The sequence below is a fragment of the Lagopus muta genome, chromosome 5 (genome assembly GCF_023343835.1).
Source record: "Lagopus muta isolate bLagMut1 chromosome 5, bLagMut1 primary, whole genome shotgun sequence".
NCBI lineage: Eukaryota > Metazoa > Chordata > Aves > Galliformes > Phasianidae > Lagopus > Lagopus muta.
In genome coordinates this window covers 62,050,290-62,113,240 of record NC_064437.1, presented here as the reverse complement: position 1 = coordinate 62,113,240, position 62,951 = coordinate 62,050,290, and the positions used below count along the sequence as shown (strand labels likewise).

General features: G+C 40.2%; 3 long non-coding RNA genes across 12 annotated transcripts; all 3 read right to left on the bottom strand.

Moving 5' to 3' along the window:
* Positions 1-2,983: 2,983 nt before the first annotated feature.
* LOC125693624 (uncharacterized) lies at positions 2,984-6,018 on the bottom strand. 2 transcript variants are annotated; one of them, XR_007377185.1, is made up of 3 exons: positions 5,956-6,018; positions 4,914-5,190; positions 2,984-4,628 (listed from the first exon to the last, which is right to left on the bottom strand). It is a non-coding gene; the product is annotated as an uncharacterized LOC125693624 (long non-coding RNA). The 2 variants fall into 2 exon arrangements; XR_007377186.1 differs by having other exon boundaries at positions 4,914-5,187; positions 5,956-6,001.
* An 8,861-nt stretch (positions 6,019-14,879) lies between these two features.
* Positions 14,880-40,727, bottom strand: LOC125693984 (uncharacterized). 3 transcript variants are annotated; one of them, XR_007377353.1, is made up of 5 exons: positions 40,682-40,727; positions 31,275-31,345; positions 28,849-29,004; positions 20,099-20,167; positions 14,880-15,478 (listed from the first exon to the last, which is right to left on the bottom strand). It is a non-coding gene; the product is annotated as an uncharacterized LOC125693984 (long non-coding RNA). The 3 variants fall into 3 exon arrangements; XR_007377355.1 differs by lacking the exon at positions 14,880-15,478 and adding an exon at positions 18,402-18,882; XR_007377354.1 differs by lacking the exons at positions 14,880-15,478; positions 20,099-20,167 and adding an exon at positions 24,858-25,839.
* A 5,074-nt stretch (positions 40,728-45,801) lies between these two features.
* Positions 45,802-57,288, bottom strand: LOC125693982 (uncharacterized). Of its 7 annotated transcripts, none has more exons than XR_007377352.1 (7): positions 57,199-57,288; positions 56,702-56,773; positions 54,207-54,265; positions 53,159-53,235; positions 50,523-50,712; positions 49,856-50,084; positions 45,802-48,423 (listed from the first exon to the last, which is right to left on the bottom strand). It is a non-coding gene; the product is annotated as an uncharacterized LOC125693982 (long non-coding RNA). The 7 variants fall into 7 exon arrangements; XR_007377350.1 differs by having other exon boundaries at positions 45,810-49,031; XR_007377348.1 differs by lacking the exon at positions 45,802-48,423 and adding an exon at positions 53,899-54,081 and having other exon boundaries at positions 49,781-50,084.
* Between the last annotated feature and the right edge of the window lie 5,663 nt (positions 57,289-62,951).

Here is a 62,951-nt window from a genome sequence, read left to right as displayed (position 1 = left end):
TTGCAGACTGAGATTGCGGCTGCGGCCGGCTCCCTGCTCACCCACACTGTGCTTCAATGCCCTCCCTTGTCCGCAGCCAGGCGATGCCTCTCAGTCTGCTCGGCACAAAGCCTGGCACCTGCAGAGTGCTGGGCAATGCCTGAGGATGGCTGGGCACAGGGCAACATCTGCATCCCGTGCAGGGACCTGTTGTGTAAAACGAAAACTGCTCTTTCCCACCATCAGAGCTGATACCGTGCATCATGTCTGCAGTGCGCTGGGAAGTGCTGGCTGATCTGCAGGAATGGCCGCTTTCATTTGAGCACCTCGTTTATCCCAGTGCCCAGCCCCTGTCTGAATTAATAAAGATAAAAGCGCAATCGTATCGGTATCGGGCAACGCTTGAGAAATAAAAGGCACGGCTCAGTTTACACCACGCATCCCTCAGGGATGAGAGTCTGTCTGCAGTGAATGAGCTCGGCTAGAAAGGCTGTCCACAAATAATAAAAATGATCAACTCCTTAGAGTTATCTTATCCAGTCATCTTCTGGGAAACATTGGGATCAGATATACCCTACCTGAGTTATTTTATTTGGCAAATAAGCACTTTAGGCAAGATTTTCAGGAGGCAAATAGGAAATGAGAGTTGGAAAACATTAATTAAATGTGAATACAACAGCTTAATGGGTTTTATCTTCAGATGAACTGGAGATGACTCTTTGCCATTCACTTCATCAAACTGCAAGCAGAGATAAATGAAATGTAGCAAGAAAAGGCGACCAGGGAAAAGGTGAAAGATGTGGCAGGTTGACAAGACCAATGTAATTTGATTTGTATTCAGGATGGATCAGTTCACAAATTCTACATATTGCTGCCAAACCTCTGCATATTCGAGTGAAAGAATACTTGATTCTTGCACTAGCAGCTTTTAAAAATAAAGCCATGCTGTTTGAATGCCCTTTTACAGATGGCCTTTTTCTACAGGCTTTGTAGAGCTCTCTCTCCATAGAGGAGTTTTCCTCATGTTCCATTGACAAGGATTCTGAAAATTGTCAGATATGTCCAGAAAGCTCAGCATCAAGTGCTCATCCTACATGTGGAGCACACGCTATATATCCATGGTGCACTGCTATTTCTGTCTAGAATTAAAGCTGCATAACATGTAGGGCCCCATGACATTCTGAACATTTGGCTTCTTGCTCTCTTCATTAGAAATGGCCAAGAAATACCACAGATACTCTTGTTTGGGTTGGATTGGTTTAGTTTGGTTGTTTTTTTTTAATTTGCTTTGTTGTTGTATAATTAATGGAAAGTAATCTAAGAACGTGCTTGAGGGATACTTGAAATGTGCGTGGATTTAAACCAATTCTTGCCTGTGGTTTTCATTACTATCACTAAAGGGAGAAGGTTTTCAATAACGCCCACTTTTAAACTGCCAGTTGTGCAGTTCCACCTCCATACTGAGTTAGAATTTGCTGATGCAAAGCCACAGCCCATTCTCACACAGCACTGCGTCCCCTGGCAGGCACAGCACCATCTCCCCCACCAATGCAAGAAGTGCAGTTGGGGATAGTTATCTATAGATGGCAATCTTCTTCTTAGCAGAGAGCTGAGGTGAAACCCATCTGCTGCTCTTCTGGAATTAAAAATAAAACACCGTTATGTACAGATACAGATGAGTACAGAAAAGCAGTCCTTTACAGTGGCATTGTACAGGATGCATTGCATCTGGGCTTCAGGCTTGTATTCAGCCTGGAGGTGCTGCTTTACAATTAAAAAATATTTTAATACAATTAAAAAATATTTTATAAACATTGGAATTTATTAATGTCTGCTCAACTGCCCAGCTATGATAACATGTGAAAGGCTGCAGTGAGTTCTGCACTGAAGGGAAGAGCATCAGTGTGCTCTTTTTGTGTTATGGCAGAATATTGTGCCTCACACTTCACGCTTTTTTAAAAAAACCACACCAATTATGCTATTTTTGTTTTGCTTTAAATCTATATTCTTTATGGTTCTGTTAGATAGTTAGGACTATTTCTCTGGAAGGCGTGGTGGAGAACTAAAGAGTGCTCTGGCATTCACTCCTCTGCTCCTCAGATTAAGGCTATTTAAGAGAAAATGGAGGGAACGATACAGAAATAGCGTCCAAGGAGGGGATGTTTTGCACCTCTGTGGGGATCAAACACCATAGAATGGATGGTGGTTATCCTAAACCTTGAGTGTCCAACTTTTTGGCTCCATCACATTGAGTGAAGAGAAATCGTCTTTGGCTACATGTAAAATATACAATGTAGTATATTATATAAATATGTACATATATATTTAAGAAAACATAGAAAAAAAGAGAGCAATAAGGACTTAAAACTAGCAGGTTGGGCACGTATGTTCTACACCCTCTCCATTTGCTCAAGAAAAGAGTCTGAATGTTTTCAACCTGTCTACATGAAGACCATAAGCAGTTGGCCATCACTGTGGACTCGGTGGGGAAAGGTGGTTGATGTTCAACCAAGGCACCTGTTCTCAAGGGGGTCTACAAAGAGAGACACTGAGCCAACTGCCACAGGTACTGCACTCAAGGGATAATATTGGGGAATTAATGTTATATCGAAGGCTACGCTGCAGCATTAATATGTTTAATAGACACGTCACATGCACCTCAAAGAGATTTTGATATGTATTTGAGATTGCTATGGCCTTCATTTAGTTCTGTCCCTGTGCTAACACTGATAGATATCAAATAACCTCTGCTGACAATGGTACTGTGTTATTGCTGGAAGCACCTTCCAATGAAGCCCCCTTTGGCCGGGAGTCTGGGGATACAAAATATTGATGCTGTCAGTTATCCAGAAGCTGAGTAATTAAATACACAAAAGTCTGGGCAGATACAAAGTTCTCACACACGGTAAAGCTGGCAGAGGCAAGACTCAAAGCACAAAAAGCCCCTTTGCTCCAAGTGCACGGCAGTTTCGACTCGCTCTACGCAAACTGTGATGCTCTGCTGTCTGTTTTGAAGCAAGTCCCAGAGAAGTCCCTCTGCATTGAACTCACCAGTTTGCACTTGCTGGGCCCACTTCTGATAAGTTGCAAAATCTAAAACTCCTCATTAAATGCCAGATAATTTGACTGCCCTGAGGGCAGGATGGGTGAATGGGATATGTGAGCTTGAGTCCCGTTTCTTATAATTAACGAGGTCTGAATAAGCAGAACCAATCCAGCCCAAGCGTGAATAAAATTACTGCACCTAGCAAAGTTCAAACAAGGAATATGTGAACTGTAAAGTAGTTAAGCACAAATCAAGATGCTGAGTTTCTGCAGCAACTGTTCTGAGCTCTGAAGTCTGGAGCTTAGTACATCTGTTTTTTTTCCTAAAGGCTTAAGATTTAGAGAATACCAACTTTCCAGGGCCCCAATTCCAAAAAGTTTATGAAATGCTTAATTTTTGGGGACCTAAATACTTATGTCTGTTCTCATTTCTACATGGAGAAGTCATCCGCATTTTTATTTTGTATTTATTGGTCAAGGGAAATTTCACTTCTTGCAGCTTTTTATATTTTCCCTGGTGTTCAAGCGTTGACACGAGGTATAATTACATCCGAGACAAAAAATATATTGAACTAGAATAGGGGATTTAAAGGAGGCTTTCCGTAAGCTGCAGTTAAATTCACGTGTTATCAGAAAGCAGAAATATTGGTTGAGCCTTTGCTCAGGGGAAAAGCCAAAAGTAACACAAGTGCATCTTTAAAGTAGTCACATTTTCTCTGAAAAGCAGTTTCTCAGGAGACTGTGGTCAACTTCAAGGGTGCCTTTATCAGACATTCCAGGGGAAAAAAACAGGAAGAAGAGCTGAGTGCTGCAGGTAACACAATAGGGGTCTGCAGCAGTCACAGGAGTATCAGTTACGATAAACCAAGCTGTGCAACAAGGAGATTAAGACGTGGATTACCGACCACTTACTATGTGACATAAAGAAAAGAATAGCTTCAGATGCCAGTTTGACTTAATCTGGTACTGGTGTTCTTTCCTGGAAAGGATTAATGGGCACGGTGGTTTTTTTCTGCTGAGGCATTTTTAAAGGGTTTGTGATAATAAAGATTGAGAGGAGCAACAAGTAATGACAGAATCTTCAGCATGAACTATTAAGGGATTTGATAACTAATTAGCCATTTCTAAGTCAAACCAAACGGCCATCAGCTGCGTGCCTTGCTTAATTAAGGAAACATTGTATTCCGATGGAAATTAGCTGTGGTGGTGATATGGGGCCTTGAATCAATTTCTGTAAACGTGAATACAGCTCAAAATGCACATTGATTGTAAGCGTGGGTGTATGAGAGTTGTTCATAGAATGGCCTGGGTTGAAAACATCCAGAATGATCACCTGGTTTCAACACCCCCCTGCTGTGAGCAGGATCGCCAACCAGCAAACCAGGCTCTCCAGAGCCACATCCAGCCTGGCCTTGAATGCCTCCAAGGATGGGGCATCCACATTTTCCTTTTGTGTGGGTTGGTGATGCCGTCATGCTTTCCAGGCATTCCTCTCCAGTCTTCCACTCTTCTCTCTGACATGACCTTCATGCAGATACACAGTGTAACTGAAACACCCCACTGCTTCCTTTCTCTTCCTGGTGTGTATTTTTACAGCTTACATCCTGAGAAAATAAGAATTGCCAAAGAGTAAGTGGTCCACGTGGCATTTTCCAGCCAAGACTGAGAAGCACACAAGCAGGGACACCAGCTGCAGAGAGTCTTCCTGCTAACACACCTTTAAACGGTGTATAAAGAAGAACATTTACAAGTGGAGAGAGGAAAATAAAGAGGGAAGGGGAAGAGGTGAGAGTCTTACAGGTGCTCATTCAAAATCTCAGATGTGGCTCTAAGCAGCTCAGCTAACACCAAGGGGTGCAGCTCCAGGACCAGAACACCAGGGTACTCACCTGTTGGAACACGTCCCATTCCCATGGCTCTTCCTTCTTTCATTCTGCTGATATATCCTCTTAACCGATGAAAGGTGGCATTTTTCTCTAAATTGAACCTTCTCCAGTCAGTTTAATATTGCTCTTCACTGTACATCAATGTATGTTAGTACATCATTCCACATTTACTTGAATAAAAATAAAAACCAATTTGATTTTTTTGTGAAGTAAAACCAGTGAGTAGGTTTACTTATAAATTCATTTCTGAGTTTTAGTCAATCATGAATTCCAAGCGCTGCTGCAAAAGAAAACCACTTTTATTTAAATGCAAGCCAGGAAGCGAACATCTAAGAGAACTCTTAGAGAAACCTTCCTCCATTGGTATCTGCAATACAGAGATTTTATACAGCTCAGGTACTCTGTGTTCATGCCCACCCTCAGCTATGTATTTGGGACTCCTGTCCACCCACTGTAGTTCACTCACATTCCAGAGCAGCTGACTATTGCTGGCTGCTCCGTGGGTTTTCCTCATTGCTTTTTCTCCAGTGATGAAAAGAGGGGCAAGATAGTGACAGCATCCCCAGCTTAAGTTCCTATCTTGGCTTTCACCCAGTTTCAGCCTGTAGAAATCAAAAGTCTAAGAACACATTAATCAGATTTCTCAACAAAGAAAACCTAGGCTTGAAACCTTATAAGCCTTCAGATGCATTTTTCTGACCAGAAAGATGCATTTGTAGAGGTTGGGTTGCAGGTGATGCCATGTGGGACCAGCCTGGGTCTACTGGGATCAACTGAAAAACAATCCTTAACTTCCACAGATTTTGATTAGCCATTGGATAGGATGAGTAAAGTTACACTAGTCCTAGAAATACTTCCTTCCAGTCTGTTTCCTGTTATTTCCATCCTAATTTAAAATTATTTTCTATTATAAAAAAAAAAACAACCAGAAAATCTTATTTTGAAGTGTTACAATCAGAAAGATCTACACAGTGGAAGGGTAATGCAGGAGTGTAACAGCAAAGGGACTAGTATGAATAGAGTGTTATAAAGGAAAAGTGCTCACCCAACTCAGATCTAGACTTGTGAGGAAAACAACACAAGGGAGAAATCCCCAACAGGAGATCATTCCTCACTGCCATTCAGCCCTTAAATGAGGTCTAAGAGAGGTGCAGCCAGGCTCCACCCCTTCTGGTCACACAGCTGAATTGCCTTCACCTGTCCTCCCAGGGCTGACCGGGCCCTTTCCCCAGGTGCTCAATCAGTGGTTCAGGCTGTGACTCAACAGTTACCATATGTGAGGCATACAAAAGATCTATCCTCATTTTCCATAATGCTTAAATATCTCTCCTTTCAGCTCTCTGCTACACTGTAGGTCTGCCTGCTGGAAGATTAAGTGTTAAATGCTGTTTAATTTTTGAAATACAAAATAGAGATGAGCTTCGTTTAGTTCTGACTATCAGAAATATTCTCAACCTGAAGGCAAAACACAAGAAGACTTCTTTGCAAAGCAGATTTCAACTGTGGGCATTTGTGGCTCAGCTAAGAAGCTTCTTATCATCCCAGAAACCAAATTCCTAACAGACATGCTCAGCCATAAACACAGAAAGAGTCCTGCTGCCTGAAATTCCAGTCATAAAAAAGGATGACTCTCAGTTGTTTCTCACTATATTTCGCTTACTTGGGCAGGATGCATTCTCCTCACTCAGATTTCACATTTAAAATGTCTCTCCACAGATTAGGAGTTGTCAGGGCAAATCCTTAGCAATGATGAGTTCGAAGGCTACTATTTTACACTATCTAAAGATCATGCCCAGCAAATACATAGTGATGCTAACAGGCAATGGAATAAATACATTCTCAAACCTGAAAGCCTGGAGAACAGTTATGCGTTCATATTTGAATGTATAGTCTTTAGGTTTAAAGCTTGCATTTCTTTCACAACATAATTTTTTGCTAAAACCATTTCCCAGGAACTCTTTTGATTTTTAGTGAAAGGTAAAAGAGCTCAACTTTCTTCAGTTACAGCTGGAGTACCTTAAAATTAACTAGTTGAAACTGCTTTGATTATAACAGTGGTTACCATGATGTCAAATTTTAGAAGCAAAGGCGTTTTAACACTTGTGTCAAGGACAACTCTTGGGCATTAGAGCAGTTTCTAAGGGGAGGTAATCTGTTCAACCTATCCACACACATCTACACCTACACAATGGCTGAGCTTATCCACACTGGTCCATCCATATGGAGTAATGGAGAGAAGGAGTATCAGTGAGGAGATACTTGTATGTCCACTCACGTGGCCACTGCAGTGCCGGATGAACTGCTCCTGAGTTCACCCCAACCACATGCTTTGCCTTAGGAAGCTTATGGCCGACTGCAGGAGATGGGAACTGCCCCAGCAGGATCGTAGCATGGGAGATCTGCCACTCATCGCTGTGCCACTGTACAATTTGTAAATAACACAACCAAAGGCTGGCGTTTTTTTTCTCCTACCCGCTACACAGGTGGTTGGATTTTCACCAGACCATTTATGATCAAAATTAAAACCTGCAATTTGGTCAGTTCATAAATATGCTCCACCACACTCCACTGTGACCTTTAGAAATGCCAGTGTTAACTGGAGCACTCAGGGACATCTGAAGGATATTTGTTTTCATGGGCCAACGTGCAAAAGAGCTCGCCTTCATTTTTAGTATTTTCCCCAATATACACATGCGAACCAGCCCAGATCTCATCACATGTAATTGAAAATGTACAGTTTTGTGCTTCCATGCTGAAGGGAACAAGCCAAACAACAAGCTCCTGTTCGGGGCCGATTCGGAGAGCAGCTCGGCGGTGTCTCGCTGGCTGCTCACTAACAAACCCTCCATTCATTGCAGTTCCGTGCAGCTGAGCTGTTTCCACCTGAGCCAGCGTTACAGACCTTTAATCAAACAAATGTACAAGGAAGCTCAACTACTTAACTGCTGTGCTTGTTCTGCGGGCTGAGATAGCCAAATACAACAGAAAGAATTTTACCCCGCTTGAGACGAGTGCATTTCCTTGCCGTTGTTCCCAACAAAGGGCAGCAGGTACAAATGGCCCACTATCTGTGTCACTGAGAAGTGGAGAGCAATTTGTTTCTATTAAACAGGATGCTTCTATTTTTTATTCCATTGGCTTAGCCTCTCTGCAGCCTGTGCCAATCATGGTTTTAATCTGAACTGCCCTTGACCGTTCCTGCTATGCCACAGAAGAATTCTCTCTTTCCACCAACCCACCCCCTCCCTTCCCCGTCGTCTTGTACAGGTAATTGTGAGAAAGCAAGTGAAAGCCCTGGGGTATTGGATTCAAAACACAATCCTGCCATTCTCAGGAGCGTACAAAGAATAAACTTGAATGCGACATTGAGTCCTTGCAGACTGCACCTGCTGGTGAGCTCCAGTTCATGGTGGGGTCACGGCAGGCCCCGTTGCTCTGGTGGCAGGAGAGCTCCTATGTTTTTGGTTCACAGTGAGATTAGATCTACAATGTTTGACCCGTCTAATTTATTTTTTGTTTGATGAAGCAAGGAGAGCCCAGCGCACTGTTAAATGCCTTCCTACTTCTTCCCTGGAGAATGCTGCTGGTGTCTTTCCCCTGACGTGGTGGCATTTGGAAAGGCTGTAGATTGGAGCTGACGTAATTTAATGTTGTATCCATGTACAACACAAAACTTTTCTGTCTCTACAGATTGATCTGTGTCTTCTTTCCATGGGAGCGTAAGAGGAAAGGCCCACAGAACTATCCCAGGTGCAAGTTCTGGTTCATGTGTTTGGGTTTCTGTGGGTTTCAGTTTGGGTTGTCTTTCATATAACTTCCTTTGGATTTGGAACCTGTCCTTAGCGCTGCTAAGAGGGACTTTGTTCACTTCTGTTTCATTACCCTCTCTGAATTTCACGATGTCCATGCTTTGTTGCTGGGATCCATGGATCCACTTTAATGACATTTCTGCGATATTTTCTGGCCTCCTTGCACCCGTAGCTGACTGGTTTTCTTCTGTTGACATCCATCAGATAAAATTCCTAAACAATTTCACAGGCTAACACTGAGATGTAAATACATTTGAGTGCTCAGGCTTCGCAGGTTTGAGGCATTCACTGCTCCCTTTTGGAAGCAGAACATGTAACAGAATTAAGAACTGCATTTTGACTAAACACCAAAAAATTCCAATGTTTTTCATTTTGGTCTGGAAGTCTCATAACAGAACAAATCTCCTGGCTGTAAGCCCCCGGGAAACTGGAATTGCAGCTACTCTTTCTGCACCGTATTATATCTGATGCTGAGATAAAATCAGAGGCCTCTGACATAAAATCAGGCTTTTGTGAAGGGCTGCTGTTAAACAACTTCTTACCTTTAAAAATACTGTGGAAGGAGATGTTCCCATCTGAATTTTTTAGGGAAAAATTCAGGTTCGTTATAATTTTTTCAGAGTATTTTTGTCTATCCCTAAGGCAAGAGATAAATGAAGTGTGATAGTCCTTTGGAGAGCTTAGGAACTATTTGTGGTGAATAATTTATTCGACAAATTTCGCCCTTATTTCAGTTCATGAATTATCTGTGAACTGACTTGTACTTTCACGAATTTATTCATAATTCAAAATTATTCAAGAAATGTTTCTGCGCAAACATATTTCTCTGCACAGTTTGCTTATGAGCAGATTATTGATCTAACTATTTATTATCTGCAGTGTATTGCTTGGAGTATGAGGGGAAATTATTCTTTTTCAAAGGCCCTGTAACACATCTGTAAACTCAATTTGAAAGGTTTTAGAGGGGATAATCTTTCTGTTTGTTGCCTTCGTGGGATCTGAGTTCACTTCTGCTAATTTTTTTGGTCATAATTAGCAGCCCCAGCTTCTCTTTAAGTGGATGTTTGAAACTGATTTAAGTAAACTGGCTCACAACATAGGTTGTGAGGCCAGCCAAAGAAATATTGACTGTATTGATTGCTCTTTCATCTATTTCCAACATACAGAATAGGTATTTCCCTGTGTCTGTCTAGATTTTAGGTGTATAGACATACAGTAATCAAAAGCTCTTTTTAATCTATGGTCAAGCATTAGATCTTGTTCTATGAAAAAAAAAAAAAGTATTAAAAAGGAAAATGGAAAGAACTATTTTCCTCTAATTTCACCTTAGTTTTCTATGGATCTAATGCCTTGATTTAATTTGATGCAATTACAATAAAAGATGCAATCTAAGGCAAGCAAATGAATTTTGTGTCAAGAGTGAAATACAATCTGTTAAAATTGGTTTGAAAATACAATTTTAGGTCTAGTACAGCAAGTCCTGACATTTCAGATTAATCTGTCCTATAACAAAATTAATGACACTCAAAGTTGTTTAAGAATGGCTGTTAACTATTCTTACCCTATTCATCACCAGCTCTATCAGTCTAATCCAAGGAGTCACCAGGCTATTAAGTACAGTACATGGCTCCGTTTAAGGACATTCAGATTGTGATTGTTTGAGGGATCACATTCCTAGCAGTAAGAATACGAGGAACGATGGTAAATAATGAGGGAAATCCCTCTGGAAGTTTGTCAATGTGATGCCTGTACACTTCTGTCACCACTACTCTCTGCTAAAGAAATGTTAAAAATTAGGGGTCATTTCTGACAGGCAGGCGGTGTGGGCAGCTATCTGGATGATCCTAAGCTTTTTGGGCTTCAGGTGGCACAAGATATCTCACGACAGAGGCTTTGTCCAGAAAACCTGAAGATCCTTTCTCCAGCCGTGTAAAAACCATACAAGAGCCGTGTCAAAGGCAGCAAAAGCAAGATTCCTGCCTCTGTCCCACCTTTGTCCAGGTTGGACGTGGAAGAAGACTTCAACCTGATGGCAAGGCCACGTGCTTGTCCATTACAGCCTGCTTTGCTCCTTTAGTTACTCTCAAACACACCACAGCAATGGTAATTTGGGCCACAGGAAGCTTTTTAAGCAGTTACAACAGTGCTCTATGTGCTCATCTGCTGAGCTGAAATGGAGGGGATCCAGAATGAATCTTGTTCTCTGCTTTCTATTCTTGCTTTTTTTCTTAACTAAGAATGAAAATAATGACATATTCAACATATACATATACAACTTTTGTGTAAAGTGGGTTTACATGAGCCATGATGGTTTAGAGATACTTTTATTGTATGCTCCTCAGGGCAGTGGGCACAGCCCCAAGCTACCAGAGTTCAAGAAGCATCTGGACAACACTCTCAGTCACATGGTCTGATTTTTGGGTAGCCCTGTGTGGAGCCAGGAGTTGGACTCCACAATCCTTATGGGTCCCTTCCAACATGGGATATTCTGTGGTTTATTGAGGAAGTGGTGAGACTGGAGTTCTGCACAGGAGAAGCAAGCTATAATTCTCTCTTCTGGATAAGTGTATAAGATCTGGGAGGCCAAGATACAGCTTCTTTCTCTGCCTCCTTTTGAACTTCTGTACTCAGTTTCATTGGATGCTGCTCTTCCTGGCAGGATGAATTCATAGGAAGGGCAGAAGATGTTGGTTCTAATGCTGGAATATAAATCTCTTTTTCATGAGTTCTCTACTGACTCTTGAGGTAAGCTTTCTGGTAGGGGGCAACCTTGGGCTTTCTCCTTGGAGCCGCTGCACATCCTTCACACTGTAAACATGAGCAAGAGTCTTACGTGGTAGCATTAGCGACAGAGTGTTCTGTCCAACAAATGTTGAACCAAAACCCAGAGAACATTAAAAATATATCATTCTTATACAAACACGAAGCTGTGTTATGATTCCATCCCTGTTGTCCCATTTGAGAAAAGCCAACTGGACGTGTTAACTGACGCAGATTACCTGAAGCTGTTTTCTTCAGAAAGTGGAATATTTTCTTCTCCCAATGCATCACCATGTTCTGGCAATATTACAATTCTTCTTGTTGTTCTAAGAACCAGCAACGTGAGAAACTAATCTAATGATGAAAATGGCGCTCACTGTTTCATTTAGCTTCGTCTCTCTTTTGGTCTAAAGTACTTGATTTTGCATAAACCATGGCCCTGATTCTCTGCTCCTGTTGTGGTGAAGCTGAGCTAACTTCATCGAGGTGACTGGAACTGGCAAACAGAATGCTGGGCACACATCTCTGGCTGTGCACTTTGTGCTCTCTGACACCATCTCCTTCTCCTCCCCACAGAGAGGACCATTCTAGGATTTACCACCCAAAACTTTCATAGCTCACATGGCTGAGTTGATTCTTCCTTACTTTTGACACTGAAGGTGATATCCATTCCTCTGGGATAAAGTGCTACATTTGCTCACATAATAGCCATACTTTTTGCCCAAATGTTGCCATTAAAACTCAGGTCTGGCCATTAGGCTCTCCCTGGAGTAAAGATGAAGAAAATTCAGGACTAAACCTAAGCCGTAATTATCTAACTGAATGTTCATCCACTTACACATTTTTCATCCACTTTGAAATTGCATTCCCCTATACGTTTCCTGTATTCTAATGCCTCTCCCGCAGCTTTTAGCTAGAATCACCAGAGTAATCGGTGTCCCTCATCGCAGTCTAGGAAGACTAAATGCAGAGCTAACACCCCACACTGAAGGGGTCTGAATCACATCACCACAAAAAGCCTGACATCGGGGATCAGGGCTTACCACATTGGTATGTGGAAAAGAAAAATTGCTTTTGATGTTTCTCTCTCCCCCTGTTCCCCTGTTATTACTATATTTTTTCTTTTTTTTTCTTTTTTTTTCTTTTTTTGAGAGAAAGAAAGAGAGAGAGAGAGATGAGGCTAGAACTGTTACACAGAGATTTTTCTTTTAAAATCTGTGAAGAAATGATAGCATGTTACCTTCCTGGGTATTCAAAGAACCAAATGTGAGCTAACTTTGGGCAAGGGGGAATTTTGATGCAATGAGGCAAAACATGTTGAAAGGATGACACTTCTCTTCTAAGTGAAGAGTGTCATTGTCCTTGATAGTCTGAACCAGGCAGTTCAGAGGACATGGGAAAGCAGCATCTGGGTTTTAGTGTGGTTTTTATGTTTCCATTTTAATAAGTACGGCATATAACACTGCATTTCTAGGCACAGGAGAAGCAAAATAAGCAAGAGTTTCATGCACAACACCATTCTATGTGATGCCAGCAGGTAAGAAAGGACAAGGAAAGTCCAGAAACCAAGTACACCACCGACGTGTTTGCTGGTATGAATTTGCTCTTGTGAGCAATGGTCGCAATAGTTACCTCCCTGCACCAAGTGGTGCTAAGAGCAGATTTCTGTCCTCTGAAAAGCATGTGGGAGATAGAAACTGCTGTTTCCTTGACGTTCCTGCAACAGCATAAGCTAGGACACACCTCTGAGGCTAACCAGCTTATACAGACACGAAACAATCCATAACAAATGAATATTTGTTTCTGCTTAGATAGTCCGTCTATCAACAATTTTAAGATGGCAGTAGGAGCAATTTAAATGGTAGAAAATAAATAAGTCCCATTTATTAGCAGCTGAATTTTTCATGAATATATTGGTATTAAATATTAACCACATACCAGTTTCTAAAAGAGGGTGAAAATTGGTTTGTGAGAAAATTGTTCTTAGTTAGACATATTCCTAAGTCACAGAGCCTTCAGCATCTTTTATTACTGCTTTAAAGTGCTAAGATGCAGGGAGATAAATTCACCTCTGAGGCACCATAGTGTGCATCATAGGAAAGGGAAACTCTATTAGTTTATTAGCAGAGTAAAAACCCATTTTCTGTTACTGAGACCTGTGTCAAACAAAATAGACTTCTGTAGTCATGTTTATTTTGTATTTTACATCAGTGTTTAAAAAGAACATCATTCAATGTCAAATCGTAGAGGAATTCAATTACCTGGGACTATAGCTATAGATATAGAGATACTCTTCTGCCTGAGAGGTTGCTCCAAAGAACTTGGAAAATGTGTTAGAAAATATGGAAAATGTGGAGTTTGGAAAAGATCGTATGAGATTTTAGAAACTATGAAAGTTCAAGTGAATGGAGTGTAATTCTGTCCATGGGAACTTCTGAATGTGGACTGTGAGAAACTCCTGGTGTTGTCAAGAAAGTCACAGTGTTTAGATGCAGGTGTGGGTAGTGATGCTCTGCCCCTTGAGTGGAGATGTGGCAGATGGGTATTCATGGGAGAAAGAAGCTTCACCTGAAATCAGTGAGAATAAAGATATGTTTGGTAACATGAGTCTCAGAGAGAGAGAGAGGACCTCGTGGAAAGCGTTGGTTGGTGCCTCTGGGTGTTTGAAGGCAGGTGAATAAAAGGCCACTTGCAGTGTGAACAGCCATTTCAGCTGCCAACAACACAAGTCACAGGAGAAAAACAATTTCTAATTGAGGACACGAGTAATCTTGAGGTAATTCTTATTGTTTTTCCCACACACGAGATGTATCCAGGGTGAATGATGCTGCTGACACCAAGCAATACTCAGCATTAAGGCTGGACCACCTCCACAGAAACTTCTCCAACTTCTCAAACTGCTGCTGGGCTGCAAACATGGCGTTGAATTATGGAAAGGGCAAAGCCAGATAATAGAGTCCAGTGTTTCTTTCAGCATAACATTACAGTCCAAAATGGAATGATCATAAAGCCCCGATGACAGCCTTCTGTGCAGGTCAAAGCACCACGAGGTCAGTTCTCATGGCAAAAGGAGCTCTCCCCTCCTCTGTTGAAATGTGAGTAATGTGCCAACTGTCCTACTTTCTCCTGCAAAGTTCCCATCAAGATTTTTCATTAGGTGGTGCACGAACCTTGCAGGCTGTAAATTAAGCATGAGAACAGCTTGGCTGGCAGTGTGCAGTGATCTTGGGGCAGCCAGGGCCCAGTCTGTGCCCTCAAATGAAGCCAGGTATAATTTCTCTGCTGTCAGGACTCATCTCTCTTTGTTTTCCTCCCTGCTTGTCCTTTCACAGTCCTCAGCCGCTGCCCGATTTGCATGTTTAGCTTTCCTCTAGCAGAGGAGAAAATAAGGCTGCTGGCTTCAGTTGTGAGAGCTCCCTTCTCTTTAATGTTGCTGCAGTAGCTTTCACAAGGCGAGTACATTCCCCAAAGAACAAGAGCGGAATCAGAACATCACAACAGGATGTGCCTCGTGATTTGGAAACAAATGGCATCTGAAGCTGTGACAGTAGAGTTGGAGGAGCTACAAGCAACTATCTCTGTGGCTGGACAGCAGGAGATGTGACATCCAGGAGCTCGGCCAGCCAACCCCATTTCGGGAAGAAGACTTCGGACTTAATTCGTCATCCATTATCCCAGCCTCCCACAAGTCTGACTGCACCCAGACAGGTGTTTCAATGCCAGGGAGAACAGCCTGCAAGAACAGCCAACCAACCCTCCAGCACTCAGGAATGCTTTTGTGTGATGACATGCAACACTGTTTTGCTGTATATTTAATCTAAAATGCAGGCTTGCTAACTATCTTGAATGGCCACCGGGGTGATCCAATTGCTGAGCCAGTATCAGAAGAAATAGGAGTTCAACAGAAAGCTCATCGAAATTTAGTGAGTTTTAGAAACATTGGAAAAACCAACTGCACAATCACCTTGGTGACAGGGTTCCTCTCAAGTCAAACTGGATCTGCATTTGAAAACACAAAGTCAAATAAAAACACAGTATAAAATCTTGAAACAAATTCAAGGAATCACAGCCACAACGCCTGGGCCTAGATTTGAAAATGCATGTATTGATGTAAGCCATATGGAAATGGCACTGAGACACAGAAGAACAATACATTTTAAGTCAAGCCTAAAATAGACTCATTTTAACAGTATTCTTATTCTAATATCAGGTTTCACAATGAATTAATTTGATGTGTCATTTTTCTCGCTCCACAGAAACGTTCTGTTCCTTGGAGAGGAAACAAAGGTCTTTGCTTTTCCAACTTCTGTGCGTCAAAAATGTTGAAACTTCATAAAACATCTTGTCCTCTCTGTTTTGCGGGATTCTGATTTGGTCACTGACTGAACTCTTATGCTCCAATTAATTAAATGGCCATCTCATAAATGTAAAATATATATATATCTCATGTCCTTAAATCTCTGAATCTCAGCTGGGAACCTGAAAGGCGTGAAATACACAGTAATCATCTCGCATCAACAGAAACTGATCTTAAAGCTGTAATTACATGATAAATGTCTTTATGACACATGCCCACTATTTGGTCATGCCCTAGAGACAAATGCTAGGAGCCAAGAGAACAGGGAGGGGGGAGGAAATGTAGCTGATATCCAATCCCTTCAGCTTGTTTGCAATTTCATTGGCTTTCTTTCAATGACCTGAGACTTCCAAGAGCATGATAGATATTTCCTAAATATTTTACATTCAGGTAATTACAGTAGTATATGGATTTGCTAGTCAGTTTAGAGGAGACCAATTAATTGCTGCAAATCACAGTATAAGGGATGATCCTGCAGCAGGGGAAGGGTCACATCTTAATAAGTAGGAAGAGCTGGATACATATGGCTAAAGTGTGCCTCATGCACACTGACTGAAACTGGTCACCTCTACACTATTTGCTTAGGCAAACCCCTCCATATGTTGGATGTTCTGCCTCAGGACCATAGGCCTAGGTCTTAAATGTCAAGAGTTCATTGATCATCAAGTAATAGAGCATGAAAATTTTGCATCATTCTTCATATCAGTACACCATCCTTTCTATCATTATTTTTCACCCAGTGTTTCTATGGCACACAACTCACCTTTGTTGTTTTTTTTTGTTTGTTTGTTTGTTATTAATTGAACTGCTGTGGGCTTGTTCTGTTCCAAGACAAAAAGCTGACACATCCCTACAAAAACACCAACCAAGGAATATGGTTTGTGGCCATACCTTCAGTATCTCTCTTGTCCCATAATGCATACATTATGCAAGGAGACTGACCAGAGAGATATGTCAGAGTATTCGAAAAGAGTCCTGGGGAGATACAAAGCTAGAGAGGCTCCAGCATGGACTGGAAGTTGGCAACAGAGGGGGCAAAGAAGGCTGCTCTAGCACAGAATGTAGCACAGAATCCTCTGAGGAATGTAAAGAGCAGACACCAGAAGTAAAGATAGCAGGAGCTGAAATACACTTGGCTTGCAAAGAAAATTGCAAATCTCCAATATTTGGGCCCACTGAAACTTGCTAAGACAGACAAGATGTTATCATCTGCTGGGAAACAGATGGACAGTGCATCCAGAGAGACTTCTTTTATTTCTAGCATCTCTGATGAAGGCAAAGTAAAGTAGGCCAGACACTTATTTAATCTTAGAAAGCCTTGAGTTGAGTGATAGCACAGTTCCTTTTGTTAAAAAATGCATTATCATGTAGAATATATATTGAGAAAATTGAAAGAAAGGCAGTTCCGCCAGTTAAAGTTTAAACATGCAGTCCTTAATGGTTCAGAAGCTCAAAATGCAGAGTCCCCAAACTTCTCAGTTTTGTACTTTCCAAACACTCATTCAAAAAGACTGAAATTAATACTGTTTTATCTATTGGAGAAGCAGCATCATTTGATTGCAGTAGATTACTGTTTAGGCAGCTAAAGTCATCAAGGTTTGCAAAGTCCTTTCAAATAAAAAAAGTGGAATGGAAATCTCTTCAGAAACACTTTTTGACATCTCGCAAGTCCACGGGGAACATGTGCAGCTCCCTGTTGAGTTATAATCATATGGTCACATTTTCAAATACAGCTGAGTTGCAAAGGAGTTTAAATGCAACACAGTAGTGGTGCCTTCTCAGCACTACGATCTTATTGGAGTGCCATCATGGTACTCAGATGGTTCTCTGCTTCTATTAATTTCTACATCACAGGTAGATGCTGATTTTGTCTGGGAAATGGCAAAATGGAGATTTTTGCCTTCTTTAGCACACCAGTAAAGCTAATTGAACTGCCATACAAAACTATTCTGAGCTAGCTGCACCAATTCATATCCATCCCGTATTTTTGTGGCTTCATTTAACTCGTTGTCAAATATGCCTTGAAAATCATTTTTGAAGCAGTTATTTTTCTAAAACCATCAGATCTTACTTACTGCCAATAATCGATGAAGCTTCTCAAGGTTAATGACAAAGATAACTTCCATATTTTGACGAACACGCAGCTTCTCCTATTGACTTCAAAGGCAATCTATCTGAAGACTGAAGCTGCCATTCAGAAAGGAATGCTAAAGACTCGGGTTAATCAACACAGAGACTTAATTATTTTGTATATGAAATGCTATTCCATGTGAAATTTCATTAAGAGCTCCTGATGACTGTATAACTTCCATCCTTTTTAACTTGGATCACTTAAAAATAAATCAGATACTCGTTTAGAAGAAATATATGCTCGTATGGCTTTCTGAATTAGAGCTTTCAAAACAATTGAATTATGCACCATGCTTATGTCCCTATCAGACAATAAAACTTGAGGCCACCTCAGTGAGCTGATCACATTTTCTAACTTTATTGAGTGTCAAATGTAACAATGCTAGAAATAAAACAGCATGCAAGATAACCTGGCACAAACATCTTGTTTTCCAGCATCCCCTTCAGTGTTTTGCATTCTGTTCCACAAGGGAAGGATGGACACTGCAACCGCAATGGGCACAGAGACACCAAATGCAGGGACCAGAGCTCTGCTACAGGCCAGTGCTCCCATGCCATGCTGGTGGGGGCCAACCTTGTCTCTGCTGAGACATCACAGTGCAAAACGGGCTTGGGTGGATCTGTTGTCAGTCCTACCCTTTCAAGAAATTAATGGATGACCTCAAGTTTCCCAGACTTGAGCAAATTCAAACAAATTATTCAGTAAAACGCATCTGCCATGGGATGGGATTTTTTAATTTCTAAAAGAAGTCTCTGAATGAGAACAAAAGGTTTTGCGAGCACCATACAGGGAGACTGGTAGAGGTAACTCCCGAGTGCTTCAGGTAGTCAGACAACATGGACAGAGGGAGGTGTTTTGTTTATGAGACATTGCTCAAGGTTAAAATAAGTGACAAACAGCTTCAAAGAGTAGGACCTGGAATTCAAAAAAGAAGCCAAGTGTGACAGTGATATCTATAATACAGTTATAAAAATACATTGGTGCAATAAAATGCAAATTTGAGGTATACAACAGACCAAATGTCTGTAGCATTTTTCTCTGCTTGGTATTCTTCCTGGAAAGGCGAGGATGCAGAGTGGAATCAGTTTTTATACAACCTCAATCTCAAAGTGCTTTCCTAATATTAAATGCATAAATGAGCTTTTATTTTCACCAACGGTTTCTGGAAATGCTTCAGTTTTAATGCAAATGAGTCCCAAAGAGACAAAGAGAAAATAAATATTTGTTTTTCATTCAGTGATCTGTTAGGTTTTATCTACTGTGACCCTCCCCTAGCTTTACTATCAGATATCCATGCAAACAGGGTCATTAGAAGAGAGCAGCTTTCTTTGAAATTAAATATAGATTTGCCTGAAAATTTCCTTATCTCTTTACATTTACATTTCTAACAATGCCCACCTATTATTGCGAGGCTCACTAGTAAAATTCAAAAAGGTCATTAATAAACGCTTGTTCACAAATAAAGGATTTTAGTGACTTGTTTTGCAAAGAGAAGCTTGCTTGTTTGGTATACAACATAATTGCTTCCTCTGGCCATCTGCTAAGCGGAGAAAAACCTTGAGTTCACAGAGGTGTATTTTGATTTACAAAGTGCAGCAAACATTAAAAGAGAGTATCCACATCTCATAAATACTGTCTGCGCCATCCTCAGAGGTGAATATGCAGTATGTGTTCACGTGCATTTTACCAGCAGTACTCAAGGCAATAAAACACACGTCTACTTTCTATGGCCTGTCCTCTCCACACGTGCATGTGCCCATAGATCTCTACAACCTTCCCAAATCTGCTCTGCTATAGGACCTCTTTGCCCTCCCCCCGCTGCACAACACAGCTAAAATTCTCACTCTGATTTCTATCCATTATTTTCAAGGTAGATGTTTGGGGTGTACTGAGAATTGGAGGGTCAAACAAGGAGCCAGTTGTTGCCTTCAAGTAGAATCATATGATCATAGAGTCGTCCTGGTTGGAAAAGACCACTAGAATCATCCAATCCAACCATCAAATCCTGCAAACACGTACGTTTTTCTGAGCAACTGTGTATGTTTAAATACAGAAGTGTTCAAGAGCAGATATGACCCCAACCATAGAGCTTCTGAATGAGAATGTACATGAATGTGAGCTCAAGGAGTACCTGAGACTGCTGAAGAAGAGTAGGAGAGTGGTGAGGACCTTTCCAGAAGTGCTGCAGTGAATCAAGCACCTAAAATGCAAAACAAGGATTAAAAGCAAAGTAAATATTTTTTTTCTTTTTATTTCTTTTCAGAAATAGTCTAATACTGACTACAATGTAGCTGAGTAACAGCTAATATTTTTCTGTAGGACATTTTAATAGCCCATGGGACATTTCTGAATAACCCATGAATGAGATTTCAGAGAGTTTTAACTGTCTGAAAAGTTAGAAATATTCCAGCAGTTACAAGAATGAACTACTAGATCAGCTAAAATGACCTGACCTGTGTTGAAAATATTGAAGATCCAATTTTATATTAAGCTCACCATATATTAAGCCTATCATAAACTAATTAACCAACAGTCTTAAAAACTCCCGTATATTTTTCATAGTCTCAAGGAATCACAGAATCACAGAGTCACAGAATTGTAGGGGTTGGAAGGGACCTCCAGAGATCATCGAGTCCAACCCCCTGCCAAAGCAGGTTCCCTACAGCAGGTCGCACAGGTCGGCATCCAGGCAGGTCTTGAACATCTCCAGAGAAGGAGACTCCACCACCTCCCTGGGCAGCCTGTTCCAGTGCTCCGTCACCTCACTGTAAAGAAGTTCTTGCGCATGTTTGTGCGGAACTTCCTATGCTCCAGTTTCCGGCCGTTTCCCCTTGTCCTGTCTCAACTCACCACTGAAAACAGTCCATCCTCGCCATTCTGCCCTCCACACCTCAGATATTTATAGACCTGGATCAGGTCCCCTCTCAGTCTTCTTTTCTCAAGGCTGAACAGACCCAGTTCACTCAGCCTTTCCTCATAGGGGAGATGCTCCAGGCCCTTCACCATCTTTGTGGCCCTCCGCTGGACTCTTTCCAAGAGATCCCTGTCTTTTTTGTACTGGGGAGCCCAGAACTGGACGCAGTGCTCCAGATGAGGCCTTACCAGGGCAGAGCAGAGGGGGAGGATCACCTCCCTCGACCTGCTGGCCACGCTCTTTTTAACGCCCCCCAGGATGCCATTGGCCCTCTTGGCCACAAGGGCACACTGCTGGCTATGGCCAACCTGTCGTCCACCAGGACACCCAGGTCCCTCTCCGCAGAGCTCCCCTCCAGCAGGTCATCCCCCAACCTGTACTGGTGCATGGAATTATTCCTCCCCAGATGCAAGACTCTACACTTGCTTTTGTTAAACCTCATCCGGTTTTTTTGAAGGAGAATACACTATAATTGCAAAGATGGCCCACTGAACCTTTTTCCCTATGAGTCAAAGTGTTCTCACATGACGTGACAAGGCACCAGAGATTTTCTATGCTGGTGCATGGCATGTAGCTCTGTGACGCTGGAGGTGTGATGAGAAGCACCCACCAAAGGCTTTTCTGCTCTGAAAGGCTCTGCCATCTTCAGAGCAATTTTCCACTGGGGGCCCAACATCATTCAATGAAAGATTGTCACACTGGGGATGGCCCACAGAAGTGACAGAACATTTTCAAATCAGTGCCAGTTGGCAAAAGTATCCCTTCTGAGAAAAGCACTTACAAAAGGGCTGCAGACTATTCTGGGATTTGACCTTTCAGTGCAAGGAGAAATTGGGCTTGCTGCAGCAAAGGCCAGCAGCGTCTTTTTTGTCAAGCTGCCTGCTTGCCAGTCACCTTGTAGAATCAAGCCTTCCCCAAGGAAAGCATCCATTGGATTTTATGTCTACCTCCTGAAATCACAAGGAGGCAGAACCCGCTCCTGCCCTCTGGAAGCCAATGAGAGAACTCCTTGACTTCACTGGGAACGCGTTCAAGTAATGATTCAGGTGGGTTTGGTGGAGATTTGCAATTCAAAGGCTGCCATTAGAAAAGTAGCATTTGAAACTGTGTTGCTGTGTTGTGCCTCATGTAGATCAGTATCAAATTAAATTTCCCTATTGTACCTCTTATGTTGTTAACACAATGCAGGGAGTGTTGTTTGCCTCATCTCCATCCTCCTAACTGCAACATCCTTTTCAGTTTAAACTATACAGAAGTGAATAATTATTGAGGCCTTCTGTTTACCATCTTTAGAAGATTTAATTTATCCCAATAAACATTGTGAAGCAGACCTTTTGCATTTGCAGTGACATATAATTTACTTGGAACAAATGCTCTGGGTTTCAGTATAAAGACCATTCATCAGGCAAATCTGAATCAGAGGCAGCTTAGAAAAAGAATCCTTTGTGTAATTGTTTTCCATCACAAACAACATGTGGGAGAGAGATTTAGGCAATATTTTCAAACATTGTAAGCTACATAATTATTGTCCTCTGCAAACCTGGTGATAGTTTTTACAATCACAATTGCACTTTATCTGTCTAATCACCTATTCACTGTGACCAATTACAGGCTTGGCATTGATGAGGAGGCGTTTGATAATATTAAACACAAAACCCTAGATTTGAATAATGTTGAGTTTATGACACAAACTAACAAAAGCCAGGAAATTCAAAGGCAAGGTTTGCGCTCCATCCTTAATTCATGGCATTCTGCCTGAGCATAAGAGCACATATGAGCACTGCAGAGACCTCCGCTACACAGAGATCATTGCAGTGCTGAGTTACAAAGGAATAATAAAGTCCTGAGATTAATTTTTAATGTTGAGGTCTTTTGCAGATTTAGCGTGTAACTGCAACAATATTCTTGGTATGCTCTACTTTTGCGTCATTTTACCCTACAAACATCTGGGGAAACGGAGCTAGACCCTGCTGTTTTCTGTGCCCAATTAATACCTCTGTCCTGGCACAAAAGAAATGGTCAATAAAAACTGGGAATCCCCTCTCTTTTCCCTCTGATTGCTTCCACTGGTGCAGGCTTCTCTCTGCAGCAGTGCAGTGAGCACAGCTGTCAAAGAAAAGAATGAAATTGGTGCACAGAAAGTCCCTCTCCCTGGCATCAATTAGAGGAATTTTGAGGCTGCTCTAAATTTAACTGAACTGGAATTAATTTCTGGACACCCTGAGCAAAGAGTGATGGGAAGCGAGGGCAGAGCAGCATCTCCTCCGTCCTCCTGTACAGATTTCATCCAGTTTGGCTGCACCTGGAAAAGGCTCACAACATCACTCCAGTATTTCCAGCATCACCATTGAATGCGTGGCAGAGTAATGTAGAAAAGGATATTTTTGTCTTTTTTTCCTCAGTGCAAGTACATTGTATTTGTAACTGCACTGCATGCACTGATTGCTTTGTTCTAAGTTTTCAGTTTCATTCAAAGAAGTGCAGTGGCATCTCTCTGAGCTATTTCAAGGAATCAAGTAAATAACCTATTGTGATTCTGTTTCAAACTTAGGTGTCATATATTTATTATGCTGTAGCTTGGAATGGCAGCTTCAGTGCCATTAGGGCCTCTCACATAAATAAGTATATCACAATATTTTGAAAACTGGATTTTGCATTGACAAAATGTAATGGCTTCCAAACAGCTGTTACGGTCTATCATGTAAATCCTTCTTAGTTTGTGGGTTATTGACCCAACGGACTCTAATGGGAGTTCTTTGGAGATGTTCAATCTATTGTATCTGCCCAGCTGCATCTGATACGCCTGTTATTTGCTCTTTGAACCTTTAGGGGCTATTATGTGGGTCCAGCTGCTGACAGTACAATATAAAATTTCTTATCTATCAGATACATAAATACTGAAGTTAATTCCTCTTCTGCATTTAAGCATGTCCTTTTGTGGCTTTTTTTTCCAGCCACCATCATTACTTTTGTCCCTTTTTTACCATATGCTCTGGCAGAAAAGGTGGAAAGAAAGGCAGAAGCAATTACTGATTTTACTAAGCCTTCAGCTTGGGAAGCATGAAACAGGAGGAGCCCTCTGTAGAGACAAAGGTGAACTAAACCACAAGGTTGCTCCTCGTCTGCCTCTAGCCGCATGTCCAAGATCAGCACCAAAAGCCAATCACTTGTACTGTCAAGTAGCTTTACAGAAGTGGATCAACTATTCTAGAACTGGAGGTGAATAAGTTATGAAGAGGAATTGGGGTGACCCACAGCTGCTCCCCAGCACAGGAGTTTGGGGTACCATCCCTCAGAGACTGCACTACAGGAGCTGCCCCATCCCCTTCCTGCTTCCGTTCTGGGTTTGTGATGAGAAGTAATCATCATTTTTATATGAAGAAATTTAATGATGTTTTTAAAAATAATAAACTGGAATAAATCTTGTTAATTTTTTTTTTCTTGAGGTTACTGATAGAGGCTCTGCTAGATATAGCCTAAATTCTAGATGTCGGATTGGAACATCATAAATATTTTGATACGGTTCATATCTATGTCAATTATGCCAAAGGAGGCTTTATTTTCTTCTGAATATTACATTCATTTTAAAGGCAGACCCCCCCAAAAAAAGAAGAAAAAAAAAAACCCTAGAGAAATCACAGACGACTTCTCATTCATGAGGCATGATTTACCGTGGCTGTAATTCTTGACCTACAATTTCTGCAGACGTTTTAGGGCCATCAAACAACAGAAAAAGCAGTACTGCACTTCTAGGGAAGAATTTGCCTTCCTCATTTAAAAAGAAAAAAAAATTCAAAACACAAATCACCCTATTGCATAAGAAATCCAATTAAATTAACAAATATAGTCTGTCTTAAAAAAATACATTCAAACATTTAATTTGCATAGAAACAGGCAGTGCTATTCATTTTGATAGAAGAAAATCAAAAGTCATAGCTAGCAGCCACTCTTCTAAACCAGATTTTGAGCACAACCCCCCAGGGCTGTTTCTACCAATTTTCCAATAAATCATGTAATGACTTTTAGAAAAGACAGATATTTAATTCTTGAATTAGAACTATAGGACCATAACCAAAGACTGACAGCCCTCTTTTTCTGCCATGCTCCCATACAAACCCTTTCAACTGATTGGCTGTGAAATAATGCAATAATTAGGCAATTAGATATTTGGGAGAATGTAGAATGAAGCACTGAATGCTGACCTTTATTACATAGATCAAAGTACATTGGAAGAATGACCAAATATATCTTGTTTACAAGCCCTCACCCATTTTTTCCAACACTTCAAAATTAAGAATTAGGGAATCAGACCTCCAAAGCTATGCATAAATTTGCAGTTGGTATTAGATACGTGGGAGAAAAGCTACTTTCTCTGTGCATAAAAAGTGCTGTCTCATTAATTACTAGCATTTTTTTTTCTTAAATATATTGATTTATACCTACAGCAGTTATTGAGTAGCAACAAGATAAAAATTACAAGCTCTTTGTTCCCAAATATTTTTTCCACTACTGTTATTAACTGTAATTAACACTTGGAAGAGCAAGGAAAAATGAAATTAAATCACAAATTAATCAGCCCACTCCAGAAATTCTCTCTTCCCTGAGTGCTTGATCATCAATAGGAGAATCTCTGGAGATCAAAATTCATGAAGGAGCTTTAACTTTTATTTCTCTTAATGGTGAAAAATAAGAACTTTCAGTCATGCAAGTCAGCCATGGGAAGAGTCAAGGAGTTGATCTGTTGACCAAGACCCTCCACCCTGTGTCCTTCTACCCTCAGTTCACCAGGCGGCTGGAAATTGCTGTGAATGCAGGTGTTACATCAGGCACTGAAACTGCCTACAACGTGCCTGGTGGGAAGTCTTTATATTTGGAGACACTGGAAGAGTCAGGCTTTCTTATTCCACTTCTTTCATTAGCATCAAAGAGGAAGGAGGAATTGCCTTGAGAAGCACTTGCTAAACAGTGAACATGGGAGAATATGAGGATACAGTTGCAGAGAAGGATCCTTCTCAGGTTCAAAACAACACTTTCTGTTACTGCAGTTCATCAAGGAAGGAAAAAAAAAAAAAAAGGGGGGGGGTTTTAAGAGGAATTAAGGTAGGTGTTGCTTGCATAGTGATTCTTCTGGAGCATATGCTGATGGAAATTCATAGCATTTACATGGGCATTCACTGTGGAGCACACATGTGGAAAATTAGTTCAGGCATACTGTCTCTGTAGAATTCCCATTGGTATCAAACCTGGACAGTTACCTGTAGTAAACCTTGGGCATAAATGTACTAAACATGAGCGTAAGCATGGCAGGGGAACCTTCACACAGCAGCTATCTGAGCTGGCAAAGGAGAAAAGAAAAGCACATCACTGCAAAACTCTTGCTTTCCTCATATACACTCCAAACCTTTATCTTGACTGGAAGAGGAAGAGTTCATGCATTTTTCCATTTGAAGTTTCAGACTGTTCCTCTTGGTGGTCCTTTATTTGTCACTGGGGACAAAGAGCTGGATAGAAGGTGCAAGAGGCTGCCCTTTGGAGGCAGCTCCTTTGGACCAAATTTAAATACAGAGAACCTCCTCACTCTGCAAAAGTTACAGCATAAAAATGTTTACAGCTTGCACAGCTGGAATCTGTGAATGTAGAAGTTCCCTCTGAGCAAGACGTATAGCAAAACACAAAGTCTCTTTAAAGCATAATTTGTGAGTGAACATAATTCTCTAATTTAAGTTGCATATTGCCTCTTTGGGGTTTTAAAAGAATATTCTGGCTCTAAAAGCAAGAAATGTGATTATTTATGTGTATGCCTTGGAAGCCAATGAGAAAGACTACAGAAGTAGAAGATGTGCTCAAAGTGTAAGTCTTTAAAATAAAAATCTGGTGGCAGAAATGGCTCACAGGTCGTTCTGCCTCTTTCCCTCATCCCCAGATAAAAATAGAGTTCTGTTTGCAGCTACAGGAACATCTTACTTGAAGCAGGTTCTGCAGGAGCCCCCAAAGTGCCACATTGAAAAATTAAATGCCTTTTGTGGAGGCGAATTTTCACAGGCTTATTTAGGCTAGAGATCATCTTAGATGCAAAATTAAAATACTCAAATGCAATTTGTTTAAATTTGAATTGTGCTTTTCTTTTTTTCCTGTTGAACAAGTAGTTGAACAGTCGGTGGTGATCATGTGGCCAATTGCAATTTGAGGATTTCATCAGGAGATGCCACGTTCTATAGATTGTCCACTAAAGCTTTTAAAAAGAGTGTACTTTAAAGTCTATGCACTTTAGGAAACACGTGACTTTTGCATATATATGAATATTTATATGACAGATGTTATATATTGTGTATCTCTCAACTCAAAATAGACCTTCTGAAGTCCCCACCCTGATCCAAAATACTAACGGAGAAAGGAGCTTCTGTGCTGATTTCACTGGGATTTGATCTAGGTTCTTTAACACTGCTAGGACAAGGGAAAATTCAAGTAACAACTCAGTCTGACTGTTTAAACTTGAACTAAAGCCATTTTGCTGTTTTCATGCACACCAGTGAATTTCATCCCTCTCTCCTGTGTATGTAGCCCATACTGAGGTCAAAGAACTTCTGTGCCTCTCTTTTGTTCTCATATCACATTCTTTTTTTTATACCTATGCATCCTGATAGGTATTTGAAAATAATATATTAATCAGATTGAACTGCTTGTTCACTTAGATTCCTAGTAGAGGACAAAAATGAGTGCAAGTTGTACATGAAAAAAACTAACTTGCAAAAGTTTGCTATTGCACCTGAGTATTGATTCTGGAGATCTGAGCTACCTAATATCAATCTCAATAAAATCTCAATAGTTAAAGATACAGTGGCACCTCACACTTAATGACAGTGACTTCTCAGGACAGTTCTTGCTGTCCTGCCATTTCCCCCACTGGCCCCAGCCATTGCACTGCTACCACAGTCAGGTCAGAAATACCACTTCTCCCTTTCCTTGGCCTATAGGCAGAGGCAGAAAGGAAATCTGCAAGCAAGCTCCAAGGAGTGAAGTTTTCTCATTGCTTTAGCTGATAGAGTCAAGAGATGTAGGTTTGCACCCAAATATGTAGATAACACAAAACTAAGAAGCTGTATATAAAGAAGTTAAAGCCATTTATCTCTGTACCTGGTGTAGGCAGAGGCTGTGCTTGTTACCAACATACCCCTTTACTTTCATTTGTAATTAGTATCAGGAACACAACGTAGTGAAATAAATCAACTGAACAAGCCAACAGAAGGCATGCCTGGTTTAAACTCAACCTGCCATAAAAGCTCTTTTCCAGCACAGTACAAACAGCAAAAATATTGATTAACTTGTAATACTCCACAAGAAGAACAAATTATTGCTGATTAAAGCCATGCAGGTGATAAAAGAACTTAACCAACAAAAGCTGCCAGCTTTAGGTTGGGAAACAGCTGTGTCCCTAATTATGCAGCCTGATTTATACTCTATTAAATCAGTATATAAGTAACCCATTTCTCTGAAAGCATTTAAACCTCTTATATTCCACCAAACACAGCGATTTTATTTGAAATAAATGTATCCAGCTCTTTTGGGAACATATGGTATATTTCTCTCTTATTAATAATTCAGTTCAAATGAGCAAAAATTAGTTGGTGCAGTTACAGCTGATTTTGTCCTGAAAAGATCTGCATTAATTTTAGACGTTTTGTAAATTGGGCTATTAAATAAAAGCATTATATGTGAATTACCCTTTAAATTTTAAGCAAGTTGGTAGTTTAATGGTATTTTCTCGTCAGATTCATTTTCAATCTCTAAAAAATTATAGTCATTATAGTAAGACAAATTTTTGAAACCCGCTACTTCCATCCAATTACATATTGTACTAATAAGTAAACTAGAAAAGTTTTGTGCTTCATTTCCCCTATTTCATCTTTCCCATCAGATGAGAATTGCTCTCTCCACTTCCTCCTGTGCTAATGAAATCAGGTACTGACCTCACACCTCACCACCTCCAGCCTTTTGCTCCAACCTCTCAGCCTTCTGCTTTGTATCCTTCTGCCCTTCTTCACATGGCTCCTGCAACGTGTGCGTGTGGCTCTGGGCTGGCAGTTATACGCATCAGGGAATTAGGAGGAAAGCAGGTTCAGATTCTGTACGAGAGAAATATCAGTCATGTTACTGAGTTAGTCTAACCTGGCCGTCAGCTCTTCGTGATGCATTCTCTGCTCAGTGCAGAGTGCATGGTTCCTGCAGCACTGATGGGAGCTCTGCTATGTACCCCTGCCAGCTTAAGCTCTGCTTCCATTGCAGTGACCAAAACATTTTAAAACATGAATGCAAGGTGGAATATAATGCTACATAAAGACATTCTTGGTTTACTATCTACTACATGGTAAGTCTAACTTTCTGCAGAACTCAGACAAGCACAAACCCAAGCACATGGTAAAATTAATTCAGAAGTGTGAAACTCAAGCAGGCACCTAGACAGCCATTTTTAGCAGTTTTTTTTTTCTTTGTAAACTCTTGTAGTCTCTGACATGCTGTCACAAGAAAGTTCATTGTTATGCAGTTTTATTGATGCTTTGCATGCAAATCTAGAACAAGGAGGCTTAACTCTGATTTTATTAACAAACACGGACCTTTGAGCCAATGTCCTTTTCCAATACGTTGCAGAGTACCAAAGAAGCAGTCTTTTCTTTCCTGCTGCCCTGAGTTTAATTCTGTAGCTTGGCTTAGTTTACGTATTGGACGCATAACTATTAGCAGTTCTGTGTGCAAATTAACAAAAGACATCCTACATGTAGAAGTCTAAGAGGCTATCTCAGAATCATATATTATCACATAAATCATTCTAATGTTAATAACTACTTTGTTCACACAGATTCATTCATATCTGTACCTATTTTGTTATATTATCTACCATTTTAGAAAGCTATCCAGCTTACTTACAGAGTTAAATTCAAATAGTCTAAAGGTTAATGTGAAACACTGGCAAGATATTATGAGCACAGCAGTATATTTTAAAGGTTCTTGGCTGTTAGAATCACTAAGAATGAACGCTCAGTGCAACTCCCCACTTCTGCACCAAGGAAGGTTACAAAAAATTCTCCTCTTCTGCATGATGAGGTTCTGCATGCCTTATCTCACTGGTATCAGGGTTGCAAGATAAGATGGTGAATGGTATCAAACAGGGCAAACTGATCTAGTACCAGATCTGGAGATTGGTGGCCCTACCTGTGGCAGGGTTTTGGAACTTGATGATCTTTGAGGTCCCTTCCAACCCAAGCCATTCTGTGATTCTATGAAATATAAGTCTCAAACTCTTTGTTTTATTTGAATTCCTCGTTTGACCACAAGGAGTGTTTTGGTGACAGTATCCCACAGCTTTCTTTTAAACCCATATCATAGAATCACAGAATGGCCTGGGTTGAAAAGGACCTCAAAGATCTTCTAGTTTCAACCTCCCTGCCATGGTCAGGGTCGCCAACCACTAGACCAGGCTGCCCAGAGCCACATCCAGCCTGGCCTTGAATTCCTCCAAGGATGGGGCATCCACAACCTCCATTCCTGGTTATGAGTTCATGGACTTGCAGATGGCTTTGACTCAGCCCTTTCAGGCGCCGTGTCCCTCCAACCCCAGCCTAGGTGTCCTTCCAGCAGCAGAAAACAGGTTTGGAAGGGGCTGCTTAGAAGCAAGTGTAGCTTTCAGAGGTACCGAAGGAAGTTGAAAAGGAAAAAGCAGCAGCAGTAACAAGTTTAGCCAGCCTGTAACACCACTGTCCGTGCCCAGGTGGTATCATGTCATAGGACATGGCATCATCTTGGTCCCATCCAGCCCATCTTTCCCATGAACATCAGAGAGAGTTCGATAAGGAGCAGGGACAGTCACCATAGATCAGGAGAGAGCATCACAACCAATGTTGGCACAGGAGGCCACACGCTTTGAGTGTTTTAAAGAGCATTGTTTCTCCATGCCCCAAGCTGCCACTGTGATGTCGCCCGGTGTGCTGCTTGATGGTCCTGGGTTTAGTCTGCTCTGCTGAAAGGCCACGAGCCAGAATTGGCAGGTGCTGGGGAGGATACACTTTGGGCAGATATGAATGAAACTTTCCCTGAAAGTAAATTATGTAAAGCAACTTCCTGCCGTTAGAACTAGAAACAGCATCAATAGCCAATTAAGAGACTGATTTTGATCTCCCATGTGGTTTATGCTGTTTTATCTCCACTTGCTCGCATTGACAAAGCCCTGATTTTACAGCAAGATGAACATGACGAGAAACAAAGTTGCTTTGGCTACATATTTACATTCATTAGAGAGTTGATTTTCAAAGAAGCTTCAGAAAATTTTGGAGAAGACAATAAAGACGACATTGGGCAAGAACCAATCATTTAAAAAACATTTAAAAAAAAATCATTTTACCTGCGTTGCCAAGTTCACAATCCAACGGGAATAATTCCAAGCACCACTGAAACTGTTATTCTTTTTTTTATCTGAAAAAGATAAAGCAGAGAGGTTTCCATAAAATAGAGAGAACGTACTTTTACCTTACTGTAGAAAGCTTATAGCCTTTGAATGAAAAAAAAAAAAAAAAAAACATGACATACAATTACACCCAAACCAGCTGCACAGTGTGTTTAAAGCCACTGACCGGCAGTTTTTATTTGTCTAATTCAGAAGTTAATTTTCCAGTGCACATTACAGGCTCTTTCTGCTGACCCAGACCTGTTTTTCCATGGCACAGTCCCTCCTTCCAGTACAACGCAAAGGCAAGTGGATGGATAGCATCGGATTGCGCTGTTTATTTTATACCCTTGCAACTCTCAGTCAGCACAAATGGTTGTGATGACTCAAAGTATTTGCTGCTTTTCTGAAATGGACACAAACAGAACTTTCTGCTCTGTGACTTTTATTCAGGATATTTATATGAGCATCTGCAATGTGTGTATGCGAAAGGGAAGCGTGCATCCTCTTATCTCTCCCACACTTTACCTGTTGTCCTACTGCCACCGCTTCCCCTGATATCCCATGCCTCTACAGCCCACTCAGACAGAAATCCTCAGGTTAATAATGGTAAGTACTGATAAGATGAAAAAGGCAATAAAGTGTGCTCAAAGGGGCACTCTTTGATCTCTCAGCAATATTCTACTTCCACTGATCTCGAGTGCTGTCAATACTTTAATGACACAAACAACCTGGCCCAGAGGGTGCAGAGCTGGTAGAGCTGCATCACTCTGTGCTATGTCTCAGCCTGACCACTGCAAGTTGAAACTGAAGGAATGCTTTCTCTTCAACAAGTTCCAGGAGCAATAGAGCAAGATTCATGTGGGTTGTTTGTTTTTCCCCACTGAAATGAATGTCTTGGTCCTATTCACACATCCTCAGCTTTTCGCTAGCCCTCCTCTGTAGGAAGATATCATTTAAATATTACTTTAGCTGTTTTATTTTTAGTAGTTCTATATTTTAACTTTATTTGCATGGAATAAATAGTTAATGAGCATTTTACATAAGCATGTGTAGCTAACAGTAAGCTTTCCCACTGTTAGACTATTCCTGCAAAACATTGCAAGAGTTTAGGGCTGAAAATTTTCTCGTCTAAGCAAGCACAGCCTCATAGAATCACAGAATCACCAAGGCTAGAAAAGACCTCCAAGAATATCTAGTCCAACCATCATGGAAGTGTTGTGCAGGACTTGAAGGGAATGGTAGCTCTGAGCAGAGCTCAATCCATAGACCTCATCCATGCTGGAGTGTCTACAACTCTAGGCAGGGCGCTGTAAGGAAGAAGCACAGTTTGCTCCAGAGCTGTCTTGGAAGCTCTGCCCAGGTTGCCCAGAGGCTCAGGCCCTGCTGACCTGCTCCATCTTCATCCACTCACATAGACAATCACTGGGAACTTCTAATATTCCTTCCCTTGACATAAATATCTGTAGGTTTCTGGATGGTCTGAGTTCAAGAACTCAGCAGAAGAGTTGGTTACATATTAGTCTTTGAGTTTCAGATACTTAACGGGGAAGGATTTTCTTGTAGCTGAACTTTCTCTTATGATAACGTGTCAAGTCTGATGAGATCCCAATTGCCTCCTTCACAATTGGATCATCTTCACCCTTTCTCTCCACCGACTGCTGTCAGTAACGCAAATGCATGTGAAGATGTTTAGAGAGAAGGGAAGGATTTTCCCTCTGAAAACAAAATAAAAAATTCCTCAAAAACAAATTTGTAAAGGACTTAGTTTATCAAGATCATTAAATCACACAGGTTTTGAAATAGCACAACCCTCAAATGTCATATATGCACAAGAAGTGTAACCTTCCTTCCTCATATTACCCAACACTGAAATTAGCTACATTATTCCCATAATTTTTCTAGATTCTTTTCATCATTCCTTTTGCAAGGCTGTAGCATAGGGAGGCACACTTCTTTGACCTGACTCACCATACCAGAAGAGCAAATTCAATATGGGAATACAAATCCACAACCAGTCAAATGGGAGCCTATCCTTGACAGAGGAAACTCCACGCTTACAACTGTGGCTGCTGACCTAGGCATACAAGATATGTACGTACAACTTCATCTCAAAATCAACATCTGAATTTGCAGCATGATTTCAAGTTAATTTTGGAGAAAAATAAGAGACGTATTAATTCATTTTTATAAATGGGGCAAAAATTAAAACATGGAAAACCTTCCTGACAGCTGATTGCTGAGCATTTCCCTGATATTTTGCATCTCACAGTGAACTTCAGCTAATTGTCAGTAAGGAACCTGAAACACTTTCTAAGCAGATTTAAAAGAGAGTTAGAAGAGCGTCAGTAAACAATTAAACTACAGTTTTATGATGACACAGAATTTAGTAATGAGGCTTCATATTTGTCTCCAACACGCAATAGATTTGAAATAAACCCCATTCCATGTCAGAAAAAAAGCAAAGCCTGAATTGACAGTGCAGCAGAGAATTTATTTTTTTCCCTTTTCTCCCTAGCTGAAGTTATTATCACAACTGCTGGAGAATTTGTGAGATTGGGAGATAAGAATCATTATGATCCATTGGGGACTCGTCAATCACAGCAAACTGCTACCAGAATCGAAATTGCATCTGCATTTGAATTAGCAACATTACTCGCCAATTTAGTTCAGAGTGAACATTTTTCCATTGAAGATGGAATTAAATTAGAAAATGAGTGAGTCTTTAATTTCCAGATTATAAATCACTGAAAATAATTCAACTCCTGTACCTTAAGGCCAATTACATTATCCTAAGCGACATTTTATCTCACAACCTTCCAAGTGATTTCATGATGGGGAACCATCACACAAATCAGTTTTGCTCTAGTAGCAAGAAATATATCTACCCACAGAGTTAGACATAAAATACTAGGAACAGTTTTAATGCTGGAGCTTATTTTACATGAAATTTGATTGTCTGTTTGATAGTATATTTTCATGTATTAATGAACTGATGCATATACCAGAAATGGTCAAGTTAGGTGACCAAATCAGATACAAAATGAAAAAAGTTAGAAGGAATTTACTGGCTTATTGGATTTTTGCCACTACCATGCCACAGTCCTCATAACGGAGGAACAAGAACATAACGGAGTACTTGTAATACAAACAACATAGAGATTTAAAGTCACAGGGTAAAAAAAAACCCTTTTTTCCTAAGTGCTCAGTGTTATCAACACCACAAAACAACAATGAAAATAATAAGTATTTTGTTTTGGCATATAATAGCTACAATTCGAATTGTTCTTAAAGGAGAAATCAATCATTTCTAAGTATAAATATTTTTGGTGAGTTTTCTTTTTTCCTTCCTTTTTGCAAGGGCAGAAGAGACTCTCAACAACCTGGCAGTACCCATTCTCCATTAAAAAAGATGCAGCATAAAATGAGAGCTCTTATAAATGGAATGGCCATGCCTGCATATATACATTCAGTGAGCCCTCACCCATCTTGAGTTTCCTCTCCTCTTACTTGCTGCTTGGCCCTGACAAAAGCAGCAAATTCATTTTTCAAAATGTAAAGATCTCAGTTTCATCTCTCCAGACATCCAAAAAAAACTCCTGATGGAATTATTGTATCTTTCTACCACAAAGCTTCAGGTTTTGTCCAATTTTCCCATGCCAGCACAACCCTCTCAGGATCCTTGCTGTGGGTTCATGAGGCCAACAGGCATCCATGGGGCTCACCACACAGAAGAACTCACCTCAGTTACAGACCACATTTGCTGATAGCTGCTGGCTTTTGCCATCTTGGTCACTGCTCCTTCTTTGCTTTTATAAGCTCTTCTGCAACTTTTTTCAGTGGTCCACATTCTCTTATTCTGCCGTATTGAGTCATTTTTCTCTCTCCTTACTTGTCTGTATTCACAGTTCATTTTTGCCATGACTATCTTTATGGTTGCAAGCAAATGATCATGAATAAAACATACAGTATCCTTCATTTTACTTATGTAATATAAAATGTATTTTATATTATTTATATATTTTACATAGACCTACATTATATAAGTAAAATGCAAAATTCACTTTCTGTTCATTTGCCACCTGAGCTCAAATTTAGCTTTAAATCATTGCTAATTACCAAATTTAATTATTTTCATCCATTCTATCTCTAGCGGTTCACTTCATTAGCTTGTTGCATGGTATCTTTAACAACTTATGTTCCAAATAGATGGCTCTACCTTTAAACACAGTATTATAGAAAACTGTGACATGTATGCCCTACCATAAAATACACAATATAGTTCCCAAGATATTTTTTCATATTGAATGGCACGTGGCCACTCCTGACTTCAGTCACATTTGTTTACAACACGTATTACAATATCATTATCACAGAATACAGAAATGCTGCTCTGTTTTTTCAGTATATAACTTGTTTAACTATGTCTTGCATTTTTACCCCCTTCCTGAACTTGCTTATCATAATTCTACATCTAAACACTGACCTCTATTCTATTCAGTATGTCTGAAACAACCTTTTATTTTTAGTTAACTTGGATTTTTAAGCACCTAGATCTAGTCTGTGAAAGCTGATAAATTGATGGCAGATGACAGATCGCACTGCCTGTTTGATCTAGGTTAGGCAGAGTCAGTACTAGACTCCACGACATTAAATGGATAAATATCCTATGTTTCTCATTTTTTGGTTCATGTCAACTATCATCAGGTTGCTATTGATACCCTAATGTTCACACAGAACTCTTAGAACATCTGTCTGCAAAAACGTGGGGGAATTGTGCCATCAAAAGGAACCTAGAGAATCCCAGTTTTCTGTATGATGTGATAGTGGTTATGTGACCACAAAGGAAATGAAATTGGATCTAGTAGAAACACCTGTGGAACAAGGTAGTTATCATCCAGCAAGCAGAACATGCAAAGGCTCAGTCCTTATCCTTCTTGTAAGCTTAAGTTCCTGTCCACATTAAACCTATGAGATCCATCCTGAAGTTAGGCACCTAAGCAAGCTGCTTCTCGCAGGTCATAAGAGCAATGGGGAAGAGTTATTGGGCATGCTGTCTGCAAGGCTCTGATTTTGACATGTCCTCTTCCTAAAAATACTTGAACATCAGCTCCACTTCCAAGATGTTCTCCTCAATGTCAACATTTACAGCTGGATCCTCCTAAATGCCCTTCCTACTTATGAGTGAGAATCAGACTTTTCACTTGAAGTGAGTATGGTTCCATCATCACCATTACACCCATTTTACTTTGACTTTTCTTATACAAAACTTCAAGCATAAATCATGCTCACAGGCTCACCTATCACACATAAATCCAGTGGCAAACAACTGAAGCTAATTGGTCTCGTCCTTACACTGAGCTTGGAAGCCAGTTTTCATGGTGAGCAAAGCACTGAGAAACACTTTGAGGATCCTTACTCAGGAGCTGGATGTGTAAAAAGAAACATGTTGGACATTTTCCTCTCATCTCTTACCTTTAAATCTGGAGTCTTCCAAGGCTGTCTAAAGACTGCCCCAATGCACTGAAAAGAGAACTACAGCTTTTGAACCCAGAGTCCTACGGTGAAGAGAGAAGTCCATCCATACAGTGGTTTAAACCTTTTCCTTATAAATGAAGATACAGTCCTTTGGACAGATAATTTTCTCGCAAAATTAATTGAACCAGCTTTCTGTTAAATTTAGTCTCTAATTCCCTATAAATACATTTTTTACCAACTTTTTTTTTTAAACCGTTTTGTCATGCACTACAGATTATACCCAGAATTCAGCAATGCCAGAGTAATTGAAAACTGAATAAAATTTCCCATCGAGATAAATTTTAGTTTTGTTCTGCAATGCTATTCTATTATTCTGTTCGTTTAACTTTTGGAAGGTAGCAAAATAACGATAAATATGGGATTGTTGTGTTTAATTGAACATATAACGCAAAGATGCTGTTTCTCAAGATATTCTGTACCCTTTACTTCCATTTAATTATGTATGAACTCAAAAAAAAAAAAAAGCCCTCTCAAATAATGTGAGACGTCTACTAGGGGAGAAGATTTAAAGATGATAAATGTTATTTAGAATCACTGTGATATGATTCATATTGTGATGCGATTGGGAACAATATTAAAACCCACCAAGGCTATTATACCTAAATTTTTGTTTCAATTCATGCAATATTGCTGCTGCTTAATATGATTTCTATTTACTTCTTTCCATTGTTAGTGTTTTATTGAGGTTGTGTCGGCTTTATCAAGCTAATCTTTGCTGCAAATGGAGGTCAGCAGAGCCAAAGCACTGGCAAAAAGCCTGTCTCCATTATATTCCTCTCAGTATGAATTTGCTTGAAAATCATCTCTAATACAAACTCTTTCTTCACCATTCTTCAATTATAATATTTCTACCTGCACAAACCCTGACAGCTTGATATTTAAAAGCTATATAAACTCTCACAATCTAATTTTATATTCTTTATGAAGAGATACTGTACATCATTTAAAGTAACTGTGAAAGCATTAATCAGAAGACTTAGAATTATGTAATCTTGGCCACAAATAAAAGCTTGAATTTCAGGTAATTTTAATTAAAACTTACAAACATACACAGCTACTTTTATTGACAATGACAGTAAGTCATTAATTTGCATTCTTTGAGTGTCAAGGGGAAGGTAAGTAATCCTGTCATGCCCTTGCTAGAACACAATTTGGCAAAACAGGATATTGTAGAAGCTTTATAAATCTTATATCTATATTTCTCCCTGTACTGGCCTAGGAAATAATGAAAAAGAGCATCACATAAATTTACCTACCAAATGGGGTATGCTCTCTCCTGAATACCCACACACAACTTCCATTAGTATAAAATATACATGCACACCAAGGGGAAGGATTGTCTACCAGATATACAAAGGTCTAGAATAACAGCAGAATTAAAGTCCCTTTAGTAACTTCCAATCCACTCTAGGTCACTGGGAAGATATATTTGTTAGTTTGAGTTAAGCCTTGAACCTAAAATATTTGCATAAAAATAACTAAAGGTACACCACAGTGGAATAAACTGATCCCCAGAGAGAGTCTTAGATCTGCTTTGGTTTAAGTTGTTAGGTTTGCATAGTGTTAATTGTAGTTTAAACTCAAGGAAACTCAATTTAAAAAGAAAATCCAGCAAGCCAAAACCCTCAAAGTTGTTTTTCAGGACTTTTTGTATTAAGTTTCTAAATACATTTTGGGATAGGTGATTGAAATCTGACAAAAAACCCACAGCATTTTATAATAATGTCCCGCAGCAAAACTATGGCACCAATAACTAAACAATACTTTATCACCTTTGCCACTCTCAACAGCTCCCATTAATACTGAGATCATAGTGTTAGGCCTTCTATTCCCCAGCTGACCATGTTAGTGACAGCCAGGGCTTAGGCAATGACAGTGAAAAATATTTGCTATGACACAGCCACAAATCACTGTGAGACAAGTTTAAAACTCAATATTCACTGATCTTGCATCTGTTCTTTTCTTGTTAGAACATCAACAACACATTTATTATAAGTTGAATTCCTCAAAGTATCAAAGCATTGATGGAAAGTGATAAAAATTATTGTCTGATAAAACTAGGTGCACAGAGGGGCCTTTGTCAAGTCAATTATTCACACGAAGCTATCGTCTGAGAAGGAATCAGAATGTCTGACAAAGAGATTTTACTAAGACTGGTGTTCATTTACATAAAAAGCACCCAGTGCATGAACATAAGTACACGTAAATCAGATTTTCTTAACGGTTGTACCATACAAGTATTGATTTCTATTTCTATCTCTCCCTGGGAACCTAAGCAGACAGATGACATAGTAACAGCTACAGGACATTGTTGTTTTGGATCCTCTTTGAACAAGATGCTTCTGAAGCTTGCCATTTCTGGGCATGGTGGTTAGTAGACGTCCTAGATACACAGCTCTAAGAGAAAGTGTAATGCTTTGAAATCACCAGGAGATCTCTTCAAACAGAACGGCAGGTAGCCTACAGTAGATCTTCTGGTATTCCTTACTATAGGAAATTTTGGAGAAGAGCATGAACAGGACCACAATAGTGTCAGGCAAACTGAATGCCAACAATTCCATATACAGATGCATATACAAATGAAAGATGGCAGTGGTGCACCTTGCCCTTATCACTAATCCAGTGATAACAAAAGCAGGAAAAAATAAGGGGTCAGTAGACCGAAGATATTCAAAATTCACTTGGAAATTTTCTTGTGCAACCTACTGTACTGAATCTGCTTTAGCAGGGGGTTGGAATGGATGTACCCCTTCCTACCTACATGATTCTGCGACTGCAAATACTGACCCAGCCTCCATATCTCTGCTCCCTCTGAGCACTTCTTGCCACTGTTGCCTGATTACAGGACAAGGCAGATTGCTGATCCGATGCAGCAAGGACTGTCTTGTGTTGTCAAAGGGCAAAAGTTTTTTCTAACACATGCTGAACTCCGTATTAAAATTTTGTAATCAGATTTCTTCTGGCCCACATATTCTAGTAGATGATTTTCCTGATGAAGAATGTCTTCAGTAATAGCAAACTTTTGGAGGCATTGAAGAGGCTGCTCAAGAAGGGGAATGATTAATTCTCAATAGCAAGTTTTGCAGCATATTGAATGACACATTCTTACATTATATATTGATATATAGCACACTGGCCCTATGCCATACTGACTAGCAGGTCATTTCCAACAAGGCATCGTTTATAGATAATGCAATAGGTAAGGGACAGAGCCATAAATGCTGGCTCTTTCAGTTGCACCAAAATCTTCTGGAACTTCATTTTGGTTTGAAAGATGACTGTCTCGGCTATTGATATTAAGCAGAGGCAGCAATAAATGTGTGCAAGACCAATCCTGTCCCTGCTTCCCTGAGGCAAGAGGCATAGCCTGCAGACTTAAATTTAGATAAAGCACAGAAAGTTAGACGCTTGTCTGAGGGTCAATCAAACTTATTTAATCAAAAGTTTCTTACAGGTTAGTATGCCTGACTTCAGTTTAACTGACAAGTACGTAACACATGTATTAGTGCTTTTTGCACTTCCCAGTACCTGCAAGAACTCATACCTAAAATAAAGTTAAAAAATGCATACAGAATACCCGTATCACTATAGCTGCTTCAAAAAACATATTTTCATTGAATAGTTACAATCTTTACACCATCTGCCTCATTTTTCTAACTTAAGTGTTTGTCCTTAGCTCTTTACGACCTCTCTTGGGGTAACGCTATAATACAACGTAAAGTACAGCAGTAGTAGCAGTGTGGCACAACCCCAGGCTGCAGCAAATGAGAACAAGACCAAATGCAGCAACCATAGATGCAAAAACAAAAAAAGAAAAACTTGCTTACCTTTGGATGACCTCAGATACACAGAGATCTCCAGCAAAAAACTTTTGCCTCCACTACTAAGCCTTAAATAAGGTCTGGAAATGGGTGGATCTTGGCTCCAGCCCTTCCAGTCACTCAGCCGCATTGCATGCACCTGAACTGCCCTGGGTTGGCCCTGCCTTCCACCAGGTGCTCAATCACTGCTTCAGACTGTGACTTAGCATTTCCACTACACTTTAAAATCTAGATTGCTTGGCCAGGCTGGACAAGGACGTGATTTTTCCACTGTTTGCACTATGTCTTTTTGTACATGCAGTGTTGAGCTTACAATGATCTCTATAATTCTGCATAATTCATCTTCCAGTGATAATGTGGAACCAATGTCAACCAAATAGTACAATATAATAATGAAGTATAATGTGATAATGAATGAAGTACATCTAAATACCTGCAGTAATTCCATGCCAGCTCCTGTGTGGAGCCAGGAGTTGGACTTGATGATCCACTTCCAACTTGGGTTGTTCTATAACTCATATTTTAGTTTGCTTATACTTCTTTGCCATTTCTTCACTGATGCTCCCTATTTGAGATATCTGATTACATACTAACACCAAAGACAACATTCTGTTCGCGTAAACTCCTTTGACTCCAGGGAAAAAGTACATTCTTCTAAGTACTAGGTTGAATATCTCTTCATTTAATTTTGCACCCTTTGACCTCTCTCATCAAGACAAGCAACCCAAAAAGTGAAAATTGAAGGGAACATCTAGATAGCCTGTTAGAAGCAACACTGGTGTGAAAAGTTGGCTTTAAAAAAAAAGCGCTACCTCCTCTGTTTTATCTTTGGGCAGTCTGGACTGGTACTTCAAACACAGACCCAGCCCCAGTGGTCTGGCTGCCAGGGAGGACTGGAGCTCTATCTTAAAACCTCTGTCATCTCTTCTGTCTCAGAAGACCAGAGGGAAATTCAAAGAAGATTACAAATTTGTGCAGCAAGAGACTACATATTGCATAAATATTTTTATTTCCTTTTTGTGCTAAAAGAATATCCAGTAAGCTTCACAGAGTAGTTTTATATGGTTCAAAGCTGTTCAAAGTTTTTGTGAAAGTTCTGATTTAAAAGAAAATACCTGCAAAATTCAACCTTCAGTGAGCTTTATAATGAAACAGCCCAAATATTTTCAGTTACCTATTTTGAGGAACAAATCTTCAGCTTTTTCTCAGCTCAGGTAATAAAACATTTTGTTACTTTGGCTTTGCTCTAAAATCAAGACAAAAGATACATTTCTAGAGATGATATGAAATGAAATTGAAATGAATGAGTACTGGGGAAAAGAAGAAACCTTTAGTGCTAGAAATGCTTTGTTATGACTGAATAAACTAAATATGCTTAATATGAAAGGTAATGATGCGACTGATTGAATAGTTTGACATTACTGCACATGAAATATCATTAACAGGTTCAAGATGGTTTTATATCAATACCACATCTCAGAATAAAATAAATGGAAATGTGGGACTACAATAATTTGTCACTGAAGCCTTTCAGTGTCGTTTAAAAAAATATTATCAGTGAAAGTCTAGTCAGCATTACCTGGAGTGTCAGAAGAAATTACAGCCTTGTGCATGTTTGAGAGCGGGCCCAGTTAAACAGTTTAGGATACCCGCAACATATGTGTATGTGTGAGAGGACAAGTAAGTACCTAGTAGCTCCTCCGTCTTTGCCTTCTGTGGGCACCAGCAAGTCATACCTGTATTGACTACTGTTACTAGCTTTCAGAATGTGAGGGGGCATCTGGGCAAAAGCAGCATGATCCCCTCTCATGTCTCTGAGTGAGGACAAAGCAAATTGGGGAAACTCTGCTACCAGATCTCATACATGAAGCTTTTAAGAAGAAAATTCTGCCATTAGTGTGTAGTTACCACAAACACATACCCATCTGTAAAAATATTAGGGGGGATCCTGCAAACTGCAAATTCAGTGTTTGCACCCTGTATGCCTGTTCTTTCTGCACAGTGGTAGCAGTTCTCAGCACAGCTCTAATGAGAACTCCCTGTCTGTGTAGATGATGTTTCCTGAGCAAGCCTGGATGGTGCCGGGCTTATTGCTATTATTTGCAAGGTGGTCTTGTGAGCAAAAGATTGCACTGCAAACTCAAAGATCCAAGATGCATAGCCTATGTCAGCATCTAATGGCCAAATGATTTACCTGTACTCACCATGAGGATTAGCCTATATGATAAAAACCCTTTAGATTTTGATACAGGCTTGGTTCTCCTTTTCACCTTCCAAAGGAATCACAGTCAGCATTTCAGTATTCACCCATGGGACGCAGATACTTGCAGCCATCTCGATCAGTGTAGGCCATCGCCTTGCATGAAAGCACACAATACTGAGGGTAGCAAGCTGTAAATCAGAATGGTAAATCTGAGCTGGCATTTTGTGGCTGCTGTATTAGCTGCAGTTTCTCTGCAGACATCTCATTGCTTTCCCATTGCTGGCAACAACAGAGGTCAACAGAGATTACACTGCTTGTACAGCCTCAACATGCTAATCACTTCTTCTGTCTATGGAAATTTATTTTCCATAGAGCTGTGTCAGATGTTGAGTGTGTACACATCCTACATTTTCTTCCAGGTTCTTGCTCCATTTTGAAGGATGATCACCTCATCCTTCACTGTTTTGGTCTCCTTACTTTTATCTCCCTAATGTAGGTCAATCTCTGCTCAAAGCTCATTACATTATTGACACTAACCAAAAAGTGGAACCAAAAATGAGAACATCCTTTAAAATACAACCACATATTCTCAAGTTTATTTGACAGATGAGGCTTCTCGTTGGTACGAAGTTGAGTAACATTGAGTAAAAAGTGAGCGTCCAGAAATAGTACATTTATGAAAACACTGAGACTTGGATGGACTGAAACAAGTTTTATGATTACTTCTAATCCCCCTGTAAGATTTTAAAGTTTTAAAATATGTTCTATTCTAATGGTTTCCAAAACAAGCTTTTCCTTTCAAAAAGCTTAAAACCTTAATTGAAATTCTAGTGTTATAAAGATTTTAAAACAAAGTTTGAATTGATTCTCTGCCTCTTTTTATTTTTGAGATGGGTGATTGTTTGTATTGCTGAGAGCTTGAGAGTTCTATTTTTTTTCTTTTGTCATCCCAAAGTCTGTTTTTATTTCTTCTTTTTTTTTTTTTCACCCAAGGTATTTTCATGTGAATTCTATTTTAGGTCAATTAATGTAACTTCTTTCTGCTAAATCATTAGAACTTTTCCTTAGTTAAGAAAACGAGAGCCCTAATGTCATTCCACTAAGGGAAAAGAAAGTAACAAGTTGTGACACACACAGAGGATTAACGTGGAAAAGTTGTTAACTCTGTGTGTATCTTTTCTATTGTGTCCTCCTTTCCTCTGATTTCTTTGCAAATCCTTAAAACTTGATAAGCTGCATTTACGTTAAGCTGTTCCTGATATGCTCCAATAAGTGTGCTTTAGACACATTGTTAACATAAGGCCAAATCTGTAATACAGCATGGACAATTAAGTGCACAATTTTTGTATAAATGCAAAATCCCTCACTGTGAATTATTTAATTAATGCTCTACAGTTCATTTAATAGCGCTCTTTCAAAGGCCATTTCACTCACAGAAAACTAATTTCATTCTTCGGGTTGATTTAATTAGATTGTATGATATATGGTATTGCTAATTCAGTGGCTCTCTTTGCAGTGTCTAGGCCGCTGCTCCTATTGTCGGCAATCTGTCAGCCCCATTTTTAACAGTATTGAAAAATTCAAGCTTTATTATTGCTCGCTCACTCTTTCTCTCCCATCAGGAGGAAAGTAATGAGCTTTTCTTCTTATGAGAGCAAGCAGAGAGTGTGGTGCCCTTAGCGCTTCAGGCACCGAGCAGTATTAACAGCCTGATTCATGAGTTAAGTTTCTAACTGCCCGTGGCTATTAGCACTCAGTCCTTTGGCTGTCATTTAGTTAAAAAGACTCTTCGGTTAATTCACTCTTTTAATGAGACTGTGCTATTCAACTAATGTATTTTACTGTATGAAAGGTCACACCAGGAAGCAAAACAGATTGGAGGGAATGTAGCGGGAAGCCTGGCTGTCAAGAAACAGTTCAAGCCTCGCAGGCATTTAGCGGTCCCGGCGCTGTAATGGGCTGGGGAACTGATGGGCCAGCGCTCACCTCAACAGTTGAGCACCATAAATCACAGCTAAATAGAAAGCAGATTAATCAGAACCACAGACAAAAAGAGCACGTGTTTCATTACCCATATAATCACTAACATGATTGCCAGACAAGCCAGGGAGCTGTACACAGGGCTGACAAAGCGCGGCATGGCACAGGGCTCGGCCAGGCTGAGCAGCAGCCGCGCAATCGGCTCCTCGGGCTGCTGCTCTCCTGGCTAGGAAAGGCAGCAACGGAGCACAAAACAGCAATGGCAAGTCGTGGCCATAAAGGCTTTTGTATGGTTTCCATACAGCCCTCTGCCTCAGCGCGGGCTGCAGAAGGAGGTGGTGAGATGCAGGCCGCTGCACTGAGCAGAGCCCAGCGCTCCTGCTGCCTTCAGGTGTCCCCTGAGCCCCCAGACAGCTGCCAGCACCAGCGCACGGCACCAAGCTTACGGTGACAACTTGTGTGCTTCTCCAACGTCATTTGCTCGCGGTGCTTCTCACGTCACCAGGAAGCTATATGTAACACACACACCCGCACCGTCCAGCTTCTCCCTGCTCAGGCTGAAAATCTGCTCTGCCTCAGCATCTCTGTGTGGAATGTCCTATCAAACATGTTTTCCTGAGCATTGCTCGTTAATGTACCAAAGGAGAAAATGAGAGGAACCTCTGCTTTTAATAGCTTCGCATCTGCCTGCCAGAGTGTTAAACATCTGAATTATTGTGAGGGCATGTGTGTGTTTTGCTCATTTTTAATTAGTGTCACTGGGGGAAAAACTTCAGCACTTTAGGGGCAAAAGTATATTATTTTTTAGAAATTGTAATTCCCTCAAACTACGGTAAACAAATCATTCTGATTTAAATTTCCCAAGCAACTTCCAAACAGGGAAACCGTATGTTTAATTACTAAACATCTGTTGCAAAGAATACCCCTAGCTTTTGCAGCACTGATATCGCTGTATGAATTTTAAAATCTGTCAGCAAGGGATCATGAAAGCTTTGGGAGCAGAGAGCTGCTCACTTTAACCCCTGAACCAGATAATCTAACAGTAATCCATTCAAAACTAATCAAACATTTACAGAAACGCACCAGCACTGAGGAAAACAATTCATCATCTTCATATGCTCATTACACTTCCAACATCTCAATCTACCTATGTAAATGAGACCGGGGATCTGACATCAGGTCCATGTACAGAAATTATAAACAAATATTCATCCATTATGCTGCTGAAATTTAACAGCTGGAGCACTAACAGTAGCTGAACTCCAAGCCCTGAGTATCAATTATTTATGAACCTAAAACTGACAAGACTGTCTAGGTGAATTAGCTGCATATGTCAAGCTTTGTTATAAATCCCAGCCTACTGTAAAACTCATTTTCATAGAATGTATGTACAAGGCTGACAATATATCAACAGTACGGCATTAATAATTTAGAAGAATGGTACCATAAGGGAGCACCTAGAAACTCTGCTCTGCAATATAGTTGATATTACAAATAAAAAAGTCAAATAAAATGAATTTCCCATAAACAGAGAATCAAATAAAGCATTTCTCTATGATTTTATATTCAATTTTCAAAAAACTTACCAGTTGATACTTCCATTTTTAGGAACCATAAGCGTCTCCTGAAGTTGTTTAATTTTTTGCCCAGTGCTAAAAATGCCTTCGAATTTTTAGTTCTGTTGATGTAGGTTGTGTTGCATTTATTTTATTTTTACAGAATGAGATCAAAAAGTGCACAGAGGGTAAGAGGCAAAAGGAAATTGTTGTTTGCAGCAAGCAGTAGTGCATGCTGTGGTTTAAGACCCTGAAATATAATAGACTAAATATAAGTACAGTTAATTATAGGCTAAAATCTACCTTTTGATGAATGCATGTCGCATAAAATAAGGCAAAGGCTGCTCTGATGGTAGAATTTGGTTAGATATGTTAACCAGTGGTGCTACTTGAGATATTGTGAAGTTTCTTTGCTTTATGTTGTGTAAGAAGTCAATACAGAAGCTACTGGACACTAAATGCAACCATCTACGTAGCATAGTGGAACAAAAGGGTAAGTTCTAAACTGGAACTGCTATCAGCCTAAGGAAAATTCTGATCTGGAAGTCTACAGTGAGATCTAGAAAAAGGACCTATCCAAACTTTACCCAAAATCTTACATATTCAAAGGCAGGTTGGAATTTTGCAGTTCTCTTCTACCCCAAAGAGCCGTCAACAACAGCTTTGTTGAAGCAGTGCCCACAATTACTCAAAACCTGAATTTTGTTCAGAAGCACCTTGGTAAGCCTGTGTATCATCTAACCTATGCCCATAAAGGCATGGCTAGTTGCTATTCAGGAAGGTTGTCCACACACACACGAAAATAATATTAATACACACGAGAATTTATGACTATCAAATAAGCAAGATGGGTAGTAGCCCATATTTTGATCTGTGAACGTTGGCCTTCCTTTTCTCCATGGCATAACTGTTTATCATTATGAAAAGTGAATGGGGGATGGAAGGAGAGAGAAGAGAGAAAGACTCAATCCCAGACTCGAGAGAAACACCATATCTGAAGGACAGTTAAAGGGAATCATTAGCATTCAGTACATGAGGCTACTGTTAACTTCCTGGGGATTGCTCTCATGCTTAAAGTTAGTTCTTGTTTTGTGCACTCCTTCATGGGGATCCATATGAAAAACATAGCAACAGCATATGAAAACATGTTTCAGGACAGGAGAAGTCACTAAGACCTCAAAGCTGATTTGCACAGTGTTTTCAAAGATATTCCATCAGTAGCAAAAGCAAAAAATAAATATACATTTTCAAAAGATCTGCAATGGTCCAAGGAAAGGTGACAAGATATTTTAGTATTTTGATGCAGTGAAAGGAGAATTTAGAGGACGAAATAGGTCCTTATGATGCACATATATACATGAAAGCAGAAATAAAATAGTAGATTTTATCAGGGACATAAGGAAAATGCTACAATGCCATCACTTCATTTTCAGGATATCATTGTTTCTGACTCAGGAAATACTTGCAAAAAACTGAGAAAATATAATAAATCTGCAGTATTTTTCAAGAGAGAAAAGTGTGCCTTGATGCCTGATACATCAGGTATTTATGGAAAAAGAGTTTTTTCAAGAAGCTGTTGCTGGTCAGACCCAGGGAGACCCAAAGGTCATCCAGTGCCTCCTCCTGTAGCACAGAAAGAAGGTTCGTATAACAATTCCTACTTAATTCTTCAGTCTACTAGGAATTTCCATTTCCCACTGCTTTAATGTTATCTGCATGGGTTATTTGCTTTATGTTTTCATAAGTAGAGTCCAATAATAATAATAATTCACTGAGGGTGAAATTCACTCCCGGGCAGAAAGCCCAAGAAAAGGCCTTTGCATTACTCAAGTCATTCCAAAGTGCTTAAAATAGGATTTGTTTGGATTTAAATGGCGCAGAGAAATTATGCTGGCTCTTTCGATAAGAATGACTTCACCTCAAATGCCCCACAGTGCTGTGCTGCTTACTGTCAAAATCCATAAGAACTGTCCCCGCAGAGTTCCAAAGTAGAATGAAGATCTTGTAGTCTGCTCAAAACAATGAATAAAGGAATACAGGCAATCCACAGAAGAAATATCTAAGCTTCATTTCTGGACTTAATTAACTGATTTGGTGCCTGATGACATCTCTCACTTTGCATGTTCTTCTTGTTAACTGATGCTCTTGTTCTCATTCATACACATGGCACCTATGAAATCTTTCCCAGTAGCTCTTTCTGTTCACATTCAAAATCCTACTTGAATACTTTTGTTTTTCCAAAAGCCCTTAGTTTTCACCTTCATAACGTAGTAAAGGTGAACACTGTTCTAGTTGAGATAGGATGGAGAGGTATGCTAGCATTTAGACTCCATACACAACTCCTTTGGGCTTTTGCAACTGCGGGTTAAGCTCAAAAGACAGAGGTCACCAGCAAACAAAGAGTAATTGGAGTACGCTTGTGAGTTTGAGCTAACATTTCTTGCAAGGAGGGCTACGTGGTGCATTTCCAGGGCATCAGCTCAACAGCTGTATGTTTTCCTTTAATTTCTGAGAAGGCTTTTCAACACAATAGTCCTGTGATTTCTTGAAAATTTTAGTTAGAGCTGAACCTAGAGCTGAGAGCCTCATAATCATAACTCAGAGACTGGATTTGGAACTGAAAAATAATTCAAAATGAAAAAAATGATTTTTTTTTGAATTGGCTGTACTTGGCGATAACTCTTGATGTTTTCTTCTGTGCTGTTGCAATAAGCTATGATTCTGGGGACCTACTTTTGCGACTAAAAGATAACTCTCTTGGGAAGAAAATTGCCACTCTGACATAAATCTCTGAAACAGGTGTTTATGGGAAAGTGGCAAATATGAAAAAAAAAAAAAAAAACAAATATACCAAGCTAAATAGGCATTAATTTATGGACATACTGCTTGAATTCATAAGTGCAGCAGCCATCTGGTGATCCTGGAGAAGCAGTGGTAGGCTTTTGCTAGAGCCTCAACAGATATAATTAACTACATTTTTGTATATGATCACAGCTACTATTTTTTCCTACAATATTTTCCAGCTGTAAAATCTCATAACAATTTTTGCTTTTCATGTAGTTTATTACTTCCCAAGTCATGCTCATTACTGCCTATGGGAAGTCAGTTGCATCTTGTCTCAGTCATTTGCTGCTGAAACATCAGCTTCGTTGTTCTGTTCATTGGTAGTATTGATAACCAACTTTAAAAAGGAGCACAATAAAAGAGAGTGACGATTGCATTGCATTAATCATGAATATCACACAGTAATAACAGACATCATGTTTGACTGCATTTTGTCTTTTCAATTAAAATTTGCAATTCATAACCCCCACTTTTTTTCCAGAAAACAAGGTCCCACCTTATAGAGCTAAGAATGAATTAGAAATGTCTAATATCCCACAGTTTTTGCTCTTCCAACCTCAAACTGCTGTCCATATCTAACAAATGCTACACAAATACCTGTGGATTAAAGTGATGTAGTTGTACCATCCAAGATCCTCTGAAAGTCAGACGTAGACTGTAGGGTAATATCACAGTTTAATATGGCATCCAATCATTCAGGTAAGTTGTAACACACGAAGAGTAGAAGAGGACACTGGGACAAGACATCTTGATTTATAGTGATGCCTAACTTAAATACTGTCCATCAATAGCAAAGATCCAAAAATGAATACTGATTCACATCAGCCTGAAAAAAAAAAAAAAACCAACAACACAGTTATCATCATACATAAGTGCAGTAAAAAGGAAGGAGATTCTCTGTTTTCATCTCCCAAGCCTTGGAAGCAGGCAACAGGGAATATGAGCAGATAACTCATCTCCAGCCTTAAACAGGAGTGACTGATCACCCAGAAGTGCCACCATTTCTGAGCGTTCACAGCACTGAGTGCCACCCTATTTGGCTGACATCTTGCTAAAACAGCTCAGGCTCGATTTTGCTTCCAACAAAGCAGGTTAGAGCTGCTAATCCTAGCAGTGCTGTTGCTTGTGCACAGCCTATGCACACTCCATACACCAACAATTAAATTTACAAACCATTTCAAAATTGCATACAGCTAGCAACAAAAATGAGGATTATGATATCTGGATGGCTGAACTTGATGCCTGATAAATCTCTACTTTCTACCTTCTTTCCAGCTCATTTGGAGGGTGCAGCACATATGTCAGGAGACAGAAGTTCACTAATAATGTTTTATGTGCTCTCACATGGAAAAGGTCCTTGTGGTTGTAACAATGCTGATTTTTTTAATCATGTCATCACAGTTGATGCTTAAAACAAGCAAAGCTCCAGCATTACTGCAGAGTGGCTGCCTTTCCTAGGAAAGAAAACCAACAGAGAAATGTTAGATTAGTGCAAATAAGCACAGCAGAAAAACGGAGTGTGAGGACCAGGCTTGCAGCTCTGCTAAATAGAGAGATCCAGGATGTACCAACTTCTGCAAGATTTTTTCATGTCTTTTAATAAAGAGCAGCCAAAGCAAAGAAATAAATGAAGAAAATGTTGAGAGCAGTTCTTTTGTTTTGGCATTCTCTTTAGATTGGATGTGAACTGCAGCCAAAAATGTTCATAAATCCTTACAATGGCCCAGGCCCCATCCAATGATGATTTTTGGGTATTACATGCTGGTGTGATTACTGGAAAGTTTTCATGAAAGTTGGTTTAATTTAATGAGAATCTATCTTGAGAAGCAAGTGAGGAAGGAAATGGACTTGTAAATATTTAAAAGTTTTAAGAGGATTGTGTCATATTTATAGCCTTTCATGATTTTACTTCTACAACACTGGTTTAATGCAGAAAAAGAAAAAAAAAATCTGTGAATACATAAAGAGAACTCTCCCCACATAAGGACAACAGGACCTGGGGGAAACAGCCCCTTACTCAGCCCAGTTGTGCAACTGAGTTCCTATGTGATGTGGATCCATGGGGGCTAGAGGCCCTGCACAAGTATTTATTTCAAGAAAACAGACAAAGAAGGTTTGTTTGAATTTAACGATGGCATTTCCAAATATAAAGGCTGCAGGGTCAGAATTAAGAAATATTCTTCTGGAAGGTTTTGTTTTGTGTCTGTCTAAACATGAGCAACAGAGGTACATTCTCTAATGGATTAATGTGAGGCAGCAAGAAAGCCTTTTAATGGTGTGGAATGCCCATTAATGCAGATTAAAGCAAGAAATGGGAATTATAAAGCAGATACTGTCTGCACAAAGAGCTAAAAAGGTCCTTTGTTGGTATTTTTCCAGTTATTGAACTATCAGGTGTGACGGTGTAACACAAAATATGGAAGCTCAACAAATGTCATACTAAGTACTTTTCAAAACTGTAATTGATCATCAAATTCCAATAACAGCTTAGGTACTTTAGTTGATATTGAGATTAATATACAGCTTCCTGCAGCAAGAACCTCTTCAGTTTCTGACCTTGGCTGGTAGTAAAACCCAATCAATATTTAGACCAGGCAAGCTTTCCAGAGAGGATGCATTGAACACATTAGTTTTCTAAAAAAAACATTCTGCCATCAGCTAGAAAATCTAATCCACTCTGAGGAATACGATGGAACAGAATTGAGTAACAACCCCAAATAAAAATAGGGTTTACTTAAGCTTTTTTCTTTTTAAAACTTTTAGAATCATGATTTTCTATTGCTAATTTCTACTCAAGGAGGAAGCACTGAGTTCTTGCATACAGAAAGGCATTTATGTTGAACAACCGTTCAGAGGACATGGAATCAGCAGTATGATATAAACACTGTTTCCAAGCAAGACTGACCAATATCTTGATGTTCAAGGTGCCAGCTACATACAAGTATTTCAATGGTCAAAAATAATTCCCTGGCATTCCCTCCCCCCCAAAAAAAAAGTAACAGATCACATTTCTAACACAAATTTCTCAATAACAAGTCCATTGACAATATAACACAAATGACACATAGCTAGCACTTACTGAAATAATGCTTTCATCATACAAGTTATGCATTTTTTCCTTTCTATATCTATCCCTTATGCTCGCACAAAAATATAAAGTATTATGCTAAAATGTATAAAGATTTAATTAGTCTCACCAATGGTTTTTGTGGTCTTGCTTAGAATAGTTTACTTTTATCATGTGTTAGGCTGAGTGAAGACCAAATTGCCAAATTTTGTGATTTTTCTTCCTTTGGACTCCCTGAATCTAAAAATAATTGAAGAATGATTTTTTTTTTTTTTAAATAGCCATTCATTGGATTAACTGTTTTATAAACATGTAATGCATCTGGCCAGGAAATGGATGAAACACTACCACTTGCATGCCTTTTCATAATGAAGTGTGCGCTTCCCTGTACTGCTGGGCAGCAAAAGATCTGGCCCATATGTGATACACACTTGAGTAAAAATAAGTAGAGAGCGCGGCTGTTAATCGCTACCTTTTTCCATCCATTCCTGCAGTGGAAAGCAACTATTTCTATGTAGAGGATTAGTTCAGAAGAGCAATAGAAGGGTGGGGGCCGGAGCAAATCTGTGCTTTGGATGACACGGATATGATGCTTACCATAGACCTACAAACCATGCCCTCTTAAATCAAAGTGCTGCTCCACCGCAGCACCTTAATTGCTCCAGGTGGTGCAGTCAGTAAACATTTGCTCAAGATTTTATGTGTGTACTATACTTTCAAGAATTGTTTTCTATTTAAAATATTTGGTTTTGCTTCAGTCTTGATAAGGTTTTTGTCCCACTGCAAATAAGATGAGCTCCGATAACTCAAGTGCAGTCTGTCTGTTGACTTACCCTGGTAGAAATGCATTTCTGTGAGTTATTTTCGGAATGTTCTCATGGTAGGGATGCCTCCCTGCTAGCATGTAGAACTGAAAATGGACACAAACAATGCAGTGACACCGTGGACACAACTGCTACACTCAGCTCATAAGTAAAGGGATAAGCATAGAATGCCAAATGAGGAAAAGAAATTCAAATTTGAGAAAAATAATTATGTTATTACAGAATCAAATTTTTTGATGCTGAAGTATAGAGCTGAAACAAAATGGGATCTAACAACAATGGCATATACAGTAATTCCTCTGCAGAGTGCGGGCAGGAACTTCATCTGTATTCTGGCATAGAGCTTTTGTTCGGTTACATTTTAAGTTTTATTGCCATTGATTGTATAACAAATAGAACAATAATAATACGTGCAGATGGGAGACTATACCTAACCTGTGTGCAACAGTTTAACTGAAACATTCCATTTCTCTCATCCCCTTCCAAATGAAGAGTAAGGGAGACATATTAGCTAATGCCCTAAAGCCTCATTATGCCCAATATACTAAACCTCAATTATTCACTACAGGAAGACCTTCCATGCTGAGACTGGACGAAACACAGAACACTTCTTAAACGCCAGCGCTCTGAGCAAATAAGCTGTAGAGCCTATTGCAGGGCTGATGATCCAACAGAGCCATAAGCAGTGGCCCCACAAGATGCAGAGAGGGACAGTTCTTCCCAGACATCTGTGGGACAAGCTCACCCACCTGAGCTAATGAAGCTTTCTGGCAGGTCCTCACAGCACTCAACACACGAGCTGGGATTCTTTTTACAGCTCCATATCACCCTCCTACTCCTGCTTGTGACCGGGAGGTGACACTGCAGGCACAGGGGCCCTGCAGGTGCCAGCCCCTCCAAAGCAGTTTTGCATCAGGTGACCGCTGCCTTGCCTTATGGTGAGTAAAAGTCATAAAACTACCATCAGCTCAATGGCTGTAATGACTACTCTGAAGCTTTTTATAGGCGATAAGCTACTGTAAAGGTCTGCTGGTAATTTGTGGATAGGGTACATTACCGTTATCCTTGAGGAATTTCAGCTTCCTTTTTATATGCCTTTTCTCTCTTGAGGGGACCCTGAAATTAACAGAAGGCGTTAGTGTGAAGCTCTGCCAGAGCCTCTCGCTGAGCACGGATTGCATTTATTTCTCCTCAGACATGCTCTTGTGCTCCCATGAGAGCTGATGTGGGGCTGGAGGTCCCCTACTGCTGCTCATGGTGTCCAGGGACAGTAAAGAGAAATCTCATGGAAATGGTATAAAGAGGAGACAGAATCCAAACCAAACCGGGTTGGAGCCCAAATGAAAATGGAGGGTGACTGAGTAATTTAGCCAGTAATGGCAAAGCTCAAGCAACTGGCTTCTGTGCACACTGCTGGGCTGCAATGGATGTGCGTGCCACGCTCTCAGCACCACAGGCAGTATTGCTACCAACAAAACAATCTCACACAGATCATGAAATGTTAAGGAGTTCATTTGTTTAAAGCATTATGAAATAGTTCCCTTGCAGATCTCATCCTTTAATTTCCTGCACTGGGGCTGAGGTGCGGGACACCAATACTGACAGATCAGATTAACACCTCTGATGCAGAGATTTTCCGCTGTGCTACTGCAAAACACATCACTGTTGCAATATGAGCTCTGGATTCTGGACCTGTTGCTCCCTGGGGCCTTGAACAAACTAACATAAAGCAAAAACAGCAAAAGTGATTCCCTCCAATGGGGAAACTAATCTGCCTGGGCTGCTAATACGCCTTTTGGAAGGAGAAAAATCAAGAAGATGATGAATTTTTCTTTTTCAGTAAATCTATTTTCTCTCGGCATTGCAAGGCTCCATACAAACCTCGTAGGCACAGCAAGTTGCTTAGTATGCATACAGTGGTTGGAAATAATGCAAAGACTGGAGACAGAGGAGAATTCTAGTTTTTCTGTGGTACAGACCATGATTTGGCAAATCAGGTATAAGGCCCAACATTTATTCATGATTACAAAGCTAAGAACTTTTGGCACATTATTTGGTCTAATACACATGGAATTGTGCTAGCTCAAGCAAGCTTTGATTTAATGAAAAAACAAGAAAAAGACATAGCAAAAAAAAAAAAAAAAAAAGAGTCAGTTATCATCCATATCATGACAAAGTCTTCTACTCTCAGAGATGGAGACCAAGATTTCATTAACATGGGCTTGTGCAGCCCAAAGCCAAACCAAACCAAACCTTGCCTTGCAATACTTGCTAGCTGTTAGCCATTGCTGTTGCTGTTACCTGACAGTTTTACATTGTTGAAGGGGGAAACAAAACATGTAGGAAAAAGATGAAACTTTTGTTTTGTTCTCAACTCAAAGAGTTTTCTCCCATTGAAGCGGCATTTGGGTGAGTTGCCTCCTGCTTGTGACTCAACACATTAGTGCTAGGGAATGGCCAGGTCCCAGCTAAGCAGCCATCAGAATCTGTGTAATTACAAAAATGTGAGGCACTGAGAAAAAAGCCAATGTGCCCATGGAATGATTCACCAGAACAGTCCTCAAGCTTCATTTTCATTTGATGACATAAGTATAAGCATAAGTAGTTACAAATATATAGAGTATGTAAGCCTCAGAACTTAAAACATATCTCAGTTTTTAGTAAGCAGGGGTGGGTTGTTCCAGGTGGTCCCAGATTAATCACAAGAGGACAGCAGTTCATGGTGAAAAAAGCACAGAACACATTTTTACAGCTGACAGAAATGCATTATGCAACCAGGACTTGTGTTGTATACATATGTAAGGATTTCCTGGATAAAGATAGGATCGCTTCAGCTATGCACCAGTGAGGGATTTCACAATTGTACAGAATTCTGTTTTTAACTGCAATATTCACCTCATCATACTCCCTGTTTTACAGCTCCAGTGCCCCACAGAAGGTGAAAGTTCTTCCTTCTGTTATTCCCAGCCAAGCTGCTGGGAGTCCAGCCAAGCCTCAGCCCAGCCTTATGCACCAGCCCCGTGGGGATCCTTTGCTTGGCAATTCCTAAGGATGGCTTTATCACACCGTTCTATGATTCTATTATCACTGAAAGGTTAGGAATAGCTCTAGGAAAGTGATACACCCAACTTGGAGCAGTCAGACCTGCTCTCCAATTCATTGGAGCTTAGTCCCTGTTTACTGCTCAGCCACAGCTTTGACCAAAGACACCTAAATTGTCCCCATGTTGCAGCTGAGGCTTGCCAGCGTACAGGTACAGGATATCTGGACGTAACCTAAGTCAGTAAACTACCAAGCTACAAACTCAACTTAAAGATGCCATTTGGTAAATGATTTGGCAAGTGACAGTACCATTTTGAGAGCGGAGAGCCATTCCTAATACATACATAGCAGTGGAGCACAAATCTCTGCCCTGATAAAAGCTTGCAGTGCCTGAGAATTAGGGCTGTGCCATGCTTTGTGTTCAGCCTTACTAACAGCAGCTTCAGCCCCTGCACAGATGTTGGATTTTTAAAACAGAGCTGTGAACTCTTATTGCAGCAATATTCCTACCTGGCATCAAAGGTCCCTCCTTTACCAAGCTGGGAGACAAACTTGGGTACTCTGCAGGGCCAACAGAGGGAGCTGAGTAGGACAGAGATTGTGAAACAGCAAGTGAGTTTATTCGGTGAACTGGAACTAATATTTTTTATAAAGGGTTTAAGTTACTCTTATATCAAAAGCTCTGAGTTCCATTATAAATGGCTTCTAATCCACCTTAGAACTAATGCACTTTACACCAACACAGTTTCAAAATAATGGCTTAGCAACACTCAGGGCTGGCAGTGCAACTGCAGGAAAGCAAAGCACAGCAAGAAACCATGGCCTTCTGAGCTGCACTGAACAAAGCACAAAGTGCATCTTCTCCTTCAGCCCCTTTCAGAGCGCTGGGGCTCAGGATCTGTCATGGTGCAACAATCAGAAAGGAAAACACGGTGAAGACTAATAAAAGAGGCATAATAGCAAAGGGATCAATGCAATAGAAGATACTACAAAGAAAAAGAGCTCACCTGTCTCTGAAGATCTACGCACAGAGGAAGACTCCACAAGGGAGGGATCACCAACCACAGAACTTTCCCCCAGAGCCAGGCAGCCCTTAAATGGGGTCTAAGAGAGGTGCAGCCAGGATCCACCCCTTCTGGTCACACAGCTGAATTGCCCTCACCTGTGCTCCCAGGGCTGACCCGGTCCTTTCCTTAGGCACTCAATCAGTGGCTCAGACCATGACTCAACAGCTCCCATATACATGGACAGAGTGAAAAAATACTCCCTGCCAGAATAGCCAAGTTTTCTTTAATAAAAATGGCAGCAAATAAAAGTGGGTAATATATACGAAGTCTCTTCCATTATCAACTTCTTTGATACTGTCCTATCAATCACATTGTTATTTTCTTTAAAGCCACCAATGTTCTCTCAGTCAACATTTTCTCCTCTAAATACCCCCTAAGTGATGGAACCAGAGATATTTGGTATGAGGAGTTTCTCTGCTTTAGTACAGTTTTGTCACAGCTAGATCTTTGTTCTCAGAAGGTCAAGTTAATTGATGGTCTGAGTCAGATGTCCAAAAGTAAGCCCACTGCATTAAAGCCAGGTCCAGACAAATCCCCTTCCAGTATGGCTGCTCCTTCTTAGGATCAATCCCAATTTTTTCTTCCTTATGACCTCTTCAGGAGTTTTTGCATGGCTGAAGTCCAAGGTCCACCACACACTGACTGGTGGGAGCTGCTCTGCATCATGGCAGCCTTCAGAAGAAGAGAAACCAGTCATGACTACTGGCTGCTCCACGCTGCTTTTACAGACAGCAATTTGTCTTTGTAATGGAGTAGAAAAAGACTATTAACTCAACCAATGCACTACATATTAATTACCAAAATCATTAAAATAAACTTTTTAAGTACTACTAAGGAAGCAATTAGAAAAGTAACTTTGTATATAATACTTTTAGTTCCAGAATGAGAAATGTATGTGACTACTACGGGCCAAAACATGGCACATTTAATTTAAACCCTGGCAGCAAGGGGCAGGTTCCATTGCAGCTATAATAAATTACATACAAGTGCTACAGAACAATAACAAAAACTGTGAGCCATCCATTTCAGTACCATTTACAAGAAATCAATATCAATACTTAATGCAATACTGGTGAAAAATGAGCAAAGATACAGAAAGCATAATAAACCAGTAATGAAAGACCTTGCAGTGTTTCACTTTGGAAGAAAAAACTAACTGTCTATATTTTCATGTAGAGGGATATTTCACCGAGGCAATGTGCTGGAGGTATGAGTGTTTTGCAGATCTAAGTTTAAAATCACCTCTTTATTAAATTTAAAAAAGTTTTTTAAACTGCGGATTACTAGCTTAGTAAAACTCATACATATGGAAGGAAGCATTTCATCTTCCTGAGGTCCTAAATATATTTTTCATTGGACTGCTTTAGATCTAGCATCGTTCTGCTGGGTACCTCTCTGAAAGCATGGGCAAGGGCACTTGCTTCTGCCAAATTTGGGTATTCTGTTTGGGAAATGAAAGGCTTAAGCTTTCCATTTAAACTGTCAAAGTGAATAGGAGATATCATCAGGTAGCCCCATTTCCTCCCCTGGTTTTGGATTGCCATCCTCATCATCATCATCTCTTTGCACTGTCAAGATAGATAAGTAGGTAGGTGGTAGTAGGTAGGTAGATAGATAGATAGATGGATGACAGACAGACAGATTAGAAGTCTGACTACCAAGTTTGTTCTGAGTAAAAGAGCCTTCCTTTCAACTAAAATCTACCAGTCTGTGAATCTTTCCAACTCCAGTTCTGAGCTCAGAAAGTCCGAGATGTGCCAGTTGATACTTGCAACAGCCTTCGTACATGGTGAAGCTCTTTGCAAAGAGGAAGATGAGCAACTTCATTTTTAATGAAACAATAAACAGATTTAGTTGCAGAAATTGAAGGTTTGGACAAGGGGGTAAATGTTTGGGGGAAACTGGAGGAGATCTGGCGTCACGCTCAGTGGAGGACTTGTGCCCTTTGGAGGGTTTCTCAAGAATGCACATGGCAAAGACTATCAGAAACAGTCACAGAAGCAGTCTGTAATCCTATTGCAAGGCTTGTATGATTGGATTCCCTGTGAGATAAGGATGTCTTGCAGTACATCATCTTTCTTACACTATCAGTCTTAAGGAGGCTGAGGAAAATATGACAAGTTTGAGAATGGCTGCATAGGCCACCTTTATCGGTTGTCCTTCAGCTTGGATATCCAGGAGAGTTTATTCCTGGCAGGGATCATCTCAAGAAGGAATTCATCAAGTGCTAATATGCGAAAAGGGCAAATGAGGCTGCTCTTTTCTACACAGATTATTTCCTGGGTTTCATTCACGCAGTTGCTAGATTAGTGTAAAGCTAGTAACTGACCAAAAACAATAGACAGGGTCAGTTGGGGGGAGATCTTTTTGTATTTGTTCATCTACCAAGTGTAGCACTGTATACCATGGTCACTCTATGCAACAGCAAGAGGAATGGTGAGCAAAAGGGCTCTGAGGCTCTTCTGGGGATTACCACAGGGCTGGGACCATCCAGGTGGACCAAAATACAAATTCTGCTGTAAGGACCAGGTCTCCATCAGGAGGGGACTTCTTGTACCAGTTCCTACTTCTGCCAGTTCATTTAGTAAAGCGATATGACAGCCTGCATTTTTCTCACCTGAAGGCCAAAACAATGAATAACCACAATAAATCCACTAATGGGCAGAAATAAGAGCACCAGCAACTGCAAATAGTTTGCTGTGGCTGTTCTGTATCAAATGGTAACTTATTTGAGCAGGATCCTGGTACTGGCAGATGGCATACAGCTCTACTCTCGTGTTAGCAGGAGTATGTCCAGAACATGTACAGCTGTGTAAAAGTCAGTGGGAGCTTGGATTAGGTGCAAAATGAACAATCATTGGGGAATAAAAATATTCTAATTGTTGTTTCCACTAATCAGCTTTTAAACATATCCCCTCTCCAGGAGGAAATCAATTTTTTCGCAAGTAGTACAAGAGACTCCTATTATACAGTGTGAATTAAGTCTAACTGATTAATCCCTTAAGTGAAATTTCTTTGTTTAAATTAATTCAGCGCTTTCTGCTGCCACTCAGTTATTTTGCCTGAGGACATCACATTTGTTTGCTCACTCCTACCTGCCTAGGCACACCCATTCAGTACTGTAATGCTCTCATTAGTTAAATGGATGATCCCTCAATATAATTATATGAAACATATTGCAGTAAACATGCTGTCTCACTCTTTAGATCTGCTTTTCATCACTGAGTCCAATCTGATAATTTAAGCATGACTCCATCTGAGCACAACCGGAAATGGCCCGATCCAAATCCCAAAGAATATTTGCAGCAGTTTCAACAGCCTTTGAGTTTAGGCCATAATGAGATTACAACCATTTTTATTTTTTTTTCCTGCAATTGTTTTCTGAAAGTGATCCTATACTTTTACCGCAATAGAAAGAGATGCTGGGAAGGGTTTGGGGAAATAAAAAGTTGAATACCCAGTAGATGGTGCTGTAATCAAATTCTAAAACCTGTTACACGACAGCCACTTAGCTGTGGCACGGCAAGTTTCTGCAATGATTAAAGAAAGTATGTTTTCTTTCAAGGCATGTCACTGCATTTAAAACATTTATTCATCTGGAGCAGTAATCGTATAGGTAATAGGGTGAAACAGCATCGAAGTTGAAGAAATAAATAATGTGTGTTGAAGAAAAATGATTTATGGATCTTTTCTCCATGGTCCTATGTTTGCAGGAGACTTTAATGGAAACACAGATAATGCATTCATTTTGGGCAAGCAAAACTGAATTCTCCCTCCCATCTTTGCAGCGTTCTGTACTCCACCTAGGGAAAAATGCTTTAGCTTTTTCGGACCCTCTGACATTGTTGCTACAGTTCTCTGCAACCTGCTCTTCCATGTCTGACTCTCAAATTCACCCATTTTGTAACAGGAGCTGAACACAACAGCCATGTCCTGAGATCAGCCCTTACTTTCCTCCTCCGCAACCATAACTGAAGGTCTCTGCTGTTGATAAACTTTGATCTCCTCTCCTCTCCAGGTTTTTCGGCCAACTTCTGCTTAATCTTTGAACTGCACCAGTCTGATCTGCAGTTCTCCCAGGGAGGGAACTCCTGGATGTTTCAACAAGTGGAGCTTGGGGAAATTCAGCACTGATGAGACAGGCACACGCATTGGCGGTACCTTGCAGGAAGCTCAGGGCTGTCAGTGACCAGAAAGCTTGGCCAGAAAGCCATTCTTGTGCTTGGTGGGCCTAATTTCTTGAGAAAATAGTTCTGTTTGTAGATTTTTATTTGACCTCTAAAGGGCAAGAATCCTTTCCAGAAGGAACAGTGCCTGGGCATGACTTCCGTGGCCAAGGTCTTGATAAGCCAGGGCCTATGTGGTGTAGCTTTTAAAGAAGCCTTTAGACAAAGTTCTCATTCACTTTAGAAGAACACTTCATTCAACGCCTCCCTGAGCAGTGTGACCACAAACGCCGTACACCTGCTTAAACAGATAGTCAAAGTCCTAAGAAAACTGAGGCAAAAGAAAACTTTGCCTCATAAATCACATTTCCTCCAGTAACAGTTCTCACTTGTGCAGAATGCGAAGTCGTGGCAAAGATTCCTTGGGCTATGGAATTTCATTTAATACACAGCCTGGTTTTTAAGTTAGAAATATAGCAGGGTGAATGCATGTACTTCTCTGAGCATAAAACTCACTTCCCAGTGCTGTTAATGCACCCATGACAGCCCTCGGTGCCCATGCAGGTTTGCACTGAAGCCAAGGGAAGCTGCACAAATACATCAGAGGACAGGATTTTCCCCCTAGCATAAATTTTTCAGAAAATTTAATGATTATGTATGATAATTTTGGCTAATGAATACATTTGTATGATTCATTTATTATGTATCAGTCATTTGTAAGGTATTCACAGCATGTTTTATTAATTATTATTAAAACCTTGTATTTACTTTAAGCCATATCTCATCAGGATTCCTTCTGTGAAATGCTGTAGACTCTCTTTTCACCTCTCCCAATCTCAGACCTGATTTCTGCTTCAGCAAGATGCCAATCCAGTTTCTATAGAAGACAATAGGAGGCTTTTCAATGCTCTCAATGGTCTATAGATCGGGGTAATTAAACACAGAAGGATATCATTAGGTCATTGGCCTATACCAGGCATAAAGGTGATAATTTGTGACAGAAGGTGGGGGTGGAACAAACCTGAAGAATCACTGGGCTTTCCCTATTCGTGGTGTGAGAATGACCACAGCCCAGCCCTGGAGGGGTTGTGGTTCACAGACCATCACTTCTGCTCTGCTTTTGTCCAGCACCCAGAGGGTAGGACCCTTACCCAGGACCATGACTGCAATCGTGTCGTTTCCTTTCTCAATTCATAAACAAAAGAATCAGTGTTACCCGATGTTATTCTGCTGGTTTTTCTGTTGTAGCATTCTGCCATTGTAAGGATAGAAATGTCTGTTCTCTGTAGGATTTAGGGTTTTTTATAGAGTGCCTGTTGAAAATAAACAACTACGTTCCCTTCCACATACTGCACACATTTAGTCTTGTATCTCTCCGTCACCACTTTTGTCCAAGCCAGGATCAAATGAGGCAAAATTCTAAGAAATAGAGAAAGGGGAAATCCCAATTATTTGACACGAAAAAGAAGCCTCTGTCACTGACAATCAGAAGTGTGAGTAGCTTATATAAATGCATATGAAGAGATA